The following is a 72,089-nucleotide window of genomic DNA, read 5'->3' on the forward strand; positions in this document are numbered from 1 at the left end:
GTAGTACTCACAAGACTATAATAAAAAGAACTGTGATTGGCAATTTACGTTAAACTTGCATGTGCTTAGGAAATCAGAATTTCAAGTCTTTTACCCGTCATAAGCGTGTGACGGATATATCGCTATAAAAGAAAATGTAGATATACATTTAGTAAAGACATGGAAGTATAATACTCCCTCCATTTCTTTTATTTCACCCCATGAATTTGTGTCTTGTCTGTGCAAAATATATAAGGGAGTGTATATCGATGATACGGGCAAAATGTATAAGGTGGAAGAGACGGATGATACAATAACAGGGAAGGAGGAAGCTTAGTGATTATCATTTTGTAAAGCAAATAAAAATCATTCACCTGAATCACCTCTAAATCATCTTTAACAACGATTTTCGATAGTTCAATATGTAAGAAAAAATGCACAACATTTCCTTGATATACCAATATTGAAACCGTGTCTGTTTTTGCTATTTTTCATTAGTAGATTAACTTATTATCAACTTTTCGCAAAACAAACAAATTATTGCAAGAAGGAGCACAAAGGGAGTACATCAGTAAACTCATAAAATAACAGTCGCAAATACAAGCACCACACTGCAAGGAAAACACGCACGCAAACACACACAAACACACACCAAGATAGACCAAGAAAACAACCCGACTCCAGTGACCTGATCCAAGACACGAACGAAGGAAGCACAAATTACCAGACAGACACACCCTCCAACATATTCATCCTTCAAGCAAAGTATACGAAAGACATAAGCAATTGATTTTTTTTTTGTGTCAATTCATCAAACACTTAGTGAGCATATTTGTAGGACAAATTATGCTAAGAAATAAATAAGTACGAAAATTCCGAAATTCATATAATCTTATAAGCTTAATTTTTTTGCAATTCCAAAAAAAAAAAATTCTCAGTTAATAGATTTGGAAAAACATAACCTCAGTTGCTGTGCAATTTATCCGTTCGAATCAAAAGGTATATGTATGCTTCGACAATCAGCCGGAATTGAAAGCAACAAAATAAGCAATCCGGTCTGTATAGTGTTCTAAGATGAATAATGTAACAGAAAAATAAGCTCAGAAAGTGAATAAACGAAAAACCGAAAATTATAGAAACAGAAAGAATGTTAAAAACAGAATTAAATTATAAGTACTAATGATTTAAATTGTTGAATGAAATAATAAGGCGATTAATTTCGGTTGATAATATGAAATAATTACTTGGGACTGAGGTAAGATGATGAAGATGATGCTGATGCGCAACAGCATGAAAACGAAAAAAGCATAAAAGTTTTAAGATACAGAAAAAAGAAGAATTAAAAAAAAAAAAAATGGCAAAAATGTAAATAGTGACATCACACAAGGACTTGAGCCATGCAAATCATTGTCAGAGTACCATCCTCTTTTATAAGTAGTATAGATAATAGACATCAAATTATATGATACTAGTTTTAAACCCTGGGTTTGTTTTTTAACCATTGTTATCAACAAAATATGTAAATAATAATATTTACACTTTAAGCAAAGTTATCCCCTTTAATTTAAGGACGACGATACGGCGCCACCCGGTGGCGTTGAATCTCGGCACCACCCTAATTAAAGAAAAAGAGAAAATACAAAATACAAAATATATTTTCAATTTTGCGCCAAATACTTAAGGGTAAACATGTAAAATATATGTGAGTGAATTTAGATAGCAAGATTAATATAAAAGTTATCAAATTGTTTCCTCCTCTGTACATCACATATGGAGTATTAATCTTCATTAATTCATAAAGATTTGATCAAAAAGAAGATGAATTCACTCGCATATTACCAGAAATTATAAGTTCGAAATTTTTCGTTCATTGTTTGGTTGCCAATGCCAAAAATTTTCATTTCAAAATGGCATAAATGTTGACAGACCGCCATAAACAGTAATTTACATGGTTAAACTCGATAAAAGTTACACTATATAATATGGAGTATCAAATTAATTTGAGACGGATTGTTGATAATAATATCATAAACTTGACCGGGATGTGAATTGGAAAGTGTAATCTTTGAGTTGTAGGTTAAGTTAAAAAGAGTTGGTCTCACATTGTATTAATTTTAAGATTGTGATAAAAAAATTATCGACATACACGGATATACTCCGCATAATGCAATTGATATAAATCGATTCGAATTCAATTCGAGGAACTTGTTTATAACGACTACCTTCTTGTATATGACAAAGTTCTGCAAATAAAAAATAATAAAGTACTCCGTAGCAGCCATATCATTAATCTTCATTTTTTCTACAATCGCGATTTTATTTATACTTTCGAATTATGGAACTGTGAAATTTTTGTCAATGTTGATATTTCTTAGGAACAAGCAATGCATCCATGGAAGCATGAAACTGTGATATTTGTTTTTACATTTCAGATTTTGGTGGAGCAAATATAGCAAACGAACAACTGATTCATGGGTGTTGATTGGATAATTGGATTTTTTATATGTTATTAATTGCATTAGTTAATTCCCAAATTACCCTTTAGTTAAAATTTGTTTGAAAATCAAAATTTCAAGGTGGGAAATGAAATATTCAAAGTATTTTACGATTATACCCTCGGTGGCACTAAATTTCAGTGTCACCGGGTGGCGCTATCTCATTTTCCTTAATTTAAACTAAAAGAATAAGAGATCTCTAAAGTTTTTCCGCCTAAATGAATTAGGCTATAAATGGGCTTCATAACATCATATCTACAACTGGACCATCCTGATTAATTTCGACTTAAGCTATAAATGAGCTTCATAATAGCATATCTACAACTGGACCATATTAATTAATTTTATACAATAAATAATTCTATACCATTTAAAAAAGAGGATAATATTCTTTTAACTTTTGCATAGACATATTAACGGGACATTCTTATTTTGTTACATACATGAAATTGCACTAATTATATGTACAACGTGATATAAATATTTTACTATTATTATTTTTAAAACTTAATATTATGACCAAGAACTTTTTTTTATGAAACATTTTCTAATTTATTCTATTATTCTATCTTTTGCTACAAATGTAATACGGATTGAGAGTATTCATAAATAAATTCTTATTACTTCTAAAAAGAAAAACTTATGATATATTTTTTTTACACTTTAACTTAATATCCATCTTTGCTCCATATTATATATGAAAACTTTAATTTTGGTTACTTTTTTTTAATTGTTTATATAACACCTTTAGTGGATATAGTGACATAATTAAAAACAATGTTTTCTTAAAACAGAGTTAATAAAATAATTTTAGTAAAATCGACAATCTTATACGGAGTAAAAGTGTTGGACAATCTCTTTTCTAGCTCTTAATACAAAATTACTAATAGTAAATTTTATAATTAAATTTCAAATGGAGTTAATATTAGAGATATATTAGGAGATATGATTAGAGATATGGTTAGAGATATATTAAGGAAATATTGTTAGGAGTATATTATGAGTATCATAATATCTCCGAAATATTACGAGTCATTGTACTATAAATACGGTGACACATTTCATTAATAAAGGGACCCCATTTAGTTTGTGTCTTACGAGTTGTTTCGACGCTCGTGCACGATTATTTTCCTTAGTGTTAATTATGTGTGGCACTTCTAATGGTATGATCAAGACAAGCGCAAGGCACTAACCCGGTTCAAGCATCGACAAAGATCAGCTTGGCTCATCTATAACGGTTTCATCAACTATCTTTGGTCCAGTCAAAGCGTCCGTTACCTACTGCTTTGACTGAGGGGGTGTATTAGAGATATATTAGGAGATATGATTAGAGATATGATTAGAGATATATTAAGGAAATATTGTTAGGAGTATATTATGAGTATCATAATATCTCCGAAATATTACGAGTCATTGTACTATAAATACGGTGACACATTTCATTAATAAAGGGACCCCATTCAGTTATATCTCTCTTCTATTATTAACAGTTAAATATCAATAGTATAATTATTAAATTCTGTAATATTCTTATCTAAAAAACCGCGCATTTGCGCGGGATTTATACTAGTATTTAATATTTCAATGAGTATCATAATTCATTTGCAATTAGTAAATTCATACCTATATATAAGACGTATTTAAAAAATGGTTATATTGAAACTACGTCTTATATATTATATATTGGTGTATATAACATAACAAATATAGGATGACATTAAAACATAACAAATCAACTTAAATAAGTGTCAATAATAGGTATGACCAACAAAGATTAGTAAACCATCAATTACATACTCCATTTAATATGAAAGTAATTAAACGTTCTTTATTAACGACCCTATCGGATAAGTCGTTATACAGTTTATTACCAAATCACTCACCAATTTAACCACATAATCAAGAGCTTCTTGACTTGAACAATTGAAATAGTAAGTAGTAATAATCATGATCGAGTAGTAGATTGTCAAAACGTGAACTGGCCCTTAAACCCGTCCCGACCCAGTTTTTGAGGGTCAAATACTCGTAAATCTTAACACGCGGCCCGAAATGATGCTTCTGTCCCTGTGTATGTTGGGAAATGTGTCCTCAACAATAGTGCGATCACATGATTTAATATCATAATTAAATCTCAAATTAAGAATACGTGAGGGATGATTCTTTATACAGTCGACTGACCGTCATTAATCGGTAATGATTGGCTAACTAGAGTTTGACATTACTGTCGTGTGACGGTGGTGGTCAGTTGATCCCTTTAGGTCACACCTATAGGATGAGGCCCAAATAGATTTAATTAATTGTATGCGATACAGATTAATTAATTCCTTAATTATGGGAGTGTAATTTTGCGTCTTATTTTAATGTGATTAAATAAAGATTAAATTTAGTAATTAAGTGTTATATTACTAAATTAGTTGAGATATTAATATAAGTTTTGAGGTAGAGGTAATTAGTTATTTAAAGTTACAAGAAGTTGTAATTTTAACTAACTAGCAATTATGGGACCCATTATATAATGATGTAATGGTAGTATACTACTCAAAAGTGGAGTGTATATTATATTATTAATTGTAATATTTAAGTGTTAAATGATTACATTAATAATTAAATATGTAAGATAGTTAAACATATGACTTATAAGCATTTGTGGGACAAATGACAAAAGGCAAAAATGGTCCATAAAAGGACCAATATTTCGGCCAAAGACAAGAGCAAAAGATGCTCCAATTTGTCTTGTTCATTTGTTATAACAAAGTGATAGTGACTTATCCATTTATATGCCTTACAAAAAAAAAGCCTCACACACTACCTACAAAAAAACAAAGCAAGTAAAAACAAATGACAAAAGATTCCTCCTTTGTCCATGTAGCCACCGGTTTTGGCTAATAAAGAGGGGAATTTTGTTGCTCAATTTTACTATTACTTGTGTTTTTGCTTGAACATCTTGATATCTCTCTAGTTTTCTCATGCAAAATTCTTACAACCTCTCAATAAATACTAATACACCAAATCTATTACTAGAAGTAGTAATATAAGAATATTAGTATTATTAAGGTAATATTTCTACTATATATCTAGTTAATATTAGTAGAAATTTTTGGGATTCATCTTGGGTGCAATTTATTGGAGTGGCTTCTAAACTTGGAGTCTTAGGAGGATCATCCATCATTATAAGCTCAAGAACAAGTGAAGGAAGGTGACCTTACTTGTGCCCATAATTTCGAACCAATATACAATGTAAGGAACATTGTTTTTCTTATAAATCTTTCATTTTGTTATGCATGCACTAGATCTAAAGAACAAATAATTAACAAGTTAATTAGTTCACTATTAGAGGAGTCTAATAATAGGTATATGAACCTAACAGTGTAGTCACTCGTATTGTACTTTCGGACTTTAGATTAATCGTGGTGGAGAAGATCTTGATGCAACGAACGTACCAGTTTACATGTTTATTTACTTTATCGTCTTCATGCATGGGTCTTAACCTTTGCAAATGTCTTGTGTTGTGTTCTTTCTGTTTTATGTACGATATCATCATCAAAATCTTGAATAAAAATCTAAAGGCCATTTGTTGTTTTATTTATTTACTTTGTCGATTTCTCGACATTTCTCCAGTACTTGGTTCTATCTTTTTGATCAAGATAAAATAATCTCCAGGATGTGATAGAAAAATTTAGACTCCACATGCAAAGTTACAATATATAATTTTACACAAATTTTTATTTGTGACAACATTATTTCGTCATAAGTTAGTGACTTCTCGCAAGGAATAAGTGGGAGAGCAAGTGAGAGGACAGATGGAAGGGGAGTTGTGAGAAGTTATAAGTTTGAATTGTGACGGTCACAAGCAAAACGGTCTGACAATTTTAATGATAATATATATATATGCACTGCACGTCTGCACTAATCCAAGTACTCCACAATGAAGCAAATACCAATTGAAGAATTAATAATGTGATTTACACACAAAAAAAATTGTTTTTTTCTGACGGTCACAGAAGTAACAATTTACAAAGTGTCATACACTACCGCCTACCGGAGGTAATGACGAGTGATGACATTTCGCAGTTCGCACTACTCAAATTGACATAAAGGAGAAAAATAAAAACTATAGTTCCCAATTTCCCATAATATATTCATTTGTGCCTCAAAAACTATCACTCGTAAAAAACTACAATTCCCATAATAAAGGATAATAAGGTAACAATGAATATTTTTATACAAGCAAGGTCATTATCATATCATATTAGAAAAAAACCTTCTGGGACTTGACAAGTGATCTCAAATATCACAATAAGATTGATGTAGATCACTTATTGAATTACCCGGGTGAAAGTGATGAATGTTCGGAGGTCCAAACCGTAGAAAAAATTGTACCCAGTGTCATGGAGATTCGTGATGAGGATGACTTAGATTAGGATATGGCCACACTAGTACAAAAACATTAAATTGCGGCGCCCTATTTAAGGTGTTTTATCTCAACCACAGCAAATACAAACTCGATTTTTTATTTTTTATTTTTTCAAAACACAACAAATTTTAAAGCGGGTTTATCTAAAAAAAACGCCTCACAAATGACATATGAGGCATTTTGTCTTGAAAAGGCAGCAGCATCGGCTGCATCGCCCTAAAATACCTTCCCTCGTCAGTCAGTCCACATATGCTCTCATTACCCTAAAATACCTAATCGCTCAAGACATCCACCTCCACCACCACTGTCCACTGTCACTCCCCCATCACCCTCATCCACCGCCCTTTGCCACTATCATTTTTGGTATCAGTGCACTATATAATTCAGTCATGACGCACGATAGCCACTATCATCCGATGTATGTTCTTTTTTCTCGACATTTGCAAAGTCATAATAATATCTTTCCTAATATATTAATCTATCTAAATGGATAAAATGATAAATAAAATGAAGATAATTTTCTTACAAAAAAAAAAATATATATATATATATATATATAAAATGGACTCTCTTGATCTTTACACTATATATATAAAAATATAGTCATGGTGGGACTAATAGCAATCCATATCTTCTCCCCATCATGCCGTTAGCCTCCTCCTACAATCATGGCATTTCCCATGATGCACCTTCCTCTTATAATAGATATTATAGCTGTTAGGATTATATTTTCCGTAAATATCATAGACACATATATTGTATATATAGCTAACTATGTAAGGTTGTAAACACACGTTTGATTCAAGGCAATACAATAATTCATATTGATCTTCAATATTATCATGGTATCAGGCTAAGTTTCATTTTTTTCCAATAATTTCGAATTCCATCTCCCGAATACTCTGTTTCAATGACGAACCAAACCGATTCCGCAATTATCAATCCTCCACAAAACTCACAATATTCAATCCTCCATGTCGAAAACACCGGATCAAATATTACACAAATTGCTTTTAACGGTTCGAATTACGATGAATGGTCTCAATCGTTCCATCTCGCCCTTCTTGCCAAAGGCAAAGAGGGCTACATTGACGGTACGAAGATGGATGCACGAAGGGACAGGAAACGAGCACGGGATTTTCTTATGGGTCTGGATGCACGATTCGACAATGCCCGTTCCCATATTATCGATCTTAGCCGAGCTGTTTTTGTTCCCGATACACAAGGCCGTGCTGCATATGATCGAACTCGTCAAAACAATAATGGTAATGCTCCACCCCGAGCCCATATGGCGTCAGGCTCACAGGGGACTCAGGTTCCTGTTGCTCTTTCCTCCTCATCTTTACCAGTCATGGATAATGTGGATTTCAATTCACTGAATGCTACGGAACTTGCCACTATCACTCGATTATGGCAGGAACATAACTTACATAAGGCTGCTCCTCCTCCTAGTCACGGTCATGTCCCTAACTCTCCGTCTTTTTCTTGGATTATCGATACTGGAGCCTCGCATCACATGTCAGGTTCTTTAATACATTTTTCAAATATTCGAACTATTGCTCCTCTCTCGGTTGGATTACCGAATGGAGAACTCACATTAGCCACACAATGCGGCGATATTATTTTGTCCAATCGCTTGATCCTAAAGAATGTTCTTTACGCTGCCAAGTTAAGCTGTCATTTGATTTCTGTTTCCAGTTTACTTTCAGATGATACTCTTACGATCCAATTTTCTCACCAATTATGTCTTATTCAGGACCGTTCCTCGAAGACGGTGATTGGTGCGGGTGAGCAACATGAAGGGCTCTATTTTTTAACCGGAATTCGGAATGACTCGGTCAAAGCTTATACGGTAGGGATGGCTGATTCTTCCGAGTTGTGGCACCGAAGGTTGGGACACCCTTCTTCCCATGTTTTACGTTTTTTACCATTTCTTCATAATTCTCGCAAACATTTTCATTCCAAAACTTGTGAAGTTTGTCTTCGCGCGAAACAAACGCGTGAACATTTTAATTTAAGTTACAATAATGCTACTTCTATTTTTGATTTAATTCATTGCGATCTATGGGGTCCATATTCCGAAAATGTTTCATGTGGTTCTACCTATTTTTTAACAATTGTGGACGATTTTTCTCGTTCAACTTGGGTCTATCTTTTACGACATAAAAGTGACACTCAACAAACATTACTAAATTTTTTTGCTATGGTCGAAAGACAATTTCATAAGAAAATCAAAATTTTACGCAGCGATAACGGGAACGAATTTCGTTGTCTCATAAAATTTTTTAATCAAAACGGCATACTTTTTCAAAATTCTAATGTCGATACACCGCAACAAAACGGACGAGTAGAACGAAAACATCGACACATTTTAAACGTCGCCCGTGCCCTTTTATTTCAAGCGAGTTTACCCTTATTTTTTTGGGGTGAATGTGTTCTTAGTGCTGTCCACTTAATAAATCGTACACCAACTCCGCTTCTTAATGGCAAGACCCCATACGAAATGCTTTTTAATAAACCTCCACCTATGGAGAATCTTCGTGTCTTTGGATGTCTTTGTTATGCCAAGTCTTTAAATCGTAGTAAAGACAAATTTGCTTCTAAAAGTAGAAAGTGCGTTTTTATCGGATATCCCTTTGGAAAGAAAGGATGGCGTCTATATGACTTAGACACCGGATCTTATTTTGAGTCTCGCGATGTTGTTTTTATTGAAAACGAATTTCCTTATAAAAGTTTGGACATTCATGATGATACCCACACCTCTTCATTCTTGCGTGACTCCCTTCAGCCCATTGAACAAGTTGTTCTTATCCGTCAGCCTACACCTACAATTTCCGAACCTGTTTCGACCCCCACTTCGACAACCCCATCTTCGGCCTCCACCACACCTTCCTCCACGACCGAACCAGCGGCTGCCACATCTCCCCCCAATGAAGAAACATCAACCGATGACCCACCTGTTTTGGGCCGAGGCCATCGCCTCAAAATTCCGAACTCCAATTACAAAGATTTTGTTCAACCAAAGCGCCCTTCTTCTCATATGCTCACCGCATCATCAACGTCATCAGGTACTAAATACCCGATTTCTCGCTATCTTAATTATGCTAAATTTTCTCCTAACCACAAAGCTTTTTTGTCGGCCGTGACTAAACATCACGAGCCTAGTTCTTTTAAAGATGCAGCTCAAATTCCCGAATGGCAACAAGCAATGCAACTCGAGCTTAATGCTCTTGAACAAAATCGTACTTGGACCCTTGAGCCATTACCCCCAGACAAAAAGGCTATTGGCTCCAAATGGGTATATAAGATCAAATACAATGCCGATGGTACAATCGAAAGATACAAAGCCCGGTTGGTTGTTATGGGAAATCGTCAAATTGAAGGGGTCGATTACAACGAAACCTTCGCCCCCACAATTAAACTGGTCACAGTTCGTACGCTTCTAGCTATTGCCGCAGCTAAACAATGGGCAATCCATCAAATGGATGTCCACAATGCTTTTCTTCACGGTGATCTAAAAGAAGAGGTTTATATGAAAATTCCTCCGGGTCTCACGACGCCCAAAGAAGGCTTGGTTTGTCGTCTCCGAAAATCTTTATATGGGCTTCGTCAAGCTCCCCGTTGTTGGTATGCTAAACTTGCTTCCGCACTAATTACATATGGGTTTAAGCAATGTCCGTATGATCATTCTTTATTTTCACTGTCTAAAACCAACACGGAAGTTCATGTCCTTGTCTACGTCGATGACCTCGTCATTTGCGGAAATAACAACGAGGTAATTCAAAGTTTCAAAACTTATCTAAGTCAATGCTTCCATATGAAAGACCTAGGCCTACTTAAATATTTTCTTGGCCTCGAGATCGCAAGAAATAGTTCCGGAATTTTTGTATCTCAAAGGAAGTACGCTCTTGATATCCTTACCGAAACCGGGCTTCTAGGGGCAAAACCCGCTCTCATTCCCATGGAACCAAACCATAAGTTGGCTTTATCCACGGCTCCTATTTTACACGATCCACAACCTTATAGACGCCTTGTGGGTCGCTTGGTGTACCTATCTATCACTCGACCAGAACTTATCTATTCGGTTCATATTTTGGCTCAATTTATGCATGCTCCCACAAAGGACCATTGGGCCGCTGTTCTCCAAGTTGTTCGATATCTTAAAGGGTCTCCGGGACAAGGTATTTTACTCCGCTCCGACTCTGATCTTCGCCTCCATGCCTATTGCGATTCGGACTATGCCACATGTCCGGAAAGTAGACGGTCATTATCCGCATATATAGTCTACCTCGGCTCTTCTCCTATTTCTTGGAAAACCAAGAAACAAGCAACTGTCTCTCTTTCCTCCTCCGAAGCTGAATATCGTGCTATAGCACAAACGACATGTGAATTAAAATGGCTCAAAGGTTTGATCAACTTCATTGGTATTCCACATATCGAGCCTATTCAATTACATTGCGACAATCAATCCGCTCTTCACATTGCCAACAATCCGGTATTCCACGAACGGACTAAACATATAGAGGTTGATTGTCACTTTATTCGGGATGAAATAAAAAAAGGCACAATAACGACTACTTATGTGCACACAAAATCCCAGCTCGCCGACATATTTACAAAGGCCCTCGGGCGCATCCCTTTTCACGAGCTTCTATCCAAGTTGGGCGTATCCAAACTACTAGCTCCAACTTGAGGGGGGGTAATAGCAATCCATATCTTCTCCCCATCATGCCGTTAGCCTCCTCCTACAATCATGGCATTTCCCATGATGCACCTTCCTCTTATAATAGATATTATAGCTGTTAGGATTATATTTTCCGTAAATATCATAGACACATATATTGTATATATAGCTAACTATGTAAGGTTGTAAACACACGTTTGATTCAAGGCAATACAATAATTCATATTGATCTTCAATATTATCAGGGACTGTGGTGGTCGTGCTGTGGTGGTTGGGTTAGGAGGTCCTAGGATGGTGATGGTGGTGGGTTGAGAAAGAAGAGTTATTAGTATAAAGTTACATTTTCCGGGACTAAAGTTACAAATTCATGGACTAGAGTTACACTCGTTAGTCAATAAAATTACAGCTTTATTGATTAAAGTTACACTCTTGAAGGACAAAAGTTACACTTGAAAGGACTAAAGTTACAATAACAAAATATATTAATTCAAATTTTCACGTACAATTCACTATTATGACTAAAGTTACGACTCCAATGACTAAAGTTACACTTAAAAGGGGTAAAATTACACCTGTAAAAGTATAGAAACCACCATACGACTAAAGTTACATCTAAAATGACTAAAGTTACAACTAAAACGACTAAAGTTATACTCGTAAAAAAATAAAGTTACATATACTTTTGTTAAAATTACATAAATTCCAATTTATAAATTCAAATTTTCATATATAAAATGACCTTAAAGACAAAAATTCCACTCATGAATCAATAAATGACTAAAGTTACACTCATAAAGTAATAAAGTTACACTAAGAAATGATTGGCTAAGAATGGGACTTAGGGACTCAACCAAATTTGTGGACTTACCTGAACCTATCTCTATATATAGAGAAAGGATCATGTAAGTCCACCTATTTTGGTTGAGTCCATAAGTCCTAATCTAAGCCTTTAGATCTAAGAGATGAGTGGTGAGGATTAAAAGAAAATGGAAGGCTGAGATTAAAAGCTCCCAAATCCCACCCAAACCCTAATCACTCTCACAATTCCTTCCACCCCCTCTCTCTCTCTTCATTCTCTCTCAACTTCTCTCTCAATCTCTCCCTGCCGCCGCCCTCCACTCGCCGTCGCCGCCGCCTCACCAACCACACCACCATGCTTTTCTCTCCTCCGTCTTTCTCCTTCTCCATCGTTTTCCCCTTCACCCACCACACACCACCACGCCGACATCCATTTTGCTGCCGCCGTCCCCCTCCCCTTCTCCTTTTTTTTTCAGATCTGGAAATTTGAAGTCATGGTGGTCGTTGGTTGTTGATGGGTGAGTTGTTACCTTTTTTTTTTTTTTTCAGTTTTTGTTTTTTTTTATGGTGGTGTCGTGGTGGGTATGTGGTGTTTTTTTTTTTTTTTTTTTTTTTTTTTTTACTGGCGACGCGGGGATGGGGGATGGTGGTGGCGGTTGTTATAGTTATGGTGTCGGGGTGATGGGGGATGGTGGTGGCCGTCTCCTCTCCTCTTTTTCCTTTTTTTTTTTTTTTTTTTTGTTTCAGATTCGTGGTTTTTTTTTTTTTTTTTTTTTTTTTTCAGATTCGTGGTTGGAAGGTGGTGGTGGGACTGTGGTGGTCGTGCTGTGGTGGTTGGGTTAGGAGGTCCTAGGATGGTGATGGTGGTGGGTTGAGAAAGAAGAGTTATTAGTATAAAGTTACATTTTCCGGGACTAAAGTTACAAATTCATGGACTAGAGTTACACTCGTTAGTCAATAAAATTACAGCTTTATTGATTAAAGTTACACTCTTGAAGGACAAAAGTTACACTTGAAAGGACTAAAGTTACAATAACAAAATATATTAATTCAAATTTTCACGTACAATTCACTATTATGACTAAATTTACGACTCCAATGACTAAAGTTACACTTAAAAGGGGTAAAATTACACCTGTAAAAGTATAGAAACCACCATACGACTAAAGTTACATCTAAAATGACTAAAGTTACAACTAAAACGACTAAAGTTATACTCGTAAAAAAATAAAGTTACATATACTTTTGTTAAAATTACATAAATTCCAATTTATAAATTCAAATTTTCATATATAAAATGACCTTAAAGACAAAAATTCCACTCATGAATCAATAAATGACTAAAGTTACACTCATAAAGTAATAAAGTTACACTAAGAAATGATTGGCTAAGAATGGGACTTAGGGACTCAACCAAATTTGTGGACTTACCTGAACCTATCTCTCTCTCTCTATATATATATATATATATATATATGAGAAAGGATCATGTAAGTCCACTTATTTTGGTTGAGTCCATAAGTCTCAATCTAAGCCTTTAGATCTAAGAGATGAGTGGTGAGGATTAAAAGAAAATGGAAGGCTAAGATTAAAAGCTCCCAATTCCCACCCAAACCCTAATCACTCTCACAAATCCTTCCACCCATCTCTCTCTCTTCATTCTCTCTCAACTTCTCTCTCAATCACTCCCTGCCGCCGCCACCCTCCACGCCGCCGCCCTCTCACAAATCCGTCCACCCCCCTCTCTCTCTTCATTCCCTTGCCTCCATTTTGCCGCCGCCGTCCTCCTCCCCTTCTCCTTTCTCTTTTTTTTTTTTTTTTCGATCTGAAAAATTGAAGCCATGGTTGTTGTTGGTTGTTAATGGGTGAGTTGTTATTGTTTTTAGGTTTTTTTTTCAGTTTTTGTTTATTTTATGGTGGTGCCGTGGTGGGTTTGTCTTTGGTTTTTTTTTTTTTAATGGTGACGCGGGGGCTGGAGATGGGGATGGTGATGGTGGCGGTGGTTATGGTGTTGGGGTGCGTGCGTGGTGGGTATGCCGTCTCCTCTCCTCTCTTATTTTTTTTTTTTTTTCAGATTTGATCATAAGTGATTGGTGTTGTTGTTGTTTGTTGCGGTTTGGAGGTGGTGGTGTTGTGGTGGTTGGGGTAGGAGGTGGTAGGATGGTGGTGATGGTGAAAGAAGAGTTGTTAAGCATAAAGTTACACTTCTGAGTACTAAAGTTACAAATTTACGGACTAGAATTACACTCGTTAGTCAATAAAATTACACCTTTATTGACTAAAGTTACACTCTTGAAGGACAAAAGTTACACTTGAAAGGACTAAAGTTACAATAACAAAATATATTAATTCAAATTTTCACATACAATTCATTATTATGACTAAAGTTACGACTCCAATGACTAAAGTTACACTTAAAAGGGGTAAAATTACACCCGTAAAAGTATAGAAACCACCATATGAATAAAGTTACATCTAAAATGACTAAAGTTACAACTAAAACGACTAAAGTTATACTCGTAAAAAAATAAAGTTACATATACGTTTGTTAAAATTACATAAATTCCAATTTATAAATTCAAATTTTCATATACAAAATGACCTTAAAGACAAAAATTTCACTCATGAATCAATAAATGACTAAAGTTACACTCATAAAGTAATAAAGTTACACTAAGAAATGATTGGCTAAGAATGGGACTTAGGGACTCAACCAAATTTGTGGACTTACCTGAACCTATCTCTATATATATAGAGCAAAGTTCTTCTAAGTCCCTCTTTTTTTTGAGTCCATAAGTCCCTCCCACAACCCTTGGATCATGCATAGTGAAAGGTTGAGATTGAAAGCAAAAAAACACACTTAACACTAATGAATTCACTTCTCTCTCTAGTTTTAATAATACATTCACTAATTCATTATCATACACAATTAACACCATATTTTGTCTTATACTTCAAAGTTTTTTTCGAGACAAGTTTTTATTTGTTTCTTTTTTTTTTCCGAGACAAGTTTTCGATATTTTAAGATTTTACGAGTGTAATTCTAACAGCAAAAAGTGTAATTTTAAGAAATATTTTCGAGAATTTAGCGTTTTACAAGTTTAACTTCAATCTTTTCCGAGTGATTTTAACGAATAATATTTTGACTTATCTTGAGGATGATAGAATTGATCGCAAAGTAAAGCTTGATGTTATAGACTATTGGAAAACGAATGAGGATCGTTATGGTGAACTAGCTCATCTCGCGAGGGATATTTTAAGTGTACAACTTACCACTGTTGCATCGGAATCTACTCTTAGTATCGGAGGTCGGGTTTTCAATAAATGGAGGAGCTCTTATATTCTTGAAAACGTGGAGGCTGTGATTACTACACGGAGTTGGTTATATGGCTATCAAGGTAAGTCGTTTTTACATTATGTTGTCGATCTCTTCTCATTTTTTTTTTCTGATTCTAATTTGTTGATTAACATTTTGCAGCCATTGAGGAGGACGAATTCGAAGGTGTAGACGTAGAATGGTCGAACGTTCAATCATCTTCTTGAAGTTAATGATGAAGATTTGAAGTCAAGCTTCTTATCGTTTTTATAGTTTTTTTTGGGTTTTACATGAATCCTGATGTATTGTCTTCCTTTCTTTTTTTTTTCTCTAGTTTTGAGAACTTCCTAAAATCGTAACTATTAGAGTATTACCTATGCAATAAAATTTTTTATTTTTGGAACTCATTCAGTCTTCTACTCTTCTCCATTAGAGGTGGCAATCGGGTCACTCGGGTCGGGTCAAAGCGGGTCGGGTCATATCGGGTCAGTGACGGGCTCAGGTCGGTTCGGTTCATGTCGGGTCATCTTCGGGTCGGGTCATCAATGGGTGGCAAGTCGGGTCGGGACGTTAGCGGGTCAGTGTCGGGTCAGGTTATCAGCGTATATTTTATCTTATATATTTAGTTTTAGATGATAATTTTATGTTTAAATACTGGGTAGGTGTATTGAATGTAGTTTTAAGGGAAAATAATTAAGATGAATGTCAATTTGGTGTTATTCAAACCATTATTAAGGTACTTCATTATCGGGTCATTTATCGGGTTGAGAAAGTATTGGGTCACGGGTCGGATCGTGTCGGTTCAGGCCGGGTTCGGGTTGAAAAAAATAAGGCTGTTATCGCTTATCAGGTCGGTTCGCTTCGGGTCGGTTCAGTTTCGGTTCACCCAATTTTCGGGTTGTATCGGGCGGGTTTCGGGCGGTTCGGGTCGGGTTCCTCGGGTGGGGTCAGCTTTTGCCAGCTCTATTCTCCATGTTCAGCTTTTTTAATAGATATGAATAACATAGTTATAGGCTGGACTACCTTGAAAATGGTCCATGAAAATGCATGTCTTCTAATGACTAGTTGACTACTCTACTTGAATTTTTGTCCGTTGTTAGTGAATGATGAGATATACTCATATACGTAGTAAATATTTGTGATTCGTTATAACTAATGTAAATAATTTTCGTCCCATTATAAAAGATATCTAAAATTAATCGATTATTTGGCTACGAAAATAATTTAAACTCCTTCAACTCTTGTGGTCTGACATGTACTTCATGAAAATCGGTGGTAAGACATTGGATATTCGAGTCTAAGTAACTTCCGTACTAATATAGAAAAAAAGTAAATTAATATGATTATGTTTTGTTTTTTATTATTTACAATCATTACATTCGAGTCATTTCGGGTTGTAATGTTGAGATTTAGTTATCAGTTTACAGGTTGAAATCGGTTCAGGTATGTTTCGATTCAGGTAAAACAATTCGGGTCAAAACAGTTCAGGTTCATACGATTTTGGGTCTATTTCGGATATTACAAATTCGGTTCAGTTTCGAATCAATTCAAGTTGATTTGGGTTTCGGATAAAGTTGAAGTTATACCTTTCGGATGTACGGTCAGGTGTCGGTTCAGGTATTTTCGATCGGTTTTTCGGATTCGGTATACTTTTGCCAGGTCTAGTTCTATCCATTTCATATCCTAGAATCGTCACTTTTGCGTTCCTGTGCTCCGTCTTTCTTTCCCTTTTCATTTTTCACCAATGTCGGTTTTTCGCTCTATTTCAGTTTGGGTTTGATTGATTGTCCTTTATTTCAATCACAACTACTCGTCTAAGATGATTTTACACAATTTAAATTAATCGTAAAACTAGATCTTTTAATAACCACTTTTACACACTAATAAAGCTATGTTCACAGATCTATTTTACAACTATATTACTGAAAACCGCCTTACAACTAGCTCACTATTTGGGTGGTATTGAATATGAATACTACGGAGTACCATTTTGTAAATTGTTGCCCTTGTGAATTATTTAATTAATCCATTATTTAATTAAACATGTACTTTATACAAAAGTTAATTTGAAATTCTGTATCTATATTAGTATAAAAGCCCGATGTCTATCAGGCTATATCATATAATTTGTTGTCTATTAGTAAAAAAAGTCTGATGTCAATCATATTTTTTTTGTGGCAGTGTTTAAATTGCATGGGGCGCGTAGTATCATAATATGGCGGACTCGGCCCAGTTCCAAGACTATACAACTGGATGTACAATGAGCATTATACATCAAGGTTATTTTAGTCTTTTTTTTCAAATATTTTTGCAAAAAAAAAAAGGTAACGTAATTCAATTGTCAATCTAATCCCCATCCTCCCTCCGACTGTTTCCATATTTTTCTAACTTCTCTTCATCTTCCTTCATCATCCAGTTAATGAATCATCTTCTCCCGTAAAATTATTATAATTAATTGACTATGAGGAACTGAGCATCATCTTGAAGGAATTTTTTTATCCAAAATTTCTAATGCATGAAAATAGTTGAAGCTCGTATTATTTTTACATTAGCTCTTATTCTTATTTGAATATCTCGTATTCTTATGTGCTCGTATTTTAAAGGTCATGATCATTTTAAGCTTGTATTCTTTTTACATTAGCTCGTATTTTTATCTTAATAGCTCATATTATTATGTGCTCATATTTTTAAACTCGTGATCCTTTTAAGCTCGTGTTCTTTTTACTTTAGCTCGTATTCTTATCTTAATAGCTCGTATGCTTATTTGCTCGTTTTTTAAGTTCGTGATCCTTTTAAGCTCGTATTCTTATCTTAATAGCTCGTATTCTTATCTTAATAGCTCGTATTCTTAGGTGTTCGTATTTTTTAGTTCCTATTCTTTTAATAATAGTTTGTATGATTGATGTAGAAATTTACCTCAAAGTATTGTTAGATGCATTTTTCCTTCCTGGTGATGATATAAATTGCTTATCGTTCACGAAATATTGTTAGATGCATTTTTCCTCCTTGATGATGATGTAAATTGCTTCCTTTCACCATTTTAGAATCAAAATTGTGGAGAAGAGAGATTTGTCGACTGTCGTTTAAGAGAAATTTAGAGAAGGGAAAGAAGAGGGTTTGTCGATCAAGAGAAATCGAATTAGGGAAAAAGGAGATGCGTAGAATTTATTTTTATTTTTATTGGGCTTAGATAGATATTGTATACTCCCTCCTATTCTAAATAACTCTCCATATTTCCTTTTTCGTCTATTCACAATATTCTCCCTATTTCCTTATTTGGCAAACTTTAATACTTATTTTAATCACCCCACCCCACAACAATACCCCACAATACTCATACTTTATCTTATTTTAATCACTTTACCACACAACAATCCTTATTTTAATCATTCTACCCCACAACAATACTTATTTTAATCACACAATACCTTTCTTCTCTCCAATCTCCTAACCCACTTCAATACTTTATCATATAATACTCCCCTCCCTTAATTCTCGTGCCCTCCATAAAAGGGGAGGGTTATGTAGAATAGGAGGGAGTATAATATATGGGCCTGTTGTACAATGCTACTGTACAACAGGATGTACGATCCTATTTGTGGACTCGGCCATTTGATTTTTATTTTTTTTATTGTTTTTTTATCCTGACCAAAGAGAGAACAAAGGGTTAAAGTAGACAACATACACCGAAATATAAAACCCATAACTGGCCTTTAGATTTTATTCAAGATCTTGATCATGATGACGACCTAACGTACATGAACTGGAAAAACAAGACACGTTATTTACAAACATGAGCAACATAGCTCAAGACCCATAAATTAAAAAAAAGACGTAAAAGATACGAGTAGCATCAAGATCTTCTACACAACGATTACTCTAAAGGCCCAACACTACGAGTGAAAACGCTTGGATGCATGCTACACAGGGACAGAAGCATCATCCCCATCCACCGGCCCCTGAAAACACGACACGATATATTCTGTTAGCTTGAATTTATAAATTATTTACTTCGTCTCAAGTCATTTGTTTAAATCTCGCAATAAAAAAACATATATTTAACAGAATGCATAGAATTGGCTTCAACGGAAAAGATACTAGCTTAGGGATCCGAGTAAGTATAAGATGTAATGCTAATACCATACCTGAGAAGGTGGCCATGGCGCCATAGGGACTGGCAATCCGGGCTTCAAAACGTCTAGGGTTGAAATAGCAGCCATTTTGTGGTTGTTTTAATTATTGTACTCCTTAATTAAAATTCACTTATTGTTCTTCATTTATAAAGGGTTTAAGTAGGTTTGTCGTTTTCATAAACAAAATTAAAAAAAAAAACATTTTGCATTGAGACGTGTCTAATTCCAAAAGCATGTGTCAAACGATAATCACCTAGTGAATGCTGCTAAAACGTGCATGCATGCCAAGCAATCAATTAGGTAACTAACTAGGTTTGTTGTCCGACTTTACCATTTAAACTAGTGTAACACCCGTGAAAATTCACGGGATTATTGAAATTTTTTAGAAACTAAATCTATTTACTAAATTTATAAAATAAATGTTAGTACATATTATATCTGATTATCATGATTATATATATTTAATACGTTTATAAATATGGTTTTGTTTTTCCATCCTCGCTTCACATACCTATATTTATCTTTTAAAGTTTATTTTATATGAAATAGAATAGTGTTAAGTGGTCTAATTAATACGGAGTATGTATCATTTACGATACATAATTTAAATTATGATTCAGATCAAATTTATCAATCCGATAATAAGAAATATTCAATGCTCCCCCGTTGTTATTAATGTTACTTTCACTACCCATACAATTAATATTGCTAAACTTAAACGATAGCAAACAAATACAATCTGTATAATAGTGTGTCCACATAAATAGTATTGGACCCAATATTCTTACAATTAGTCTTCTATAAGACCATATATGATATATCCGTTTCAGCATTTAAACGGGTTAAATATCGATTATTCCACTTTTGTATATAAGACAAATATTTTGCTTTTTCTTATGCGTTATACTTCTGTCTTATACCAGATATTCGTGATAAAAATGAAGTGGTTGAGCAACCCGGAAGCATACTAGACATGCCCAGTGGCGGATCTTAGGTCATGCGGGCCTGGGCCCGGCCCACCCTAAATTTTCTGTTCATATTTGTAGAATGACTATATTAAGCATGATTTTCAATGTTATTTAGTGGTAGCAAAGAGACATTTCTTCAAAGAGACCATAAATCAAATCCTACCGCTTGCATTAACCGTTATTTTATTTTTTATATTAACAATTGTGTATATAAGAGGTACCGACTTTCATTCTCGGCCCACCCTGACTTTTTCCTCAAGGTCCGCCACTGGACATGCCAATGTTGATGTGAAGCTAATGTCTGCCGTTAGTATCCTGAGTAGTGTCAATACCCTAAGATCGAATATAATATCCGTTGTGTGCATAGGTTTCGACAAACTATTATGATGATTTATGCTATAACTCGGAAAAGTTGTGATGTGAGTTATTCTATATATGTGGCGTTGATGGACTTTTATAACGGGTTGCTTACTTGCTTACATATAAGCATGTCTCTCAAGTCTCAACAATGACTGCTAACAGCGGTTGCTCGATATCATCAAAGCAAATGCTAGCTATGATATTTGGCTTTGAATTGGAGTCAAGTGTACTTTAAGGACCTAAAGTATACCCTAATACTCCGTATAGCTTTAAGAACTTGACGTCTCGAAGTATAAAAGTAAGACTTTTCATGTAAAGACTTATGTAGGTGAGCATAAATGTAGCAGAGCTTGACTAGTCTTGCTATAGACGGATATATCCGTCTATAGCTAAAGACAGGTCAAATAGCTTGAAAGTGGTGACATTTTTGGCCCCCACCACCCCACTTGTTGTTTGCCCTATTATGAATGTGGTATTGTATTTGGCCTGTGTTTAGTTATAGACGGATATGTGCCGTCTATAATGAGATTTCGTGCAGGAAACATGGTAAAAAAAAAAAAGGGACGTGCTAAATCCCGCACTTAATTCCGCCTTATTCCAAGACTACCCCTCTCATTTCTCCCCCTCATCAAATGAGAAAAATAAAAAACCCCAAATAATTTTCACCGGCACCCTCCTCCCTCACCGCCCGTCCCTGCGCCGCCGACCACCCCAACACACCCCCATCCACGCGACGACCATCCCTTCACACCGACAGCCCCCTCCCCGCATCCGACCGTCCCGATTCGACAGTCCCCTCCCCGCGGCTGACCATCCCGAGTCGATGACCCCCTTCCCGATCGACCACCCCTCCTCGCACACATGTGAGATCGTCTCACAAAACAAACACCAAGCGATAAGAGCACATCAGTTTGCAATTGCTTATCATCTACTCCGTATATGATTGCTTTGATTACAGGAAAATAAATTGATGGAGACAAATGTTCAATTTTATGATTTGAATTGTTTGTGACTCTCGCTATAATGTCTAAGAAAAAGGAGGGCATCCTTGAAGATGAAGAAGAACAAATCGCAGGTTAAGAGAGCATCCTTCTCCGGCCACCCTACTTCGGTCCGACGTCCCCACAACCACCCTTCAACAACCAAACTTCATCCAAACCGTAATTGTTAAAAAAAACCTAAATCGACTAAAAGACGGGGTCTTAATAAAATTATTGATAAAACGACGAAATTATATTTGATATGTGCGAATTACGATTCATAATAGTCGAATGATTAAGGGATTGATTAGGTTAAGAGAGATAAATTCTTTAGTAGTCTTTAATTCCCTTTTTTTTACCAAAGGGCAAATATGGAAAATTAGGGTAAAATGTGTAGGATTTAGCAAACAAGTGTGCGGGATTTAGCATATACGAAAAAAAAAAGGGTTGATCCTATATGTAAAATGAAATTAAATTCTAAATTCATGTAGGTGACAATTTGTAAAATGTTGCTCATGTGAGTTATTGTTTTGGTGTTGACCAGTAATATCCCGACTTGAACTCATATGAATCACAAAATTTTGTTGTTAGAGATTTGAGTTTTTCATTGATTTTTTTGTTTTTTTTGGTTGGTGACGCAATTTTTACGGAATCAAGACTGAAACCGCGATTTAAAACCATTATTGGCAATGATAATTTGAATTTGCTTATTCCAAGAATCAGTTCATATTACATATACTTGACAGTTTCTCTATTAAATAGTAAGAAATTAAGAGTCCTATTTGAGAGAGGCAAGTTAAATATTCATACACTAAGGTCTTTCATGGTTATGCTTGCCCTCATATGTTGTGATGAAGGCACTCGGGTCATCCAGTGCTCGTTCGACATGCTTCCGTACATCACACTTAACGCTCGTGCACCGTAGTAACTTCGCATTCAAACATCAAATCCGACTTCAAATAACTCTACTCTACATTGTGACACCAAAATGATAGCTAGAACATCCTATATCAGGCCATTTGGAACCAATGTCCAAGTTGGTGTACCGTGTATCAAAGACTCAAAGTTATGTAATACCTTCGTCTCAGTCATTTGTTTACCTTTGATTAAAATACTCCTCACAGATATAAAAAAAAAAAGGTAAACAAATGATTGGAAAGAGACAGAGTAGATTTGAGGAGGTACTAACCTAGGATATGGATTACCCTTGACTACCTTTTGCCCGTATTTTCTCCAACGAAAACCGTCTCCCATTATTTCAGGCTCAAAGATTGTTCCGCACCCAAATACAACCTTTTTCAGTATCTCCATCATGCGTTTCTCCTTCATTGCTCTTATTACCATGTTTCCTAAGAAAAAAAAAAGGAATAGTGAAAAGAACATTTTCTTCCGTCTAAAGGGAGTCATAAGGGTAATTTTGATTCTGACGAGTTTCAAACTCGGGCTAGACTAGCTGACATATGCATTAAAACAAACTAAAGAGGAACATATCTCACCTTCTCTTGCTTTTTGGATCACCATTAAGCCCAACAGAAACCTCAGAATTGTCAAGTACCATAGCAGATTTTCCGGCAGAGGATGACTGCTCAAAAAATCCCATTCCAGACCCACTATTTCTTTAGTTGACAGCGTCATTTAAATCGGGATTGCTACTATAGAAACCTGGTCCTTGTACCCCAGATGAGGTCCGTTTGGGAAAGGTTGGTTTTGGATGATTATGCTCGCCTTTGTACACAATTTCTGCTACCTCTCCGTATAAGGATCTTTCGACCTTCTTTTTCACAGGACAATTTGAGTGTGTGCACTTATAATAACTCCTTGGATACTCGCTTCCCTTGACTTGTTTCTGCCCATATTTCCTCCAATTATACCCGTCAGAAGAGAGCCTACCAACAATGGCTGAAGATGATGCACCCGTTTTACATTCTTCAAGCGGCCTAGGGGGTTGGGGTTCAGTTGGTTGAGATTGTTCAAGATTACATGATGGTTGATTTATTACAGACCGACTCTTTTCTCTATTATTATCATCATGGGCTAGTGTTTGTTGACTAGCGATGTTGAAATGTCCCTGCTCAATACATAAACACAATCCATTTACAAAGACACGAAACTGAAATGGCGATCCAACTGCCAGTGGCGGATAAACGAAGAAAAAGTTGGTCTAGGATTTTGATCAATACTAACCATACTAGCCAAAAGAGAAGCAGTCGCCTTTGAGACGACCTTTGCCAGTGGTCTGAAGACCATGAAGGTTTGCTTTTCGACTCTGCCAACTTCATCCCATGAAGAACTAGGACCTATGCCAGATGACTCAGCCTGAATATTCTGAGGAACAGAGATAAGAAATCAACGTCTACTGATAAAAAATAAAATCGACAAAAGCTATAAGTCTCGACCATGAATTAGTTAAATGGGGAAGACTACTCACCTGAGATGTTGGGCTATGTGGAGCCATGTTTATTGCAGGTTTCATTTGTCTTGGGCCTAATGACCCGTGGAGGACAGTCATCAATGGTGCCAGCAAGGAGCTCTGAGAAGGATCCAAAGGCAGATGAAGTTGGCCTTGATGAGACAAAAACACAATTCTAGAAACTGGTATAAAGTTTGACTCTATGTGGTACTTCTATTAGTTAATCCGTTTTAATCCTACACAAATTCTTATTTCAGACCGTCATATCCGTCTGAAATGGTCAGACGGATACCATTTCCTCTCACAAAAAACCCATTTAGGGTGTGAGTGGGAAAGCACATGCGGGTGTCCCACCACCCATGTGCTTCTCACTTGTGAGATGTCTTATTCATGATCCGAAATAAGGCGGTCGAAAACAAGACGGATGTTAATCCTAAATAGATTTAGTAGAGAATACTCCGTATTAGATAGATTAATATATATATATATATATATATATATATATATATATATATATATATATATATATATATATATATATATATATATATATATATATGAGAAAGGATCATGTAAGTCCACTTATTTTGGTTGAGTCCATAAGTCCCAATCTAAGCCTTTAGATCTAAGAGATGAGTGGTGAGGATTAAAAGAAAATGGAAGGCTAAGATTAAAAGCTCCCAATTCCCACCCAAACCCTAATCACTCTCACAAATCCTTCCACCCATCTCTCTCTCTTCATTCTCTCTCAACTTCTCTCTCAATCACTCCCTGCCGCCGCCACCCTCCACGCCGCCGCCCTCTCACAAATCCGTCCACCCCCCTCTCTCTCTTCATTCCCTTGCCTCCATTTTGCCGCCGCCGTCCTCCTCCCCTTCTCCTTTCTCTTTTTTTTTTTCAGATCTGAAAAATTGAAGCCATGGTTGTTGTTGGTTGTTAATGGGTGAGTTGTTATTGTTTTTAGGTTTTTTTTTCAGTTTTTGTTTATTTTATGGTGGTGCCGTGGTGGGTTTGTGCTGGTTTTTTTTTTTTTTTTAATGGTGACGCGGGGGCTGGAGATGGGGATGGTGATGGTGGCGGTGGTTATGGTGTTGGGGTGCGTGCGTGGTGGGTATGCCGTCTCCTCTCCTCTCTTATTTTTTTTTTTTTTTCAGATTTGATCATAAGTGATTGGTGTTGTTGTTGTTTGTTGCGGTTTGGAGGTGGTGGTGTTGTGGTGGTTGGGGTAGGAGGTGGTAGGATGGTGGTGATGGTGAAAGAAGAGTTGTTAAGCATAAAGTTACACTTCTGAGTACTAAAGTTACAAATTTACGGACTAGAATTACACTCGTTAGTCAATAAAATTACACCTTTATTGACTAAAGTTACACTCTTGAAGGACAAAAGTTACACTTGAAAGGACTAAAGTTACAATAACAAAATATATTAATTCAAATTTTCACATACAATTCATTATTATGACTAAAGTTACGACTCCAATGACTAAAGTTACACTTAAAAGGGGTAAAATTACACCCGTAAAAGTATAGAAACCACCATATGAATAAAGTTACATCTAAAATGACTAAAGTTACAACTAAAACGACTAAAGTTATACTCGTAAAAAAATAAAGTTACATATACGTTTGTTAAAATTACATAAATTCCAATTTATAAATTCAAATTTTCATATACAAAATGACCTTAAAGACAAAAATTCCACTCATGAATCAATAAATGACTAAAGTTACACTCATAAAGTAATAAAGTTACACTAAGAAATGATTGGCTAAGAATGGGACTTAGGGACTCAACCAAATTTGTGGACTTACCTGAACCTATCTCTATATATATAGAGCAAAGTTCTTCTAAGTCCCTCTTTTTTTTGAGTCCATAAGTCCCTCCCACAACCCTTGGATCATGCATAGTGAAAGGTTGAGATTGAAAGCAAAAAAACACACTTAACACTAATGAATTCACTTCTCTCTCTAGTTTTAATAATACATTCACTAATTCATTATCATACACAATTAACACCATATTTTGTCTTATACTTCAAAGTTTTTTTCGAGACAAGTTTTCGACTGTTTCGTTTTTTTTTCCGAGACAAGTTTTCGATATTTTAAGATTTTACGAGTGTAATTCTAACAGCAAAAAGTGTAATTTTAAGAAATATTTTCGAGAATTTAGCGTTTTACAAGTTTAACTTCAATCTTTTCCGAGTGATTTTAACGAATAATATTTTGACTTATCTTGAGGATGATAGAATTGATCGCAAAGTAAAGCTTGATGTTATAGACTATTGGAAAACGAATGAGGATCGTTATGGTGAACTAGCTCATCTCGCGAGGGATATTTTAAGTGTACAACTTACCACTGTTGCATCGGAATCTACTCTTAGTATCGGAGGTCGGGTTTTCAATAAATGGAGGAGCTCTTATATTCTTGAAAACGTGGAGGCTGTGATTACTACACGGAGTTGGTTATATGGCTATCAAGGTAAGTCGTTTTTACATTATGTTGTCGATCTCTTCTCATTTTTTTTTTCTGATTCTAATTTGTTGATTAACATTTTGCAGCCATTGAGGAGGACGAATTCGAAGGTGTAGACGTAGAATGGTCGAACGTTCAATCATCTTCTTGAAGTTAATGATGAAGATTTGAAGTCAAGCTTCTTATCGTTTTTATAGTTTTTTTTGAGTTTTACATGAATCCTGATGTATTGTCTTCCTTTTTTTTTTTCTCTAGTTTTGAGAACTTCCTAAAATCGTAACTATTAGAGTATTACCTATGCAATAAAATTTTTTATTTTTGGAACTCATTCAGTCTTCTACTCTTCTCCATTAGAGGTGGCAATCGGGTCACTCGGGTCGGGTCAAAGCGGGTCGGGTCATATCGGGTCAGTGACGGGCTCAGGTCGGTTCGGTTCATGTCGGGTCATCTTCGGGTCGGGTCATCAATTGGTAACAAGTCGGGTCGGGACGTTAGCGGGTCAGTGTCGGGTCAGGTTATCAGCGTATATTTTATCTTATATATTTAGTTTTAGATGATAATTTTATGTTTAAATACTGGGTAGGTGTATTGAATAATGTAGTTTTAAGGGAAAATAATTAAGATGAATGTCAATTTGGTGTTATTCAAACCATTATTAAGGTACTTCATTATCGGGTCATTTATCGGGTTGAGAAAGTATTGGGTCACGGGTCGGATCGTGTCGGTTCAGGCCGGGTTCGGGTTGAAAAAAATAAGGCTGTTATCGCTTATCAGGTCGGTTCGCTTCGGGTCGGTTCGGTTTCGGTTCACCCAATTTTCGGGTTGTATCGGGCGGGTTTCGGGCGGTTCGGGTCGGGTTCCTCGGGTGGGGTCAGCTTTTGCCAGCTCTATTCTCCATGTTCAGCTTTTTTAATAGATATGAATAACATAGTTATAGGCTGGACTACCTTGAAAATGGTCCATGAAAATGCATGTCTTCTAATGACTAGTTGACTACTCTACTTGAATTTTTGTCCGTTGTTAGTGAATGATGAGATATACTCATATACGTAGTAAATATTTGTGATTCGTTATAACTAATGTAAATAATTTTCGTCCCATTATAAAAGATATCTAAAATTAATCGATTATTTGGCTACGAAAATAATTTAAACTCCTTCAACTCTTGTGGTCTGACATGTACTTCATGAAAATCGGTGGTAAGACATTGGATATTCGAGTCTAAGTAACTTCCGTACTAATATAGAAAAAAAGTAAATTAATATGATTATGTTTTGTTTTTTATTATTTACAATCATTACATTCGAGTCATTTCGGGTTGTAATGTTGAGATTTAGTTATCAGTTTACAGGTTGAAATCGGTTCAGGTATGTTTCGATTCAGGTAAAACAATTCGGGTCAAAACAGTTCAGGTTCATACGATTTTGGGTCTATTTCGGATATTACAAATTCGGTTCAGTTTCGAATCAATTCAAGTTGATTTGGGTTTCGGATAAAGTTGAAGTTACACCTTTCGGATGTACGGTCAGGTGTCGGTTCAGGTATTTTCGATCGGTTTTTCGGATTCGGTATACTTTTGCCAGGTCTAGTTCTATCCATTTCATATCCTAGAATCGTCACTTTTGCGTTCCTGTGCTCCGTCTTTCTTTCCCTTTTCATTTTTCACCAATGTCGGTTTTTCGCTCTATTTCAGTTTGATTGATTGTCCTTTATTTCAATCACAACTACTCGTCTAAGATGATTTTACACAATTTAAATTAATCGTAAAACTAGATCTTTTAATAACCACTTTTACACACTAATAAAGCTATGTTCACAGATCTATTTTACAACTATATTACTGAAAACCGCCTTACAACTAGCTCACTATTTGGGTGGTATTGAATATGAATACTACGGAGTACCATTTTGTAAATTATTGCCCTTGTGAATTATTTAATTAATCCATTATTTAATTAAACATGTACTTTATACAAAAGTTAATTTGAAATTCTGTATCTATATTAGTATAAAAGCCCGATGTCTATCAGGCTATATCATATAATTTGTTGTCTATTAGTAAAAAAAGTCTGATGTCAATCATATTTTTTTTGTGGCAGTGTTTAAATTGCATGGGGCGCGTAGTATCATAATATGGCGGACTCGGCCCAGTTCCAAGACTATACAACTGGATGTACAATGAGCATTATACATCAAGGTTATTTTAGTCTTTTTTTTCAAATATTTTTGCAAAAAAAAAGGTAACGTAATTCAATTGTCAATCTAATCCTCATCCTCCCTCCGACTGTTTCCATATTTTTCTAACTTCTCTTCATCTTCCTTCATCATCCAGTTAATGAATCATCTTCTCCCGTAAAATTATTATAATTAATTGACTATGAGGAACTGAGCATCATCTTGAAGAAATTTTTTTATCCAAAATTTCTAATGCATGAAAATAGTTGAAGCTCGTATTATTTTTACATTAGCTCGTATTCTTATTTGAATATCTCGTATTCTTATGTGCTCGTATTTTAAAGGTCATGATCATTTTAAGCTTGTATTCTTTTTACATCAGCTCGTATTTTTATCTTAATAGCTCATATTATTATGTGCTCATATTTTTAAACTCGTGATCCTTTTAAGCTCGTGTTCTTTTTACTTTAGCTCGTATTCTTATCTTAATAGCTCGTATGCTTATTTGCTCGTTTTTTAAGTTCGTGATCCTTTTAAGCTCGTATTCTTATCTTAATAGCTCGTATTCTTATCTTAATAGCTCGTATTCTTAGGTGTTCGTATTTTTTAGTTCCTATTCTTTTAATAATAGTTTGTATGATTGATGTAGAAATTTACCTCAAAGTATTGTTAGATGCATTTTTCCTTCCTGGTGATGATATAAATTGCTTATCGTTCACGAAATATTGTTAGATGCATTTTTCCTCCTTGATGATGATGTAAATTGCTTCCTTTCACCATTTTAGAATCAAAATTGTGGAGAAGAGAGATTTGTCGACTGTCGTTTAAGAGAAATTTAGAGAAGGGAAAGAAGAGGGTTTGTCGACTGAAGAGAAATCAGAATTAGGGAAAAAGGAGATGCGTAGAATTTATTTTTATTTTTATTGGGCTTAGATAGATATTGTATACTCCCTCCTATTCTAAATAACTCTCCATATTTCCTTTTTCGTCTATTCACAATATTCTCCCTATTTCCTTATTTGGCAAACTTTAATACTTATTTTAATTACCCCACCCCACAACAATACCCCACAATACTCATACTTTATCTTATTTTAATCACTTTACCACACAACAATCCTTATTTTAATCATTCTACCCCACAACAATACTTATTTTAATCACACAATACCTTTCTTCTCTCCAATCTCCTAACCCACTCCAATACTTTATCATATAATACTCCCCTCCCTTAATTCTCGTGCCCTCCATAAAAGGGGAGGGTTATGTAGAATAGGAGGGAGTATAATATATGGGCCTGTTGTACAATGCTACTGTACAACAGGATGTACGATCCTATTTGTGGACTCGGCCATTTGATTTTTATTTTTTTTATTGTTTTTTTATCCTGACCAAAGAGAGAACAAAGGGTTAAAGTAGACAACATACACCGAAATATAAAACCCATAACTGGCCTTTAGATTTTATTCAAGATCTTGATCATGATGACGACCTAACGTACATGAACTGGAAAAACAAGACACGTTATTTACAAACATGAGCAACATAGCTCAAGACCCATAAATTAAAAAAAAGACGTAAAAGATACGAGTAGCATCAAGATCTTCTACACAACGATTACTCTAAAGGCCCAACACTACGAGTGAAAACGCTTGGATGCATGCTACACAGGGACAGAAGCATCATCCCCATCCACCGGCCCCTGAAAACACGACACGATATATTCTGTTAGCTTGAATTTATAAATTATTTACTTCGTCTCAAGTCATTTGTTTAAATCTCGCAATAAAAAAACATATATTTAACAGAATGCATAGAATTGGCTTCAACGGAAAAGATACTAGCTTAGGGATCCGAGTAAGTATAAGATGTAATGCTAATACCATACCTGAGAAGGTGGCCATGGCGCCATAGGGACTGGCAATCCGGGCTTCAAAACGTCTAGGGTTGAAATAGCAGCCATTTTGTGGTTGTTTTAATTATTGTACTCCTTAATTAAAATTCACTTATTGTTCTTCATTTATAAAGGGTTTAAGTAGGTTTGTCGTTTTCATAAACAAAATTAAAAAAAAAAAACATTTTGCATTGAGACGTGTCTAATTCCAAAAGCATGTGTCAAACGATAATCACCTAGTGAATGCTGCTAAAACGTGCATGCATGCCAAGCAATCAATTAGGTAACTAACTAGGTTTGTTGTCCGACTTTACCATTTAAACTAGTGTAACACCCGTGAAAATTCACGGGATTATTGAAATTTTTTAGAAACTAAATCTATTTACTAAATTTATAAAATAAATGTTAGTACATATTATATCTGATTATCATGATTATATATATTTAATACGTTTATAAATATGGTTTTGTTTTTCCATCCTCGCTTCACATACCTATATTTATCTTTTAAAGTTTATTTTATATGAAATAGAATAGTGTTAAGTGGTCTAATTAATACGGAGTATGTATCATTTACGATACATAATTTAAATTATGATTCAGATCAAATTTATCAATCCGATAATAAGAAATATTCAATGCTCCCCCGTTGTTATTAATGTTACTTTCACTACCCATACAATTAATATTGCTAAACTTAAACGATAGCAAACAAATACAATCTGTATAATAGTGTGTCCACATAAATAGTATTGGACCCAATATTCTTACAATTAGTCTTCTATAAGACCATATATGATATATCCGTTTCAGCATTTAAACGGGTTAAATATCGATTATTCCACTTTTGTATATAAGACAAATATTTCGCTTTTTCTTATGCGTTATACTTCTGTCTTATACCAGATATTCGTGATAAAAATGAAGTGGTTGAGCAACCCGGAAGCATACTAGACATGCCCAGTGGCGGATCTTAGGTCATGCGGGCCTGGGCCCGGCCCACCCTAAATTTTCTGTTCATATTTGTAGAATGACTATATTAAGCATGATTTTCAATGTTATTTAGTGGTAGCAAAGAGACATTTCTTCAAAGAGACCATAAATCAAATCCTACCGCTTGCATTAACCGTTATTTTATTTTGTATATTAACAATTGTGTATATAAGAGGTACCGACTTTCATTCTCGGCCCACCCCGACTTTTCCTCAAGGTCCGCCACCTTTGGACATGCCAATGTTGATGTGAAGCTAATGTCCGCCGTTAGTATCCTGAGTAGTGTCAATACCCTAAGATCGAATATAATATCCGTTGTGTGCATAGGTTTCGACAAACTATTATGATGATTTATGCTATAACTCGGAAAAGTTGTGATGTGAGTTATTCTATATATGTGGCGTTGATGGACTTTTATAACGGGTTGCTTACTTGCTTACATATAAGCATGTCTCTCAAGTCTCAACAATGACTGTTAACAGCGGTTGCTCGATATCATCAAAGCAAATGCTAGCTATGATATTTGGCTTTGAATTGGAGTCAAGTGTACTTTAAGGACCTAAAGTATACCCTAATACTCCGTATAGCTTTAAGAACTTGACGTCTCGAAGTATAAAAGTAAGACTTTTCATGTAAAGACTTATGTAGGTGAGCATAAATGTAGCAGGAAACAGCTAGTCTTGCTATAGACGGATATATCCGTCTATAGCTAAAGACAGGTCAAATAGCTTGAAAGTGGTGACATTTTTGGCCCCCACCACCCCACTTGTTGTTTGCCCTATTATGAATGTGGTATTGTATTTGGCCTGTGTTTAGTTATAGACGGATATGTGCCGTCTATAATGAGATTTCGTGCAGGAAACATGGTAAAAAAAAAAAAGGGACGTGCTAAATCCCGCACTTAATTCCGCCTTATTCCAAGACTACCCCTCTCATTTCTCCCCCTCATCAAATGAGAAAAATAAAAAACCCCAAATAATTTTCACCGGCACCCTCCTCCCTCACCGCCCGTCCCTGCGCCGCCGACCACCCCAACACACCCCATCCACGCGACGACCATCCCTTCACACCGACAGCCCCCTCCCCGCATCCGACCGTCCCGATTCGACAGTCCCCTCCCCGCGGCTGACCATCCCGGAGTCGACAGCCCCCTTCCCGCAGTCGACCACCCCTCCCTGCACACATGTGAGATCGTCTCACAAAACAAACACCAAGCGATAAGAGCACATCAGTTTGCAATTGCTTATCATCTACTCCGTATATGATTGCTTTGATTACAGGAAAATAAATTGATGGAGACAAATGTTCAATTTTATGATTTGAATTGTTTGTGACTCTCGCTATAATGTCTAAGAAAAAGGAGGGCATCCTTGAAGATGAAGAAGAACAAATCGCAGGTTAAGAGAGCATCCTTCTCCGGCCACCCTACTTCGGTCCGACGTCCCCACAACCACCCTTCAACAACCAAACTTCATCCAAACCGTAATTGTTAAAAAAAACCTAAATCGACTAAAAGACGGGGTCTTAATAAAATTATTGATAAAACGACGAAATTATATTTGATATGTGCGAATTACGATTCATAATAGTCGAATGATTAAGGGATTGATTAGGTTAAGAGAGATAAATTCTTTAGTAGTCTTTAATTCCCTTTTTTTTACCAAAGGGCAAATATGGAAAATTCACTACTACAGATACAGCCTATAACAACGGGTAAAAACCGTTGTAAAATAAAAAAGCGGACGTTGTTAAAGCGGCCGTTGTAGAAGGTATTTACAACGGTTTGCTTATTTAGTGAAACCGTTGTTAAAAGTATTCACCACGGTTAAAAGCCGTTGTTGTTGGGTGTTCTCCGTTGTGGAAAGTGTCTCAAAATTTTGGAGGGAATAATATAACAACGGTTGTCCTATGTATAACCGTTGTTGTAACTTTCCCTCCAAAATTATGAAGTCTTTTCACAACGGGTTTATGTTACATACCCGTTGTTGAAATTATTAGTAACAACGGTTCTTTGTTTAATACCCGTTGTTGTAATTTTACCTCCAAAATTGTGAATACTTTTAACAACGGTTCTTCGATTAAAACCTGTTGTTGAATATTATGCGCGGGTATTTGTGAATGTCATTCACAACGGTGTTATTTTTATTAACCCGTTGTTAAAGGTATTCACAACGGTTTTTTTTTAGTAACCGTTTTTATTACGAACTCCTAATGTTTTGAAAAATTTAATTTGTTTCATGCCATTCAAAAACCCGCATATATATCAAAGAAGACAAAGATAAATCACATTTGGGTTCATCGAACTCAATACATTCAATTCAACCACAACAAAGAAATTTGCATCATATATATATATACTTACAAGGAGTTGAATTTACATGAACTAATCATTCCCTAACTTCAACAAAAATTTACTAATAAGTTGATCTAAACTCTGAGTATCATGCATTTCTAATATATTCTAAGACGTAGTTGCCCCACATGTCTCTTACCTCGTCTATATCTATATTTGAGTCTTGCTCAACTGTTCGACGGGTTGATTGCATCTGCGGAAAAAACAAAGAGAAGACATTATGGTATATATAGCAACAAGCAAGACAACATAGCAACATCATGGCATATATAGCGACAAGCAAGACAACATTAACTCTAATTTAAAAAAGTAATAAACACATTATTAAATTACTAACCTTTGGAGGAATAATGATATATCTTCGCCTAATAATCTCCAACATGAACCGACAAGCGTAGTATCCACATTGTATGCTATCCGGTCAAGCGAGGCTATTATTACATAAAAACAAACAGACGAGAGAAGGCTTACATCAGAATCTTGAACTTTAGGTATTGTATTAGTATTAAACACAGATTTTGCACTTAATGTTATTGTATTTGAGCACGTACCCTTGTTATCGTAATAAAATCAGGGCCAACATCAGAATCTTTCGTGGGTTGATCCCGCTCGTTTGCTCTTCTCTTCTCAAAGGCCCTTTTTTTAAAAAAAAAAAAAAAGGAGGCGTAAACTCATTTTGGTAGGGGCAAAAATGAGCTTTTTTCTATAAATAAAAATTGAAACTTAATGTTATTATAAATAAATCAATATTATAAACTTACTTATTAATCAAGCGCTTAAAAGTCTCGCTTGGTTGATTATGTAAAGAGTCCAACCAGAAAACTTTTTTTTTTTGTCGGCATGATGGCTGCTAGCACCCAATGAGTCCTACATCAAGAGACATCATCATTATTAACAAGTACATATACTCCCTCCAAGTTTTATCAATCTTCCCCTTTCAATAAAATACTCCTCACATATATTAGAGAAAGGGGAAGATACATATCACTTGGAGGGAGTATTAGTTATGAAAATGCAATTGTAGGGGGAAACGTAATATTAATTTGTTTATTACCCTTTTTCATTATAAACGCCAAAAATCGACTCTTCTTGTTTGTCGTCAATTCTTTGAGCAATATAATCTACCCGTTGATCGAACGAGAAATCCAAAATAAATAAAGATAAAACATAGGGGCACAGGAATCCGTAGTGATCAGATGGAATTTTCTTCTCGGGGATCACTCTCAATTGCAATATCCTACATTATTACGGTATTAATTCCGGTATTTAAAACACTATCTACCTAGTAGTCAGAATATTAGACTATGAAATTATTTATTAAGAAACTTACTTCATCCAAACAAATATGTGTGATATATCAATCTGGTCTAGTCCAGCCCATACGGCTAGCAGATCCCATGATATAGCGACTTGGCGCTCAAACCCCTAGAATATCCTCCTCGAGCGGAATAATTATCAGTTGCTCGGAGGCTATGCGATGGCCAGCCTCCTCATACAGTCTCATCATCGTCTCCGTTCTTACTTTTTGCATGTAATCCTTCCCTTTATATATTGTGGAGTTTATACTCCTAACTTTCACGGTAGGGAAAGAATGAGTCTTTGATGTGGTGCTACTACCACCACCAGCCTACACATGTAGTATAGATAATTAAAATAATAACAAATCCAAAGGTAATAACATATCCTAGTTGGAGTAATAAAAATAAAAGCGTACTTAATTAAATACATACCTCATCAAGTTGTTGTGAAGTCGAGGTCGTTGGCATGTCTGTGGACTTAGGCTTATCCGCCAAAGCCGCCTTTTTTGTTCCCTACAAAAAAAAAATAACATATAAAAACATTCAACAATTAAAAATGTAACATATATATATATATATATAAAGGTATTTCTTCTAACCCCAATCGCTTTCCGCTTCTCGGCGGAGATATCTTCCAAGAAGATGTGAGTATCGAGCCATTGGATGAAACTTCCAAGCGCATCTCCCGAATGGTAATGTCGTCACGAACGGGACGGTGGAAGTTTTTCATGGCCTGGATTGACTGTAGTTATCTCTACTATTCTATGATTCGGCAAAAGTTTTTCGCCATGAACTACGATTTCATTGCTGCGGGTTTGTTTTCTACGAGACCCGCCAACACGCACATGTGGCTTTTCGATTCTATTAGGGTCGCAAGAATAAGCGGCCTCTTGTTTACGGCCCGAGGAATATACACATACATACATTATTATTATATCTTTGCAAAAACGCTTCAACATTCAAAAGATTTTGCAAAAACGCTTTTCTGTCTCAGCCGATTTTTGCACAAACTTCAAAGCATTCATATAAATTTAACTAATTAAACACTTCATGCATACCTTATTGAAAACAGGAACCGACTTGAAGGGGATGTATCTTTATGTTTTCCATCACCGTATCTTCTCATCAAGTTGCATCTCCTTTTCGGACCCATTATTTACCTAATAAAATTAACCAATTCAATGGCACCATGTCGGAAGTTGGCGGTGAACACACCCCCGATCTTACCAAAAAAAAAAAAAAAAAGAAAAATAAGGAAGTATATTAGGTACCTGATCGGCTTTAGTTGTTACAACTTTAGAAGCATTATTAGGTACCGATCCTTCGAATCTCGTTGACCGATACTTCCTTCTCATGTATTGCCAAGGTAGTAGCGGCCTCTTCACCAATCTGTTGTACCTTATTATTACCCCCTTTAGAAATGACATCCTCCATCATCTTCACTTCTTCTTCGGAAAGCTTACCTCCAAAGATTCAGCTTTAGTAGTACGGATGCCATTAATCAAGTCGCTTGCCAAGAATGTAATGTGTCAGCAATTTTTATCCCAACAATAACATGTGAATTGAACTTAAATGAAAATAATAGAATAAATGTTACATTGTCAGCCTTCTCGGACTTAGTCTTCCTTTTCTTCTTTATCTGGGCAGTTTTCCCATAATATTTCGTTACTCCAACCTGTAACGGGACGCCCCTCAAACGACCTGGATGTTCGGGTCGGCCGATCGCTCTAGCAAGAACGTCATTACGACCACTTGGAGTGAATTTCCCTTCTTCTACCTCTTTCAATACGTTATCCTATAATATATTAAATAAACTTCAAATTATATTTGTGACTAAAATAATAAAGTTAGTAATGAACTCGTCTTAATAAAATAATGCTTACTATGTTGGCCAAAACTTCCACATCGTATTTGTCATGCGACGACCGGGATCCTTTAGGCGTGTGCCCATGTTTATAAGTTACATGCCGATCCACCTCTTTCACTCCCTTTGCCACCTACACATTAACATGGTAACATTTATACACGTAAATGTGTATCAATGCAAGTCCAAGTGTGATTAAAAAAATAAAGTCTCACAGGGCAATAATGCATGCTACTTACGAGGTCCTCTTCTATCTTTCTGTAACCGCCTCGAGAACCATAGAATTTCCCCTTCTTGCATGAAATGTTAGCACGATTTCTTGTGCTAACGGACTTCAAATAATTATATAAAAGCGCAAGTTGATGAGATAATAAAAAGATTATATAAAGGACTCATTAATTAAAAAAATGATAGGTAAATCGTTAAAAGGCGAGGATATTTAACCTGAAACTTCTCAGTAGTTCTCATCTTTTTGAAAAGATCCCATTCTTCCTGCTTGATGGTGGGACACTTGTTTTCCGGTGGGCTCTTACGCATCTCCCCCGTTGCCTTGTCCACATACAACCAATCCCTAGCAACGGCACACTTCCACCGCTGTGGACCTCCGCCGCCTTATGCATTAAATACTCATCATGGCTTATATCGGGTATAATAAAGCCTTCCTTTATACGAGCCAAGTATAACTCCGCCAATTTTGGATTCAAAGTTCTAACATCATCTAAATGGATAGGCACAAACTGTCTTGTGCAAGCACCAATCCAACTGGAGAAAAGACCCGCATTTGGACCAGTAGGGAAACCCTTCTCACTCCATGTTATTTCGAACGACTGTTTAGCGGCTATAGTGCAAGGACTCTCTTGCACTTCGTAGCACCCCTCTCACCAGGCTTATTATCACCAGGCTCATTATTCTTTTGACTTCTTTTACGTTTTTCACCCATGATAATCCTAAAACCCAAATATGAATGATATAGCTGGAAATGAACAACTTAACAACGTACATGCAGAGTATTATCTAAAACCCTAAACCCTAATAGGAATGAAAATTTAAAACAACAGATTGAGCTTCTAAAATCCTAAACCCTGATAAGAGGAGTAAAGTAGATGATGCGGGATGATAAAGATAACAAAGAAAACGAAAAACAAACAGATGCACGAAAAAAGAAACAAGATGATCATCTTAAAACCCTAATGACGAAACACAAAATTAAAGTGAACATACCTGTTGATGATGATGATAAAGAGAACGAGCAGGAAGGCAACGGAATCGGGCTTGAAATCGGGCGACGGCGGCGACGAGAATGTAAAAAGCGAGGAAGAGATAAGAATTAACACAGGATACCAACGGTTGGAGTAATAATGTTGTGTGTGTTTTTGTGTATGGCATGCTGGATGGGTTTCTATATTAGTTTTTTATTAAGACAACCTATTGACAACGGGTGCTCAAAACAAAACCGTTGTTGTATGTTATAACAACGGGTCAATAAACGTTAACCGTTGTCAAAATTTTATTACAACGGGTAAACTATACCCGTTGTAATATATGTTCACCAAATTTGCGCCAAAATGAAATATGTCAAAAAATATAATTGACAACGGGTAGAAGTACTACACCCGTTGTTGAAAGTATTAACAACGGGTAATTTAAATATAACCGTTGTTATTGTTGAACCTCTTTTTTTTTTTAAATTACTGTAATTCCATTACAGTCCAAACCTGTAACAATACATACTGCAACATTATTCAGCAATTTCAACACCAGCATCCACATCTAATAATAAGATCAAGAAAATAAGACAACTTACACCAGCATGCATGCATACTGTACATGTCCTGATGAACTATCTCAGGATCGGGGACGTTTCTTGGATGTCATAGTTTCTTCGTTAACCCAAATACCTTCACCATGGTCATCACGCATATAGATGCTTTCAGTGTCCTCATGATCAGTGTCAACATCGTCGAAATAAGATACAGTGGTAGACTGATCCATTCCCTCAAAAACGACATCCTGATCATCATCACCATTATCGGATGGACTACTCCTTCTTTTCCTTATAGACAGTACAACAGACCACTTCTTATCCATAGGATCGGTGACATAGAACACTTGTTTAGCTTGGGATGCCATTATGAAAGGATCATCCTTATTATTGCCAACCTTACCCAGATTGACCAACGTAAATCCCATCTTATCCTTTCGGACACAATGGATGTTGTTATCAACCCAGTTACATCGAAACAAAGGCATTGTGAAATCAATGTAATCTAGTACCAATATTTCTTGAATAACACCATAATAAAGGCATTTTCCCCAAATAGGCTTTTTATCTTTTGAAGTAGCAAAGTGCATTGCCTCAAATTCAGAACTCACACCACTATTTTGCATTGTGCTCACCTCATCTTGCTCGCGGGTGTAAAAAGTATATCCATTAATGGCAAAACTGTTGTAAAAGGTGACCCTGGCATTTGGACCTAAACCAAGACGTAGTAACCTAGGAGAGATGTCATCACCGGTTTGATCAAGTACACTTTGTAAGACAATATTCCTAAACCACTGGAAACGTCTTCGTATGCTCGTTCGCAATCCACTTCTCGGTCTTGTTTTGGTGATCGTATTTGAGCTCATCTTTGTGTTGTTGAATATAAGGTTGCACCTCATCTTCGTTGTTTAGCACATACATGTGTGCTAAATGCAACATTTCACGTGTCACAATTTTTTCAACCCGGCCCCTAATACCTTTTCCGGTCATCCAGTCACTATGACGATTCTTAGAAACGCCAATCAACTCCTCAGGGGAGAGATGAGCGTAACAATATGAAAGAGCTTCGTCTAAAATAGCGCGTTCAAAAATACAACCTTCCGGACGATACCGATTAGATGTATAGTCCTTGTAGACTTTCATCAATCTTTCGAAAGGATCCTGGTATCTCAAGTACACGGGCCCAAGGTACAAAATCTCCCTAACCAAGTGAATGGTCGGATGAATCATGATAGTGAAGAAAGAGGGTGGAAAATACATTTCCAACCGACAAAGAGAGGTTACAACGAGGTCCTGCAATGAATCCGCGTCATCGGGATCGATGACTTTCTCGCATATGGATTGGAAGAAGAGACAGAATCTAGTTATAGCATATCTTACCTTTTCGGGTAAAATGGAACGAATAGCCACAGGTAGTAATTGTTGCATCAAAGTGTGACAATCATGTGACTTTAACCCGGTGAGTTTTAGGTCTTGCATCGACACTAGGCTTTTGATGTTCGACGAATAACCATGTGGCACTTTAATTCCATTCAAGCATGCACGAGAACTCTTTTCTCTCATTCCGTGAAAGGGTAAAAAGTGGCGGTAAAAATGTACGATTACCTCTCTTCTCGTGGTGCCAACTCTAGCCTAATACCCATCATTTTCATATCTTCCCTAGCTGCGGCGTTATCCTTTGTTTTACCAGGAACATTCGGAAGGGTATTGATAATATTATCACAGACATTTTTCTCAATGTGCATGAAATCGAGGCAATGCGACCTCCGGTCAGGCCAATATGGAAGTTTATCAAAAAATATGGATCTTTTCTTATACCCACGAGTAGACAATTTAGAGCCGCTCTTCTTCCCATAATCTATCTCAATATGCTTTACTTTTTGATAAACTTCATGCCCACTCAAAATTCTAGGAGGTTGACGAAGTTCTTGTCTTCCATTGAATGCTTTCTCCATCTTGCGATAACAATGGTCATGAGACAAGAACCTCCTATTTCCCATATACACATACTTACGAGAAGACTTCAAGTATTCGGACTCGATATCCTCCCCACACAATGGACAAGCCTCTTTCCCATGAACTGTGTGCCCAGAAAGGTCGCCATAAGCCGGATAGTCGGATATTGTACACAATAACATCGCTCTCAAATTGAAAGTTTCGTTCTTATATGCATCAAATACTTCTATCCCACTATCCCACAACAATCGCAAATCATCTAGAAGAGGTTCCAAATATACATCTATATCATTTCCAGGTTGTTTAGGGCCGGAAATTAACAACGACAACATCAAATACTTTCTTTTCATGCACACATATGGAGGTAAGTTATAAATAGCCAACACTACGGCCAAGTACTATGTTGGCTACTCATGTTTCCGTGTGGGTTCATTCCATCGGTGGACAGCGCTAGACGTAAGTTTCTAGGTTCATTGCCGAACTCGGGATACTTAGCGTCGAACGATTTCCATTGCTTACCATCTGTCGGGTGTCTTAGCTTTCCATCATTTATTCTTCTTGTTTCATGCCAAGTTAACATTTTTGCATCATCGGGATTCGCATAAATCCTTATGACTCTTGGTATCAATGGAAAATACCACAACACCTTAGCCGGGATCCCTTCCTTATCCTTATAACGCCACTCCAAACATTTAGGGCAATTGGTTAAGTTTTGATATAATTTCCGATACAATATGCAATCATTTGGACATGCATGTATTTTCTCATATTTCATACCCACTCCTCTTATTAGTTTTTTCGCCTCATATGTCTTAACAGGTAGAACATTACCATCAGGAAGCAACTCCTTTATCAAGGCTAAAAAACTAGTGAAACACGTGTCACTCACCCCATTTGCCCCCTTGATATTATACAACTTCACCACAGCCGACATTTTTGTGAACTTACAACCAGGATAAAGAGGTGCTTCAGACTCACACAACTTCTCATACATGTTGTTAATAAGGTCATCCCAATTACTAGTGTCATCACCTACATCTTCAAAAGCAATGGAATCATCATCATTCTCTTCATTATCTATAGACCCAACATTCAACTTCTCTACTTCCAACTCTTCCAACTCAAAAAACTCGGCAAACTCGGGATCATCGATTTAGCCTTTCGTGTACCTCAACATCATCTTCTTGAGTTATTCTCTTCCTCTAATGATTCCCCATGAAAAATCCAAAGTGTATAGGATCGACTAAATCTCCACTTTTCTAGGTGTATTTTAACGTCCAGAAAAGCCATATAGCTAATATTACCACATCTTTCACAAGGACATGCAATACTAGAAGAACCTTTCAAATTGTTGGAAACGAATTCATAAAATTCAGCTAAACCATCCTTGTAGGTGCGGTCACTCATATTTGCATCAATCATCCAAGTTCGAGTCATTATTCTACATTCGTAATAATAGGCAACTAATTCGGAAAATACAATAATAGGCAAACAAATAAACGAAATAAGCGTTGCTAAGAAACATATATATACCTGATTGATAAACACGCGCGATGAGGGGGAGAAGACGTGACAACGTGTGACGGAGATGAAGACAGAGAGACGATCGGGGAGGAATGGAGGATGATATAGTAGCAGTATTAGCTTGTGTTTGTGTTTGTAGCGTATAGCAGAATAAAGCAATATGTTGTTCTTAAGATTTTCATAATATTAATAACAACGGTTATTGAGACTACAACCGTTGTTAAAACGTATTAAAAACGGGTTCTAATATAACCGTTGTGATTACTTTTCACTAATTTGGCGCCAAACCATTAACAACGGTTAAATTTTAACCGTTGTTATTAGTTTTTTTATTAACAACGGTTGTTTAAGTATGACCCGTTGTTAAAAGAAATAACAACGGGTAACAACGCATAACCGTTGTCATTAAGTTTGGTAAAATTCGCGGAATAAATTCTACAACGTGTTTTGATGATTTTCGTGAATAAGCGTTGTTAAAGGGCCGTTGTGGTTGCCTGTTTTTGTAGTAGTGATTAGGGTAAAATGTGTAGGATTTAGCAAACAAGTGTGCGGGATTTAGCATATACGAAAAAAAAAGGGTTGATCCTATATGTAAAATGAAATTAAATTCTAAATTCATGTAGGTGACAATTTGTAAAATGTTGCTCATGTGAGTTATTGTTTTGGTGTTGACCAGTAATATCCCGACTTGAACTCATATGAATCACAAAATTTTGTTGTTAGAGATTTGAGTTTTTCATTGATTTTTTTGTTTTTTTTGGTTGGTGACGCAATTTTTACGGAATCAAGACTGAAACCGCGATTTAAAACCATTATTGGCAATGATAATTTGAATTTGCTTATTCCAAGAATCAGTTCATATTACATATACTTGACAGTTTCTCTATTAAATAGTAAGAAATTAAGAGTCCTGCTGAGAGGCAAGTTAAATATTCATACACTAAGGCCTTTCATGGTTATGCTTGCCCTCATATGTTGTGATGAAGGCACTCGGGTCATCCAGTGCTCGTTCGACATGCTTCCGTACATCACACTTAACGCTCGTGCACCTGTAGTAACTTCTGCATTCAAACATCAAATCCGACTTCAAATAACTCTACTCTACATTGTGACACCAAAATGATAGCTAGAACATCCTATATCAGGCCATTTGGAACCAATGTCCAAGTTGGTGTACCGTGTATCAAAGACTCAAAGTTATGTAATACCTTCGTCTCAGTCATTTGTTTACCTTTGATTAAAATACTCCTCACAGATATAAAAAAAAAAGGTAAACAAATGATTGGAAAGAGACAGAGTAGATTTGAGGAGGTACTAACCTAGGATATGGATTACCCTTGACTACCTTTTGCCCGTATTTTCTCCAACGAAAACCGTCTCCCATTATTTCAGGCTCAGCATTGTTCCGCACCCAAATACAACCTTTTTCAGTATCTCCATCATGCGTTTCTCCTTCATTGCTCTTATTACCATGTTTCCTAAGAAAAAAAAAAGGAATAGTGAAAAGAACATTTTCTTCCGTCTAAAGGGAGTCATAAGGGTAATTTTGATTCTGACGAGTTTCAAACTCGGGCTAGACTAGCTGACATATGCATTAAAACAAACTAAAGAGGAACATATCTCACCTTCTCTTGCTTTTTGGATCACCATTAAGCCCAACAGAAACCTCAGAATTGTCAAGTACCATAGCAGATTTTCCGGCAGAGGATGACTGCTCAAAAAATCCCATTCCAGACCCACTATTTCTTTAGTTGACAGCGTCATTTAAATCGGGATTGCTACTATAGAAACCTGGTCCTTGTACCCCAGATGAGGTCCGTTTGGGAAAGGTTGGTTTTGGATGATTATGCTCGCCTTTGTACACAATTTCTGCTACCTCTCCGTATAAGGATCTTTCGACCTTCTTTTTCACAGGACAATTTGAGTGTGTGCACTTATAATAACTCCTTGGATACTCGCTTCCCTTGACTTGTTTCTGCCCATATTTCCTCCAATTATACCCGTCAGAAGAGAGCCTACCAACAATGGCTGAAGATGATGCACCCGTTTTACATTCTTCAAGCGGCCTAGGGGGTTGGGGTTCAGTTCGTTGAGATTGTTCAAGATTACATGATGGTTGATTCATTACAGACCGACTCTTTTCTCTATTATTATCATCATGGGCTAGTGTTTGTTGACTAGCGATGTTGAAATGTCCCTGCTCAATACATAAACACAATCCATTTACAAAGACACGAAACTGAAATGGCGATCCAACTGCCAGTGGCGGATAAACGAAGAAAAAGTTGGTCTAGGATTTTGATCAATACTAACCATACTAGCCAAAAGAGAAGCAGTCGCCTTTGAGACGACCTTTGCCAGTGGTCTGAAGACCATGAAGGTTTGCTTTTCGACTCTGCCAACTTCATCCCATGAAGAACTAGGACCTATGCCAGATGACTCAGCCTGAATATTCTGAGGAACAGAGATAAGAAATCAACGTCTACTGATAAAAAATAAAATCGACAAAAGCTATAAGTCTCGACCATGAATTAGTTAAATGGGGAAGACTACTCACCTGAGATGTTGGGCTATGTGGAGCCATGTTTATTGCGAGGTTTATTTGTCTTGGGCCTAATGACCCGTGGAGGACGATCATCAATGGTGCCAGCAAGGAGCTCTGAGAAGGATCCAAAGGCAGATGAAGTTGGCCTTGATGAGACAAAAACACAATTCTAGAAACTGGTATAAAGTTTGACTCTATGTGGTACTTCTATTAGTTAATCCGTTTTAATCCTACACAAATTCTTATTTCAGACCGTCATATCCGTCTGAAATGGTCAGACGGATACCATTTCCTCTCACAAAAAACCCATTTAGGGTGTGAGTGGGAAAGCACATGCGGGTGTCCCACCACCCATGTGCTTCTCACTTGTGAGATGTCTTATTGCGGTCTGAAATAAGGCGGTCGAAAACAAGACGGACTGTTAATCCTAAAATAGATTTAGTAGAGAATACTCCGTATTAGATAGATTAATATATATATATATATATATATATATATATATATATATATATATATATATATATATATATATATATATATATATATATATATATATATATATGAGAAAGGATCATGTAAGTCCACTTATTTTGGTTGAGTCCATAAGTCCCAATCTAAGCCTTTAGATCTAAGAGATGAGTGGTGAGGATTAAAAGAAAATGGAAGGCTAAGATTAAAAGCTCCCAATTCCCACCCAAACCCTAATCACTCTCACAAATCCTTCCACCCATCTCTCTCTCTTCATTCTCTCTCAACTTCTCTCTCAATCACTCCCTGCCGCCGCCACCCTCCACGCCGCCGCCCTCTCACAAATCCGTCCACCCCCCTCTCTCTCTTCATTCCCTTGCCTCCATTTTGCCGCCGCCTCCTCCTCCTCCCCTTCTCTTTCTTTTTTTTTTTTTCAGATCTGAAAAATTGAAGCCATGGTTGTTGTTGGTTGTTAATGGGTGAGTTGTTATTGTTTTTAGGTTTTTTTTTCAGTTTTTGTTTATTTTATGGTGGTGCCGTGGTGGGTTTGTGCTGGTTTTTTTTTTTTTTTTTAATGGTGACGCGGGGGCTGGAGATGGGGATGGTGATGGTGGCGGTGGTTATGGTGTTGGGGTGCGTGCGTGGTGGGCAGTGGCGGATCTTAGGTCATGCGGGCCTGGGCCCGGCCCACCCTAAATTTTCTGTTCATATTTGTAGAATGACTATATTAAGCATGATTTTCAATGTTATTTAGTGGTAGCAAAGAGACATTTCTTCAAAGAGACCATAAATCAAATCCTACCGCTTGCATTAACCGTTATTTTATTTTTTATATTAACAATTGTGTATATAAGAGGTACCGACTTTCATTCTCGGCCCACCCTGACTTTTTCCTCAAGGTCCGCCACTGGACATGCCAATGTTGATGTGAAGCTAATGTCTGCCGTTAGTATCCTGAGTAGTGTCAATACCCTAAGATCGAATATAATATCCGTTGTGTGCATAGGTTCGACAAACTATTATGATGGTTTATGCTATAACCCGGAAAAGTTGTGATGTGAGTTATTCTATATATGTGGCGTTGATGGACTTTTATAACGGGTTGCTTACTTGCTTACATATAAGCATGTCTCTCAAGTCTCAACAATGACTGCTAACAGCGGTTGCTCGATATCATCAAAGCAAATGCTAGCTATGATATTTGGCTTTGAATTGGAGTCAAGTGTACTTTAAGGACCTAAAGTATACCCTAATACTCCGTATAGCTTTAAGAACTTGACGTCTCGAAGTATAAAAGTAAGACTTTTCATGTAAAGACTTATGTAGGTGAGCATAAATGTAGCAGGAAACAGCTAGTCTTGCTATAGACGGATATATCCGTCTATAGCTAAAGACAGGTCAAATAGCTTGAAAGTGGTGACATTTTTGGCCCCCACCACCCCACTTGTTGTTTGCCCTATTATGAATGTGGTATTGTATTTGGCCTGTGTTTAGTTATAGACGGATATGTGCCGTCTATAATGAGATTTCGTGCAGGAAACATGGTAAAAAAAAAAAGGGACGTGCTAAATCCCGCACTTAATTCCGCCTTATTCCAAGACTACCCCTCTCATTTCTCCCCCTCATCAAATGAGAAAAATAAAAAACCCCAAATAATTTTCACCGGCACCCTCCTCCCTCACCGCCCGTCCCTGCGCCGCCGACCACCCCAACACACCCCCATCCACGCGACGACCATCCCTTCACACCGACAGCCCCCTCCCCGCGGCTGACCATCCCGGAGTCGACAGCCCCCTTCCCGCAGTCGACCACCCCTCCCTGCACACATGTGAGATCGTCTCACAAAACAAACACCAAGCGATAAGAGCACATCAGTTTGCAATTGCTTATCATCTACTCCGTATATGATTGCTTTGATTACAGGAAAATAAATTGATGGAGACAAATGTTCAATTTTATGATTTGAATTGTTTGTGACTCTCGCTATAATGTCTAAGAAAAAGGAGGGCATCCTTGAAGATGAAGAAGAACAAATCGCAGGTTAAGAGAGCATCCTTCTCCGGCCACCCTACTTCGGTCCGACGTCCCCACAACCACCCTTCAACAACCAAACTTCATCCAAACCGTAATTGTTAAAAAAAACCTAAATCGACTAAAAGACGGGGTCTTAATAAAATTATTGATAAAACGACGAAATTATATTTGATATGTGCGAATTACGATTCATAATAGTCGAATGATTAAGGGATTGATTAGGTTAAGAGAGATAAATTCTTTAGTAGTCTTTAATTCCTTTTTTTTTTTTACCAAAGGGCAAATATGGAAAATTAGGGTAAAATGTGTAGGATTTAGCAAACAAGTGTGCGGGATTTAGCATATACGAAAAAAAAAAGGGTTGATCCTATATGTAAAATGAAATTAAATTCTAAATTCATGTAGGTGACAATTTGTAAAATGTTGCTCATGTGAGTTATTGTTTTGGTGTTGACCAGTAATATCCCGACTTGAACTCATATGAATCACAAAATTTTGTTGTTAGAGATTTGAGTTTTTCATTGATTTTTTTGTTTTTTTTGGTTGGTGACGCAATTTTTACGGAATCAAGACTGAAACCGCGATTTAAAACCATTATTGGCAATGATAATTTGAATTTGCTTATTCCAAGAATCAGTTCATATTACATATACTTGACAGTTTCTCTATTAAATAGTAAGAAATTAAGAGTCCTGCTGAGAGGCAAGTTAAATATTCATACACTAAGGCCTTTCATGGTTATGCTTGCCCTCATATGTTGTGATGAAGGCACTCGGGTCATCCAGTGCTCGTTCGACATGCTTCCGTACATCACACTTAACGCTCGTGCACCCGTAGTAACTTCGCATTCAAACATCAAATCCGACTTCAAATAACTCTACTCTACATTGTGACACCAAAATGATAGCTAGAACATCCTATATCAGGCCATTTGGAACCAATGTCCAAGTTGGTGTACCGTGTATCAAAGACTCAAAGTTATGTAATACCTTCGTCTCAGTCATTTGTTTACCTTTGATTAAAATACTCCTCACAGATATAAAAAAAAAAGGTAAACAAATGATTGGAAAGAGACAGAGTAGATTTGAGGAGGTACTAACCTAGGATACGGATTACCCTTGACTACCTTTTGCCCGTATTTTCTCCAACGAAAACCGTCTCCCATTATTTCAGGCTCAGCATTGTTCCGCACCCAAATACAACCTTTTTCAGTATCTCCATCATGCGTTTCTCCTTCATTGCTCTTATTACCATGTTTCCTAAGAAAAAAAAAAGGAATAGTGAAAAGAACATTTTCTTCCGTCTAAAGGGAGTCATAAGGGTAATTTTGATTCTGACGAGTTTCAAACTCGGGCTAGACTAGCTGACATATGCATTAAAACAAACTAAAGAGGAACATATCTCACCTTCTCTTGCTTTTTGGATCACCATTAAGCCCAACAGAAACCTCAGAATTGTCAAGTACCATAGCAGATTTTCCGCAGAGGATGATGCTCAAAAAATCCCATTCGGACCCACTATTTCTTTAGTTGTGGCGTCATTTAAATCGGGATTGCTACTATAGAAACCTGGTCCTTGTACCCCAGATGAGGTCCGTTTGGGAAAGGTTGGTTTTGGATGATTATGCTCGCCTTTGTACACAATTTCTGCTACCTCTCCGTATAAGGATCTTTCGACCTTCTTTTTCACAGGACAATTTGAGTGTGTGCACTTATAATAACTCCTTGGATACTCGCTTCCCTTGACTTGTTTCTGCCCATATTTCCTCCAATTATACCCGTCAGAAGAGAGCCTACCAACAATGGCTGAAGATGATGCACCCGTTTTACATTCTTCAAGCGGCCTAGGGGGCTGGGGTTCAGTTGGTTGAGATTGTTCAAGATTACATGATGGTTGATTTATTACAGACCGGCTCTTTTCTCTATTATTATCATCATGGGCTAGTGTTTGTTGACTAGCGATGTTGAAATGTCCCTGCTCAATACATAAACACAATCCATTTACAAAGACACGAAACTGAAATGGCGATCCAACTGCCAGTGGCGGATAAACGAAGAAAAAGTTGGTCTAGGATTTTGATCAATACTAACCATACTAGCCAAAAGAGAAGCAGTCGCCTTTGAGACGACCTTTGCCAGTGGTCTGAAGACCATGAAGGTTTGCTTTTCGACTCTGCCAACTTCATCCCATGAAGAACTAGGACCTATACCAGATGACTCAGCCTGAATATTCTGAGGAACAGAGATAAGAAATCAACGTCTACTGATAAAAAATAAAATCGACAAAAGCTATAAGTCTCGACCATGAATTAGTTAAATGGGGAAGACTACTCACCTGAGATGTTGGGCTATGTGGAGCCATGTTTATTGCAGGTTTCGCTGTCTTGGGCCTAACAGCCCGTGGAGGACAGTCATCAATGGTGCCAGCAAGGAGCTCTGAGAAGGATCCAAAGGCAGATGAAGTTGGCCTTGATGAGACAAAAACACAATTCTAGAAACTGGTATAAAGTTTGACTCTATGTGGTACTTCTATTAGTTAATCCGTTTTAATCCTACACAAATTCTTATTTCAGACCGCCATATCCGTCTGAAATGGTCAGACGGATACCATTTCCTCTCACAAAAAACCCATTTAGGGTGTGAGTGGGAAAGCACATGCGGGTGTCCCACCACCCATGTGCTTCTCACTTGTGAGATGTCTTATTCGATGCGAAATAAGGCGGTCGAAAAACAAGACAATTTGTTAATCCTAAAATAGATTTAGTAGAGAATACTCCGTAGTAGATAGATTAATATATATATATATATATATATATATATATATATATATATATATATATATGAGAAAGGATCATGTAAGTCCACTTATTTTGGTTGAGTCCATAAGTCCCAATCTAAGCCTTTAGATCTAAGAGATGAGTGGTGAGGATTAAAAGAAAATGGAAGGCTAAGATTAAAAGCTCCCAATTCCCACCCAAACCTTAATCACTCTCACAAATCCTTCCACCCATCTCTCTCTCTTCATTCTCTCTCAACTTCTCTCTCAATCACTCCCTGCCGCCGCCACCCTCCACGCCGCCGCCCTCTCACAAATCCGTCCACCCCCCTCTCTCTCTTCATTCCCTTGCCTCCATTTTGCCGCCGCCGTCCTCCTCCCCTTCTCCTTTCTCTTTTTTTTTTTTTCAGATCTGAAAAATTGAAGCCATGGTTGTTGTTGGTTGTTAATGGGTGAGTTGTTATTGTTTTTAGGTTTTTTTTTCAGTTTTTGTTTATTTTATGGTGGTGCCGTGGTGGGTTTGTGCTGGTTGTTTTTTTTTTTTTTTAATGGTGACGCGGGGCCTGGAGATGGGGATGGTGATGGTGGCGGTGGTTATGGTGTTGGGGTGCGTGCGTGGTGCGTATGCCGTCACCTCTCCTCTCTTATTTTTTTTTTTTCAGATTTGATCATAAGTCAGGGCCGTCTTTGGGCCTGTGCAGCCCGTGCCACTGCACAGGGCCCCAAAATTTTGAGCCCATAATGTCTAAAAGTTGGGTAAGTCATTAAAAAAAAAAAAAAATTTCACTAAATCAATCAGTATACTTTAGGGAAGAATTCCCAAATCCCTTCCAACTTCCTCTTTTAATTTTTTCCTCTTTCCCTAGAATCAGTCCTGACAAACAGTTTTCCTAAAATATGTCATTCCAAATATTTCAATCTTCATTATAACGGTTCAATTCTTGTATATATAATCTCAATGATTTTAATTTCAAACTCAATTACACCCATCTACTGTTTGAATTTAAGGTAATTTTTTTTCCTTTTCAACCTTCTAAAAGATTCAATTTTTTTCAAATCTTGTTATAGTTTGATTTTTGTGGAGGAATTCGGCCGATTTTCGATCTTTAGTAAATTGTTATAGTTTTTTTTAATTATTTGTATAATTTTGTATTTCCCCCTTCTACTGCTTCTTTTTCTGTTTAGTGTTCATATGGTTGACATTTTTTAATTATTTTTCTTGTTTAGTTTATACTTTGATCTAATCGACTAATCCCGATTTTCAGTTTACTCTTGACATTTTTATTATGCTTTAATTTTGCTCGTTTTTACAAACCCAATTTGGTAAATGTGTTAAACAAGTTTAATCAATTGAAAAAACATGAGGGTAGTTAGGTTGTTTACACATTCAATTGCTGTGATAGTGTGATACTTCTGCTTGTGGCCTTATCGCCCTTATGCCGTAATGCCGTATGATTGTGTAACATCAATTAATGGTTGTACTTCTGCTTTGTTTATTTTTTTTTTTTTGCATTGAATATATAAAAATATATGATGCATTTTGTAATAATAACTTTTTTTAACATTAAAAGGGCCCCATTTTTAAATTTCGCACGGGGCCACCTAAATAGCCGAGACGGCCCTGTCATAAGTGATTGGTGTTGTTGTTTGTTGCGGTTTGGAGGTGGTGGTGTTGTGGTGGTTGGGGTAGGAGGTGGTAGGATGGTGGTGATGGTGAAAGAAGAGTTGTTAAGCATAAAGTTACACTTCTGAGTACTAAAGTTACAAATTTACGGACTAGAATTACACTCGTTAGTCAATAAAATTACACCTTTATTGACTAAAGTTACACTCTTGAAGGACAAAAGTTACACTTGAAAGGACTAAAGTTACAATAACAAAATATATTAATTCAAATTTTCACATACAATTCACTATTATGACTAAAGTTACGACTCCAATGACTAAAGTTACACTTAAAAGGGGTAAAATTACACCCGTAAAAGTATAGAAACCACCATATGACTAAAGTTACATCTAAAATGACTAAAGTTACAACTAAAACGACTAAAGTTATACTCGTAAAAAAATAAAGTTACATATACGTTTGTTAAAATTACATAAATTCCAATTTATAAATTCAAATTTTCATATACAAAATGACCTTAAAGACAAAAATTTCACTCATGAATCAATAAATGACTAAAGTTACACTCATAAAGTAATAAAGTTACACTAAGAAATGATTGGCTAAGAATGGGACTTAGGGACTCAACCAAATTTGTGGACTTACCTGAACCTATCTCTATATATATAGAGCAAAGTTCTTCTAAGTCCCTTTTTTTTTGAGTCCATAAGTCCCTCCCACAACCCTTGGATCATGCATAGTGAAAGGTTGAGATTGAAAGCAAAAAAACACACTTAACACTAATGAATTCACTTCTCTCTCTAGTTTTAATAATACTGATGAGGCATATTCTGCACCGCTGACCAAGTCAACATATTGAGCAAGGTCAAAGATATCCACAGCAAAGTCAACGACCTAGACAGTCTAGCCGATACAACCCATCGGCCTGTCACCTGGGTCTCGGCCTGGCAACTAGCCAGCCGGGACACATATCCGCGTACTCATATCCAAGACCCCTCGACCAGCCTGCCATAGGTCCATCGGCCGAGGGTAGAACGGGCTTTCCACCTGCTAGCCACTTGGCCACTTGGCCACTACGTGACAAAAGGTGAAAGTCTATAAATACTCCTCAACCTTCATTGAGGAAAGGATCCACAAATTGACCTAATAACCACTATTCATCTGGTAATATCTTCCTTATCTCTCTATAATACACGTTTAGTCAAGTAACACATACTTAGCCCTTTAAGTTCACTGACTTGAGCGTCGGAGTGAGTACGCTCGGCAAAAGCCGAGCCCTCAGTTTGTTCATCGTTTCAGGAAAGATCAAAGGAGGATTCAAGCAAAGACGACATTCTACAAGCTACGAGTGGTAACAAATATCTGCTCTTGAATTACACCCGGAACAATTGGCGCCGACTGTGGGAAAGACACTAGAAGCTAGTCACATTCATTCCCAAACAACACAAAAAACCCACCCAAAAAGCTAAGAAGATGTCGAAACAACAAGAGGTAGTAGTGACCGACGAAACCGCACTCTGCCAAGATGATACTTTTCACAATTCTGGAGTCGTGCAGCCCTCCACCGGCGGAGTAATCCAACCGGAATTCGGAATGCCGATAATACCAGACACGCCGCTGCTCGCCAACCAGGTCACCATCATGGGAAAGGTGGTTGACGTAGCAAAACTGAAGATGCTCCTGGACCTAATTGGGAGTACGCCAGCTAACACTGTCACGCCGACAAGAGCGGCGGAAACCGTCCAGGAGACCAGGGCCCAAAACGTAACTCCAAGAAATTTGAACGGAGCGCTGGGAGAAGCCGACCCTACCAAGACGCCGGAGGAGCCCAAAGTGGTCGTGGTAAACCTAAGTCCTTCTCGTACTCGTGAGAGGACAGCGTCGCCGCAGCACCGACGAGGCACACCCCGGAGGGACTAGAGAAGTCCGACTCAGCAGAGTCGGAGAAGAAGCCCGAGTCGAAGGAGGAGTCCTTCCCGCTACGAGGAGAGGAGCCGGACTAGGAATGCGAGGAGCCGATCGCCGCGTGTCATTCGACACGTGGTCAGACAGCCCCTCAGTGCTTATGTCCTCGAAACCGCCGTGCCAACCAAGCTGAAGCTGCCGGCGATCACATACAAAGGAGATAGTGATCCAACCGACCACGCCGAGGCCGAGAAGGTGAATTTCAAGGCATATTCGAACTCGTCCCCGTTTGGGCTGATGATAAGGATGCCGGCTCCCGAGCTGTTCGTCGTGGAGGAGCCGTCGGTGTAGACCTCCCATACACCTGGGTTTGGTTCTTCCTGATATGTGCATTCGGCCAGGAAATCTGCAAGTGCTTGCCCCTCCAAAATTGCCACCCAAAGAGAAGAATTGCTATCGAGCCGTAACCCCGATTACCTCGGCTAATTGCCGAGAGCGACAGGGACACAACGACCGGTACGCTAGAAGAATTGCTATCGAGCCGTAACCCCGATTACCTCGGCTAATTGCCGAGAGCGACGGGGACACAACGACCGGTACGCTAGAAGAATTGCTATCGAGCCGTAACTCCGATTACCTCGGCTAATTGCCGAGAGCGATGGGGACACAACGACCGGTACGCTAGAAGAATTGCTATCGAGCCGTAACCCCGATTACCTCGGCTAATTGCCGAGAGCGACGGGGACACAACGACCGGTACGGTAGAAGAATTGCTATCGAGCCGTAACCCGATTACCTCGGCTACTTGCCGAGAGCGACGGGGACACAACGACCGTGCACGCTAGAAGAATTGCTATCGAGCCGTAACCCGATTACCTCGGCTAAATTGCCGAGAGCGACGGGACACAACGACCGTGCACGCTAGAAGAATTGCTATCGAGCCGTAACCCCGATTACCTCGGCTAATTGCCGAGAGCGACGGGGACACAACGACCGGTACGCTAGAAGAATTGCTATCGAGCCGTAACCCCGATTACCTCGGCTAATTGCCGAGAGCGACGGGGACACAACGACCGGTACGCTAGAAGAATTGCTATCGAGCCGTAACCCCGATTACCTCGGCTAATTGCCGAGAGCGACGGGGACACAACGACCGATACACTAAAGACATTACACAGTTGAGATATGCATTCAAACTGCCTCGGCCATACCAAAGGTAAAAACGAAGGCACTCAATTAATAAACGCAAGACAAGTAAAGGATTGTGATCAAAGCCTCGGCCAAGCCAAAGGCCAATAGGACAAACTTTTTTTAAAAATAATTGAGAAAATAATACAGACGACGGCCGTCCCCATAGGGATAAGCCTAAACACAACCTACCAAGAAATTTTTTACAAACAAGGAAAAGAAAAGCAAAAGGTTACAAGCATATCAATTAAAGCGCCAAAAGATGGCAGGGAGGAAAGGCTCAATAGTTGGCCCCCGAACAGCTAAAGCTATCCGAGATGCCGGGTGAGTCTGGTAACGACCGCCCGTCTCCCTATGCCTGTTGCTGCCCTCCATCGGTAGCAGCAGCATCTTCGGTGGCCGGCTCTGAAGAAGGCTCGACATTTTCAAGCGCCTTTAGCCTCTCAGCCTCCTTCACCTTTGCATCATAGGCCGCCTTGGCCTCAGCTATCTGAGCCGCCTTCGCCGCCTCCGCCTTCTCCGCAACCGCTGCTTCCGCAGCATCAGCCATCTCATCCAGGAGCTGCTCAAATTTATCCCACGGGAAGGAGCCGTCGGGGATGAGCTTTCTGATGGCCTCCCTGGTCGCCTCCTCGGCTTGGTCCCGGAATTGGACGCACATTTTAGGGAGGAGATCATCTTGAAGCATTTCAATATCCTTCTCTTTTTGAGCAAGGATAGCCTGTGTGTCCCTGAACGCCTCCGCCTGGTTCTGGAACAGATCCTTCCACTCGTCCCTCTTGGCAACCACAGCGTCGTAGGCGCCCTTATATCTGTCCCGCTCCTCCATCATCTTAGCAGTGGCGGCATCAGCATTCTCAACTTTAGCCCTCTCGGCCAATAACAGCTTCTCAGCTTCCCCCACACGCTTCTCGACAGCATGAAGATCCCGCTTAGCCTTCCCGGCTTCCCCTTTTGCAGCGGAGAGATCAAGCTTAAGCTTTGCGATCAGTGGCCCAGATTGGGCCATGGCCTTTTCCTGCTCCATGATATGGGAGCCGGCTAGACGGGTCCACTTCGCCAACCTCTTATATATTCTCTCACCCTCCGCCACGAGCTCGGTGGGAGGAATCTTCTGAGTTGAGGAGTCAACGGTGACATTTCTATCACCCGCCTTCTCAATAACCTTCTCAGGCTGCTTCCCTGATTGCCGTTCAGTTAGAACGCCGGCTGCCGATGGTGGATCTACAAAAAATTTACACAGAGCATCCATGTCACCATGCATTGACACATCAGAAAGTCTGTCATCGGGAATGTCCAACGAACCGGCTAAATCCGAACCACAAGTTAGATCCGTACCAGTTTGGACCCTCTTAGTTGGAGGGCTGGCTGAGGCAGGCTTCTCCCCGGCAACGGTGGAAGCAGACGGGTGCTCTTTTCTCTTCTTTTGAGGAGAAGGATCCTTAGCAACGGTTACCACCCCCTCGATGATGTCGATGATCTCCACATGATCCTTCTGTACCACTGGGGTCGAAGAGGGAGCAGACACTGACGCCGCCGTCAACTTGGACGCTGCCTTCTTTGATCTCTTCGGCACGCCTCCGAGAACCCGTGCTTGGGCCGCCTCCGAATCCAACGCCCTCGTCTGCTTGTCCATGAGTTCGTTGGGGGCCAGTCTACGATCACGAAAATCAGCCGTAGGACGCCGCTGAACGACCTTCCCGTCCTTATCAAGCCCTAACCTCTCCAAGTCCCTCTCAGACAGATCCTGACCAAACCGATCTGCAAGAAATCAAACAAGAGTTACATAAAAGAAGTAAAACAAAGCTCTAAAAAAAACAGGAATATAGCAAGCAAAGGTGGGCCTCACACCGACCCCACTCACCCTGGTTGAGGGTCGGTATGAGGCCGACGCGGCAAAGCAGCTCGTCTTGAAGAATGATCTGAGTCGGGGGCAGCCATCCTTTCTCAGCATCAAACAGCTGCATCGCCCGCTTCTCATCCGCGGTAAGGGGGACCAACGAAGCGTCCATCTTAACCTTACCCCGGGAGGTACATTTCTCGTATTCTTCCTGGTTCTCACACCGTAAGTAGACGGGGCTCTGGAAAGACCGAGGCAATGGGTAGTCCTCCGGCACTTGGACGTACACCCATCGCCGTTGCCAGCCTTTGCAAGAAGTAAGCTTGTTCACGGAGACATAGCCTGGCTCCGTCTGTACGCTATACCACCCCACTTTGCCGGATTTTGACGGCCGAAGACTATGGAGTCGGCGGAATAAGTTAACCGTAGGGGTCTCCCCCTTAAAGACACAGAGCCATACAAAGCCGACTATCGTCCTCATGGCCAACGGATGCAGTTGGGCCACGGCAACGTTCATAGCTTTGATGATGGTCATAACGTGTTCATTCAAAGTAAACCGGAGCCCATACTCCAGGTGCCTGATATGCACGCCGATATGACCCGGGGGAGGGCAGCAGACCGCCTGACCCTCCCCATGGATAACAATTTTATACCCCTCACCGAGGGAGAAGTGACCTCCGAAAAGAGTCTCTCCGGAGCAGCCTGCGAATTTATTTGTCCAGACACGGTCGAGGCCAGTCGTGCAGGCCTCACCATGATCCGGGATAGTCGTCCTCTCACCATCAACAGGAGTCCTCTCATCGTCATTAGCATCATTGGCATCATCCTCATCCTCCCATTCCTCCGAAATGGGCAGATCAGCTACGGGAGAAGGAGACCTAGGGCCCCCAAACCTTAGCGGGATGGCCTCTAGTACCCCCTCCTCATCAAGACGCGACGGGGAACCCCCCGGCGCAGAAGTACTAGTCCCGGCATGAGCAGAAGACATGTTCACATCAATTACTAATGAAATAAGAAGTGAGAAAATTTGTTTGTTTACCTCGAAGAAAAACACTCGCCGGATCGAAGACTGAAGATTGGAAGAAAAGGAAGCCCTTGAAAGTTTAGAAAGATGAAAATTTTGGAGAAAATTTGAGAAAATGAAACTGGTGGCCAAAATCACGGAATAACTGCCCTATTTATAGGAAAAGCCCATGAAGAAGGACCAATCAGGGCACAACCCATGAAGCGTCAACCAATCAGCGAACAGACACGTGTCAGACATGCAACCACGGAATGTCAATCGTTGCAACAGTTAAATGTCAATCAATGCAACAGTGACCAAACGTATTCAATACGCCCATTCACATCTCTTCGCCTGTTCATCTTCCTCAACAAATTCCTAGGTACCTGCTCTCCGCCGGCCACATGATCAACCAAGCTAGGAAGCACCGGCCGGGGGCAATCAAAAACAACCGGCACTCTCAGCCCTGGTCTCGGCCAGCGTCACATTCTTTTCCACATCGGATGCCCTTTACGCATCCATGTGGAGGGGGGATATGGTACGGCCTAACAAGAACCACGCCGATGCATCAGAAGACGCCGATACCAAAAATTTCGCAAAAATACTTACCCAGAATATACGCTCAACATACATCGGAGCCCATACCACGGCATAGACAACGCTGGGGGCAAATTGATGGGGTATATTCTGCACCGCTGACCAAGTCAACATATTGAGCAAGGTCAAAGATATCCACAGCAAAGTCAACGACCTAGACAGTCTAGCCGATACAACCCATCGGCCTGTCACATGGGTCTCGGCCTGACAACTAGCCAGCCGGGACACATATCCGCGTACTCATATCCAAGACCCCTCGGCCAGCCTGCCATAGGTCCATCGGCCGAGGGTAGAACGGTCTTTCCACCTGCTAGCCACTACGTGACAAAAGGTGAAAGTCTATAAATACTCCTCAACCTTCATTGAGGAAAGGATCCACAAATTGACCTAATAACCACTATTCATCTGGTAATATCTTCCTTATCTCTCTATAATACACGTTTAGTCAAGTAACACATACTTAGCCCTTTAAGTTCACTGACTTGAGCGTCGGAGTGAGTACGCTCGGCAAAAGCCGAGCCCTCAGTTTGTTCATCGTTTCAGGAGAGATCAAAGGAGGATTCAAGCAAAGACGACATTCTACAAGCTACGAGTGGTAACAAATATCTGCTCTGGAATTACACCCGGAACAAATACATTCACTAATTCATTATCATACACAATTAACACCATATTTTGTCTTATACTTCAAAGTTTTTTTCGAGACAAGTTTTCGACTGTTTCGTTTTTTTTTTCCGAGACAAGTTTTCGATATTTTAAGATTTTACGAGTGTAATTCTAACAGCAAAAAGTGTAATTTTAAGAAATATTTTCGAGAATTTAGCGTTTTACAAGTTTAACTTCAATCTTTTCCGAGTGATTTTAACGAATAATATTTTGAATTTTTGTCATTTTATCACAAGTTATTGTAATTTACCATTTTACGAGTGTTATTTTAATGACAAAAAGTGTTATTTTAGTCCAGGTAAGTGTAATTTCAGTCCAATGAGATTGTTATTTTTAGTAAACGAGAATGTAATTTTAGTCCAGAAAAGTGTAATTTTAGTCCAGAAAAGTATAATTTCAGTCCACAGTCCATTGAGAATGTAACATTAGTCCAATGAGAATATGAGAATATGACCAAGTCCATTGAGATTGTAACATTAGTCCAATAGAGCTAAGTGTAATTCTAACAGGAAAAAGTGTAATTCTAACAACAAAAAGTGTAATTTTAGCCTAAAAAAGTGTTATTCTAGCAAAAAAAAGTATAATTTTAATAGAAAAAAGTGTAATTCTAACAACGAAAAGTGTAATTCTAGCCGAAGAAAGTGTTATTCTAGTAAAAACAAGTGTAATTTAAACAGAAAAAAGTGTAATTCTAACAACAAAAAGTGTAATTTTAGCCGAAAAAAGAGTTATTCTAGCAAAAAAAAGTATAATTTTAACAGAAAAAAGTGTAATTTTAATGGAGAAAAATGTGATTTTAACAGAAAAAGGTGTAATTATAACAACAACAAAAAGTGTAATTTTAGCAGAAAAAGTGTAATTTTAGTCGAAAAAAGTGTTATTCTAGCCGAAAAAAGTGTTATTCTAGCCGAAAAAAGTGTTATTCTACCAAAAAAAAGTGTAATTTTAATTAAAAAAAAGTGTAATTTTAATGGAAAAAGTGTAATTTCTAATAACACCACCAAAACTGAAAAACAAAAAAATATACAAAAAAACTTAGATCTTTTAAAAAAAAAAAAAAGAGATCTAATCTTATTCGAAACGTTTTTACAACGAAATATGAAACATGAAAGGGTCGTTTAAGACCAACCACCAACACCTCGTTCAACACTAACTCCAAATCTGAAAAAAAAAATAAAATAAAAAAATATATATTTCAAAAAAAAAAAAAAAACGAGATCTAAAAGACCAACCACCAACACCTCGCTCACCACTTACCAACAAATCTGAAGAAAATGAAAAACATAAAGCATAAACGAGTCAACAACCACCACCTATCAAATCTTAATTTTTTTTTTTTAAAAAAAAAAACAGATCTAGGTAAGGAGAGATTGAGAATTGAAAAAAAAAATATAAATAAAAAGTAAAAGTGGGAGATATGGAGTCGGCATGGCGCGGTCTTCAACAATAAAAACAAAAGGAAAAAAAAAAAAGCCACAACAATAATAACATCCCCAGACCCCAACCCACTAATTTAAAAAAAAAAAAAAAAAAAAAAAAAAAAAAAAGTTGCAGATCTGACTCGAAAAAGGAGGAGAAGGAGGAGAGCAAAGGCCACCGACATCACCACCAACATTAAACACACAAACAAAGTAAAAAAAAAAAAAAACAATAATACTAACTCCACAGTAACCCAGCCCACTAAAAAAAAAAAAAAAAAAAAAAAAAATGGCAGATCTGGAATTCGAAAATGGAGGAGAAGAAAGGGAAGAGGAAGGATACATGGGGTGGTAGTGCGTGGTGGAGTGGTAGGGGAAGGGTGTGGGCGTGGTGTGTCGGTGGCGGCAGGAGGAAGTAGTGGTGGTGTGGGTGGCGGTCGTGGTGTACCGTGGTGGTGGTGTGGGTGGTGTTTGTTGAGGGAAACGATTGTAGAGGTTGTAGGTGGTGTCGGTGGTGGTGGGTGGGTGTCGGTGGTGGTGGGTGGGCGTCGGTGGTGCGTGGGTAGGTCGGTGGTGGTGGTGGTGGTGCAAGGTAGTGTGGGTGGTGAGGTGGCTGTGGGTGGTTGTGGTCGTTGGTGAGCATGGGCCGGAAAAAAAAGGAGGGAGGCTGATGGTTTTTGGGTTTTTTTTGATTTTTTTGGGTTTTAGATAGATGTTGTGAATGTTATTTTGTGAGATGAGAGATAAAGTGGGTGGAAAAATAATCTTTTATAGTGAATTAGGTGTTTGATTAATGTAGATTAGGAAGGGTAGTGAAAGAGTGGGTTTAATTACCCTTAATCTCCTTTTTTCTTCACCAAATCTCAGCCTTCTATTTTTCTCATCCAAGGGCTATAAGGGGACTTATGGACTCAAATGTAAGAGGTGGACTCTCTTGATCTTTACACTATATATATATATATATATATATATATATATATATATATATATATATATATATATATATATATATATATAGAGAGATAGGTTCAGGTAAGTCCACAAATTTGGTTGAGTCCCTAAGTCCCATTCTTAGCCAATCATTTCTTAGTGTAACTTTATTACTTTATGAGTGTAACTTTAGTCATTTATTGATTCATGACTGGAATTTTTGTCTTTAAGGTCATTTTATATATGAAAATTTGAAGTTATAAATTGGAATTTATGTAATTTTAACAAAAGTATATGTAACTTTATTTTTTTACGAGTATAACTTTAGTCGTTTTAGTTGTAACTTTAGTCATTTTAGATGTAACTTTAGTCGTATGGTGGTTTCTATACTTTTACAGGTGTAATTTTACCCCTTTTAAGTGTAACTTTAGTCATTGGAGTCGTAACTTTAGTCATAATAGTGAATTGTACGTGAAAATTTGAATTAATATATTTTGTTATTGTAACTTTAGTCCTTTCAAGTGTAACTTTAATCAATAAAGCTGTAATTTTATTGACTAACGAGTGTAACTCTAGTCCATGAATTTGTAACTTTAGTCCCGGAAAATGTAACTTTATACTAATAACTCTTCTTTCTCAACCCACCACCATCACCATCCTAGGACCTCCTAACCCAACCACCACAGCACGACCACCACAGTCCCACCACCACCTTCCAACCACGAATCTGAAAAAAAAAAAAAAAAAAACCACGAATCTGAAACAAAAAAAAAAAGAAAAAAAAGGAAAAAGAGGAGAGGAGACGGCCACCACCATCCCCCATCACCCCGACACCATAACTATAACAACCGCCACCACCATCCCCCATCCCCGCGTCGCCATAAAAAAAAAAAAAAAAAAAAAAAACACCACATACCCACCACGACACCACCATAAAAAAAAACAAAAACTGAAAAAAAAAAAAAAAAAAAAAAGGTAACAACTCACCCATCAACAACCAACGACCACCATGACTTCAAATTTCGGATCGAAAAAAAAAAGGAGAAGGGGAGGGGGACGGCGGCAGCAAAATGGATGTCGGCGTGGTGGTGTGTGGTGGGTGAAGGGGAAAACGATGGAGAAGGAGAACGACGGAGGAGAGAAAAGCATGGTGGTGTGGTTGGTGAGGCGGCGGCGACGGCGAGTGGAGGGCGGCGGCAGGGAGAGATTGAGAGAGAAGTTGAGAGAGAATGAAGAGAGAGAGAGGGGGTGGAAGGAATTGTGAGAGTGATTAGGGTTTGGGTGGGATTTGGGAGCTTTTAATCTCAGCCTTCCATTTTCTTTTAATCCTCACCACTCATCTCTTAGATCTAAAGGCTTAGATTAGGACTTATGGACTCAACCAAAATAGGTGGACTTACATGATCCTTTCTCTATATATAGAGATAGGTTCAGGTAAGTCCACAAATTTGGTTGAGTCCCTAAGTCCCATTCTTAGCCAATCATTTCTTAGTGTAACTTTATTACTTTATGAGTGTAACTTTAGTCATTTATTGATTCATGAGTGGAATTTTTGTCTTTAAGGTCATTTTATATATGAAAATTTGAATTTATAAATTGGAATTTATGTAATTTTAACAAAAGTATATGTAACTTTATTTTTTTACGAGTATAACTTTAGTCGTTTTAGTTGTAACTTTAGTCATTTTAGATGTAACTTTAGTCGTATGGTGGTTTCTATACTTTTACAGGTGTAATTTTACCCCTTTTAAGTGTAACTTTAGTCATTGGAGTCGTAACTTTAGTCATAATAGTGAATTGTACGTGAAAATTTGAATTAATATATTTTGTTATTGTAACTTTAGTCCTTTCAAGTGTAACTTTTGTCCTTCAAGAGTGTAACTTTAATCAATAAAGCTGTAATTTTATTGACTAACGAGTGTAACTCTAGTCCATGAATTTGTAACTTTAGTCCCGGAAAATGTAACTTTATACTAATAACTCTTCTTTCTCAACCCACCACCATCACCATCCTAGGACCTCCTAACCCAACCACCACAGCACGACCACCACAGTCTAGGGGTGAGCAAGTTTAGGTCCGGACCGGAAAAATGGACCGGACCGGACCATTTGGTCTGGACCAAACCCGGACCGAATTTTTTAGGTCCGGTCCTCGGTCCTCATTTTTTGAGTTTTCGGTCTTCGGTCCGGTCCGGACCAAACCCGGATATTTTAGGTCCGGACCAAATGGACCGAATTTTATGTTTCTAAAGACTATCATCTATATAATACTATTAAAAGGGTAACTTAAAATGCCACGTCATAAATGCCACCTTACACTACTAAAAAGCCACGTCACTTACTACACATGACATGTCAAATTTTAATATGACATGGCGAGTTAATGTGGTATAAATCATCAACTTATTATTATATGACATTAATTTAAATATATTTTTTTTCCAAAATTTATATATCCCTTTCAAATTTACATCAAAATTTCATAATTTATAATTAAAATTTACACCAAAGTTTACATCATTATTTATAATTTTAAAAGTAAAAAAGAAAAAAAGAAAGAAATATTAAATGCAAATAGCATTACAAATATTATACTTTGGACTTTTAAGCTTGTAGATAAATTAAACAACAATTAAAATCAAAATTCATATTAAATTTTAAATTTCGACGTTTATTGTTAGAATATTTTAAGCAACAAATAAATATCACATAATTCTAATTTACTCCGTTTATTAAAAAAATAAATATTTTGTTGATATTAAGAGTAAATAATAACATATTTAACATTAAACAAGGTGACTTTTGTCAACAAAAAAATAAAAAATAAAATAAAAATTAAAGCAAACCTTTAACATTTCATTTCTCCTTACTCCATATTTATGTTTATATTAAATTTGCTAATAATGAAAAAGAATGCTCAAAAGTCCTAAAACCTTACTACATAATTATTATATATATTAAATTTGATGATAATAATAAAAAGACACCCAAAAGTCATAACATGCATCCTCAATTGGATATAAATGTTCGATGTAAGACAACATTTGTGAGCCAAATTTCACGCCAATATTTTTTTGCCCTCATCGCCAATAAAATCGTAGTTGTATATGTAAATAGTCTTTTTTAAATCTTATCAGTATATCAACATCAAGGTAAGTGTATTAAGGTAAGGTAAATGTATTAAGGTTTTAAATTAATAATTTAATAATTTATTTTTAAGTTCCATTGGTTATGAAATGCTCATCAAGTTTTAAAACTTTCTTATGTAGGAACTATCAAGATTTGTGGTAGGTAAATGTATTAAGGTTTGGTAAATGTATTAAGGTTTTAAAATAATAATTCATTTATTTGTTTTTAAGTTCAATTGGTTGCTCATCACTTTTTAAAACTTTCTTATGTAGGAACTATTAAGATTTGTGGTATTGTGCTATTCGAAGGTAAATAAATATACTTACATCTTTATGGCTCAATGCCCTTTTTCTATTATTATTTAAATAAAAACTTAAATTAATAACGATAAGATTAATATCACGTAAATCAAATTTCACCATTTTATTTCTTATTAATTACTCGATGGATTTTGTCCTTTTTTTCCCTATAGATGGTTCATTGGAGAAAAAATACTATATGGAGAAAGAAAATATTAGAATTGCTTAAACAACTACTCCCTTCATTCCACTCAATACTATATTATAAACTAACTACAAGATTGACTATAAGTTTTTGACGGAAGACAACATTTGTGAGACAACATTTAAGTAAATATTTTTGTACCGCTATCGCGAAAAGAATTGTATATGTCACTAACTTTTTTTTTTATCATTGTATCAGCATCAAGGTAAATGTGTTAAGGTTTTAAATTAAGAATTCATTCATTTATTTTATTTTCCATTGGTTATGAAGTACATCACATTTTTAACCTCGCATATTTGTTGTTTATTTCTTATTTAGGGATATTGAGATTTGTGGTGTTGTGATATTCAAAGGTATATATACTTACATCTTTAGACTCAATGTCATCTTTCTTCCATTATTTAAGAGAAACTTAAATTAATAACAAAAATTAATGACTAAGTGATTTTTTTTTTATGTAGGGATGGTTTATTGAAGAAAGAAGACTAAGAAGAGAAATATTAGAATTACTTAAACAAATACTCTATTCATTCGACTCAATACTATATTATAAACTAACTATAAGATTGACAACATGAATGTAAATGACTAATTGTTTTTAGGTTCATAAAAAAATTAGTATTTCAAAAACTTTCAAATGTATGCTTTATTTTGATATGTGTTGTTTTTTAATCATCATTTTTCCTTAGAAAAATAACACTCATAGAATGAAATTGAATTTGCGAGGATCTCAATCTTATTGACATGGATAATAGGTAGCATAAATAATGGAGTGAAAAGCCCAAAAATTATCATTTAAGAAAGGAGTTAGATGTTAAATTAGTGAGGTGAATTAATTATCAACTATTAATAACTATAAAGATAGAGAAATCTAAAAAGTTTATTTACATCTACATTATTCTTTTGTACACCTTAAATTTAATTTTCATTTTCTTTAATTATACACATGAGACACATGCCTATTCAAAATGGCTTTTGATAGAAAACATGATTGAGTGGAATGCTTAGTTTATCTATTTTGAAGTATACGGTTGAATCCCCAAGGTGGAAAATTTGGAGAAATGTCAAAAGCACATTTTTGCTTAATATTGTTTAATGGATGAAGTATAGGGACTTAATGATCCAATTATTACGAGTTGCTCATTTCAAATTCTTAGTTCCGCAATTTTTTATAGTACTAGCTGCAATATTATGGGTCTTTGTGAAATGTTAGTTTTTGTCGAACAATTCTAATCGTGTGTTTTATATTAATTTCGGATTTGTTGATAAAATTTTAATATCTAATTAGTGAGGGTGTTGCATGTTTGGCGATCTTTGTTTGATAATATTATGGTTTCATGTAATGTGATTATGCGAATACTGTATTATGAATTGATTTTAATCGGCTTCCATTGAGTTACTTGAGTTTTTCGATTATGCGAATACTGTATTATTAATTGATTTTAATCAGCTTCTATTTGCGCATATTTGACATATCACAAAGCACGTAAAAGGATTTGAGTAACACCACTTACCATTTAAAACTCTCATAAAAGAACGTCAAATAATGACATGGTTTTGATAAAAGTATTTACTATATAACACTTTAGTTTCTGATTTTACATAAAACTATTGTACAAAAAAACTAATTTGTCTTGATTTTATAGAAGTTTTAAAACATGAAATCATATTGTAGAATGTTATGATTTGATTCACTAAAAATATCATAGTAAAAAACAAAAGATCCCGTGAATTTCACGGGTCACAAAACTAGTTAGAATATTATAAACTAAATTACCATTTTATCTTCGGAAGACATTATAAATTAATATTGAGTATTTTTTTCTCAAAAACAATCGTCTAATTATTCATCGACATTTAATTTAGTGAAACTTAAATGTAATTATCATACACGAAATAGTGAAAGAATTAGTTCTAGGTCCATTTCGGTCTAAGACCGGACCGGACCGAATATTTCGGGTTTGGTCCGGTCCAAGACCGAAAGTTTTAGGTCCGGTCTTCGGTCCACAAAAAAATTATTTTCGGTCTTCGGTCCGGTCCGGTTTGGTCTGGTCCGGTCCGGTCTTGGACCGATGCTCAGCCCTACCACAGTCCCACCACCACCTTCCAACCACGAATCTGAAAAAAAAAAAAAAAAAACGAACCACGAATCAAAAAAAAAAAAAAAAAAAAAAAAAAAAGAAAAAAAGAGGAGAGGAGACGGCCACCACCATCCCCCATCACCCCGACACCATAACTATAACAACCGCCACCACCATCCCCCATCCCCGCGTCGCCATTAAAAAAAAAAAAAAAAAAAAAACACCACATACCCACCACGACACCACCATAAAAAAAAACAAAAACTGAAAAAAAAAAGGTAACAACTCACCCATCAACAACCAACGACCACCATGACTTCAAATTTCCAGATCTGAAAAAAAAAAGGAGAAGGGGAGGGGGACGGCGGCAGCAAAATGGATGTCGGCGTGGTGGTGTGTGGTGGGTGAAGGGGAAAACGATGGAGAAGGAGAAAGACGGAGGAGAGAAAAGCATGGTGGTGTGGTTGGTGAGGCGGCGCGACGAGTGAGTGGAGGGCGGCGGCGGGGAGAGATTGAGAGAGAAGTTGAGAGAGAATGAAGAGAGAGAGAGGGGTGGAAGGAATTGTGAGAGTGATTAGGGTTTGGGTGGGATTTGGGAGCTTTTAATCTCAGCCTTCCATTTTCTTTTAATCCTCACCACTCATCTCTTAGATCTAAAGGCTTAGATTAGGACTTATGGACTCAACCAAAATAGGTGGACTTACATGATCCTTTCTCTCTCTCTCTCTCTATATATATATATATATATATATATATATATATATATATATATATATATATATATATATATATATATATATATATATATAGATTTGGGATCCTATGAGAACCATCAAGATAATGAGAACTATGAGAACCACTCATAACCCTTAGATTTAGATTTAATTGGACGGATGAGATAAACTCATCAAACCCATCAAACATACGTGACCCCCAACCCATGTATCTCAAATCATTTTTACAATTTTCCTTTCTTACTCATCCATCTTTCTGATTTTTGAGCTCATTACTTGGCCATCTTCAAACTTATTTCCTTCTTCGCCTTCTCTGATTTCATCTACAGTTCTCTTCATTTAGGTAATTTCGCATTTCCCCTTTTTCGTCAATTCTCATAATGTTCATGCTTCAAATTAGTTTGTTAGGTTTTGCATTTCTGATTTGTTCTGCTTTTTTTTTTTTTTAGTAAACCTATTAATCGTTTACCTGTTGATTAGTAAACCTATTAATCGATTCAATTTAGTAAGTAGTTAATTATTAATCTATCTTCTTGGCCCTTTGATCATCATATTTCGACATTCTCACATTCACTTATTAAACTAGGGTTGAACTCATTAATCACTGTTCACACAACAAGTATGCCGGCATCTCATCTCTCAGTGGTCCCACTACTTCAATGGCTGAGGTAATCTGCTTTATTGTAAATTTGTTCTGTTTTCTTGCTTGTCAGTGTATGTTGGGCTTCTAGTGAGTACGAGTAGTAGATATACTTTGGTTTCTAATGAAAACTGTTTTGATTTCTGGTCCGATGGGTTTGATCTTTTATTGAGTTGTGATGGTTCTATTGCGGCTACTTGTTAGGTTTTGAAAATAAGTTGTGTTGAGGTTTATTTAATATTCCGACTTATTTTAGTAGCTCATCGTCAATTTTTCTTAGAACTGTGTTTGTGTTGTTAGTGCCTAAGCATAATGTGTTATCTAATAAATTCATTTATAATACTCCGTAATAGACTTCAATGTGGATTTCAAAATCGAAAGCAAGGATCTAATTAATTACCCCGCAACAATTTGTTGAGCCATTACCATAATCATAGAGTAGTTTTTTTAAGACATGTTATTTTCGTGAAATAAGATTATATGTGCATTAAATATGATTCTATTTGCATAAAATAAGGTTCTATGTGCATGAAATAAGTGTTAAATGGGCATGAAATAAAATTATATGTGCATGAAATAAGGTTCAATGTACATGAAATAAGGTTCTATGTGCATTAAAAAGTTTTTCAGTTGCATCAGTTGATTATATTATGATACTAATTACTGTTAGTTACGGACGTTAATTTTATATGTACATTAAATAAGGTTTTATGTGCATGGAATAAGGTTCTATGTGCATTAAGAAGTTCTTTAGTTGCATCAGTTGGTTATATTACGACGATACTAATTAGTGTTGATTAAGGATGTTAATTTTATATGATCATGAAATAAGATTATATGTGCATGAAATAAGGTTCTATGTGCATTAAAAAGTTCTTCAATTGCATCAGTTGGTTATAATGTGATACTAATTATTATTGGTTAAGAATGTTAATTTTCTATGGCATTAAATAAGGTACTATGTGTATGAAATAAGGTTCTATGTACATGAAATAAGGGAAATGACTGTGGATGAGATTTAATGTATTTACCGGCCTTTTAATGTAATTACAACGCATTTTAGTGTATACATTACATATCTTACTAATATGTGAGAAACATTTCAGGGTACTTATGTCAGTTATTTCGTACTCGTATTTGTTTAACATATTTTGAAGGCTATTAGCTCAATGGTAGAGCAATGTGCAAATTTGTACAAAGGTATGGGTTCAAGTCCCATATAGCCTATTAAATCACAAATCCAATGATAGGAACGTGTCATGGTGCAAGCAATACAATACAATTATTTAGGAGGCTATAATCATATTCGAAGAAAGGCGCGCAAACCTTGATCGGACTCAAGCGAGCAGCAACAATGGCAATGAGCTCGTGAAATAGCTTTGCAATTATCAGAAGTTCAATACAAGCATTTCAAAGACTAGCATATAAACCAAAACTATTACCATATATATGTGCCATACTTGAATTAAGTTGTAGGAGGGTCATGTTGGTCTCGTGCTATCAGTTAACCCTTGTCTGTCTTGTGTTATATTCTTTACAAGTCAATTCTTTCCTTCTGTTCTGGATGATGTCTTTTATCAACAATTCAGCATAGAGCAGCAGTATCATGGTTGGCCTATTGAGGTGAAGATAGCAAAATAAAAGTCATAATTTGACCTCAATGGTACTAAAATCTATGATGATTTGCCTTATGCACCCTTATAAATATCCGTCGAACTCTACTGCTTACTTTCTAATCATCCTTTCTTAATAGAATATTTGTTATGTGGTTATGGTGGACTCTCAGTATTAGTTATGACGCGTTGTGCCCTCTTTGTAAAAGCTAAGGAGATATAGATATAAGAATTGAGGAATGAAAAACAGTCGTACGGGAGAAATTGGTAACTTTTGTTGAAGATTTTTCAGGAGTAGATTCCCAAAGAAGCAAGGTTCTTAATTACTTTTGAAAGTATTTTGATGTCTGTTCTATAGTAGTAGTAGTAGTTGTAAAGACTGAAGAAAGCATTCTTAACTGAATGAAGCGAAAATTGCCATGACTTACATTGATGATTGTTAGTGGTTTGTGCTTTAAATCTGTCTTGGAGTCATCACAATCTTTGCGTTAACTAAATGTACATCATCTAATATTTTCTCATATTCTCTATCCAGCACCAGCTGCCTTTATTGAAACATTACGGGAACGAATGTTCAAGCAATCATTGTCAACTATAATCACCGAAAACATCAAGTATGCATTTATAAGATGGTGCACAGTGCTCTTTTCATATCATGGGCATTGTTTAAGGGTTATTTTGTCAATATTTATTTTTCAGGGCAGCGACTGTCTCGCCATCAGATCCTGTTTACGTTGCTGCTAAAAAGATGCGAGATGCCCGTGTTAATTCTGTAGTCGTAAAAAGTAGCGGCAAAGTCATTCCGCCTTGATTACTTTTCAACATTTTTTAAGTAGCTGCAAAAGAGTCGAGTTAATACAAAACCACTCTAATTGTAAATGAATGAAATGATTAAAAACCTTTCGAAGTCACGACTTAAAACGACTCAAATGACCAGGGGAAGTTAAATTGTTAGAAGGGATAGAGCAAGTAATAAAAGGGACATAAGGCGTTGGTATGAAACTGTACACGATACTCCATGGTCATCGTTATTGTTCCTGATCAAACAAACAACAGCTTCAACCTGCAATCACAACCGACTCCCCTGCTACTTCGCACATTCATCACCATCTTCATTCAATCACCATTAACAACCATAATCCATTTTTATCCTCCATCACCACCTCCATTTTCGAACACCACCATACATCACCAATCAGCGGCATCAACAACCACGAGCAGCCTCGTTTCCTTCAACTACTTCAACACCAACAGCCGCAGCAGCAGCTCGTCACCATCCCTTCATCTCCTCCCTCTCCATTCACACCTGCCCCACGACTCAATCGAGCCCACAAAACTCCATCAACCCCAGAGCCGAGTCATAACAGCATCGAAACTGAACACCAACTTCAATTTCAGCTCAAAACCCGACTCCATAAGGACCATAACATGTCCTGCTCCTCCAATCAGCCGGACATCAATTCAACCACCAATTCACTCGATCCCATTAAATGTCGAGTCACCAATTCAGCCACCATAATTTCATGCCTAATTCACGAACCCTAATTTCACATAAATGATAATC

The 72,089-nt window shown here is 37.2% G+C and overlaps 1 protein-coding gene and 2 long non-coding RNA genes across 3 annotated transcripts; 1 reads left to right on the forward strand and 2 right to left on the reverse strand.

The window, feature by feature from the left end:
- The first annotated feature begins 5,414 nt into the window (after positions 1-5,414).
- On the forward strand, positions 5,415-15,977 carry LOC141631710 (uncharacterized). Its single transcript, XR_012537692.1, has 3 exons — positions 5,415-5,711; positions 15,536-15,768; positions 15,849-15,977. It is a non-coding gene; the product is annotated as an uncharacterized LOC141631710 (long non-coding RNA).
- An 8,170-nt stretch (positions 15,978-24,147) lies between these two features.
- On the reverse strand, positions 24,148-24,592 carry LOC141631713 (uncharacterized). The gene is made up of 3 exons (XR_012537693.1): positions 24,556-24,592; positions 24,312-24,452; positions 24,148-24,195 (listed from the first exon to the last, which is right to left on the reverse strand). It is a non-coding gene; the product is annotated as an uncharacterized LOC141631713 (long non-coding RNA).
- A 19,038-nt stretch (positions 24,593-43,630) lies between these two features.
- LOC141641793 (WRKY transcription factor 44-like) lies at positions 43,631-49,343 on the reverse strand. Its single transcript, XM_074450441.1, has 7 exons — positions 49,282-49,343; positions 48,992-49,134; positions 45,386-45,519; positions 45,142-45,282; positions 44,454-45,025; positions 44,148-44,306; positions 43,631-43,889 (listed from the first exon to the last, which is right to left on the reverse strand). Exons 1-5 carry the CDS (start codon positions 49,341-49,343, stop codon positions 44,576-44,578), a joined length of 930 nt encoding a protein of 309 aa, XP_074306542.1. The 3' UTR covers positions 43,631-43,889; positions 44,148-44,306; positions 44,454-44,575.
- Positions 49,344-72,089: the final 22,746 nt, after the last annotated feature.

Source organism: Silene latifolia, chromosome 2 (assembly GCF_048544455.1).
Source record: "Silene latifolia isolate original U9 population chromosome 2, ASM4854445v1, whole genome shotgun sequence".
Classification (NCBI taxonomy): Eukaryota; Viridiplantae; Streptophyta; class Magnoliopsida; order Caryophyllales; family Caryophyllaceae; genus Silene; species Silene latifolia.

What these genes read in the sequence shown, in the direction of transcription:
- LOC141641793 (XM_074450441.1), bottom strand. Translation starts at nt 49,343, where the DNA reads ATGGTACTTGACAATTCTGAGGTTTCTGTTGGGCTTAATGGTGATCCA. An exon ending in CGGGCAAAAGGTAGTCAAGG is followed by an intron (nt 45,520 to 48,991) that starts GTAATCCGTATC and finishes TGTCTCATCAAG; the next exon opens with GCCAACTTCATCTGCCTTTG. An exon ending in CTTCTCTTTTGGCTAGTATG is followed by an intron (nt 45,026 to 45,141) that starts GTTAGTATTGAT and finishes TGTATTGAGCAG; the next exon opens with GGACATTTCAACATCGCTAG.